The sequence below is a fragment of the Coregonus lavaretus genome (assembly GCF_964263955.1).
Source record: "Coregonus lavaretus genome assembly, chromosome: 6".
In the NCBI taxonomy this organism is placed as follows: Eukaryota; Metazoa; Chordata; class Actinopteri; order Salmoniformes; family Salmonidae; genus Coregonus; species Coregonus lavaretus.
This window is the reverse complement of record NC_139993.1, coordinates 39,002,130-39,060,170: the sequence shown is the minus strand read 5'-3', so window position 1 is coordinate 39,060,170 and position 58,041 is coordinate 39,002,130. Positions and strand designations below refer to the sequence as shown.

At 43.8% G+C, this 58,041-nt stretch overlaps 2 protein-coding genes across 3 annotated transcripts; one reads left to right on the top strand and one right to left on the bottom strand.

The window, feature by feature from the left end:
- Positions 1-1,446: 1,446 nt before the first annotated feature.
- On the top strand, positions 1,447-18,719 carry LOC311131548 (protein ENL-like). Its single transcript, XM_084164595.1, has 11 exons — positions 1,447-1,508; positions 7,390-7,570; positions 8,109-8,191; positions 8,899-9,042; positions 9,170-9,295; positions 13,954-14,650; positions 16,736-16,847; positions 17,249-17,348; positions 17,746-17,823; positions 18,122-18,193; positions 18,343-18,719. Exons 1-11 carry the CDS (start codon positions 1,497-1,499, stop codon positions 18,463-18,465), a joined length of 1,728 nt encoding a protein of 575 aa, XP_084020721.1. The 5' UTR covers positions 1,447-1,496; the 3' UTR covers positions 18,466-18,719.
- A 5,412-nt stretch (positions 18,720-24,131) lies between these two features.
- acsbg2 (acyl-CoA synthetase bubblegum family member 2) lies at positions 24,132-55,679 on the bottom strand. 2 transcript variants are annotated; one of them, XM_084164593.1, is made up of 15 exons: positions 55,556-55,679; positions 45,415-45,553; positions 44,486-44,601; positions 37,425-37,693; positions 31,156-31,244; positions 30,356-30,476; positions 30,155-30,235; positions 29,856-30,005; positions 29,369-29,545; positions 28,712-28,893; positions 28,185-28,427; positions 27,766-27,983; positions 27,431-27,570; positions 26,541-26,787; positions 24,132-26,189 (listed from the first exon to the last, which is right to left on the bottom strand). In XM_084164593.1, the coding sequence occupies exons 2-15, from the start codon at positions 45,528-45,530 to the stop codon at positions 26,071-26,073; spliced, it is 2,268 nt and encodes a 755-aa protein (XP_084020719.1). In that variant the 5' UTR covers positions 45,531-45,553; positions 55,556-55,679; the 3' UTR covers positions 24,132-26,070. The 2 variants fall into 2 exon arrangements, with proteins under 2 accessions (XP_084020719.1, XP_084020718.1); XM_084164592.1 differs by lacking the exon at positions 55,556-55,679 and adding an exon at positions 48,593-48,781.
- Positions 55,680-58,041: the final 2,362 nt, after the last annotated feature.

Below are 58,041 nucleotides of genomic sequence, written 5' to 3'. Positions count from 1 at the left end.
TCCAACCTGGACAGAGGTAGACGGATCACTGCTAGGCAAATCCCCGCCTTATCTTAGCTCATTGGTCACCATAGCAGCACCCACCCGTAGTCTGCGCTCCAGCAGGTATATCTCACTGGTCATTCCCAAAGCCAACACCTCCTTTGGCCGCCATTCCTTCCAGTTCTCTGCTGCCAATGACTGGAACGAATTGCAAAAATCTCTGAAGCTGGAGACTCTTATCTCCCTCACTAACTTTAAGCATCAGTTGTCAGAGCACCTTACCGATCACTGCACATGTACACAGCCCATCTGAAATTAGCCCACCCAACTACCTCATCCCTATATTGTTATTTATTTTGCTATTTTGCACCCCAGTATCTCTATTTGCACATAATCTCTTGCACATCTAGCATTCCAGTGTTAATACTAATTGTAATTATTTTGCACTATAGCCTATTTATTGCCTTACCTCCATAACTTGCTACATTTGCACACACTGTATATATATTTTCTGTTGTATTTTATGACCTTATGTTTTTTTTACCCCATATGTAACTCTGTGTTGTTGTTTTTATCGCACTGCTTTGCTTTATCTTGGCCAGGTCGCAGTTGTAAATGAGAACTTGTTCTCAACTGGTTTACCTGGTTAAATAAAGGTGAAAAAAAAGAAGAAAAAAAAGACGTAATATAGTAAACGAAAATCAGGGACACTCAAATGAGTATGATACATTATGTTTGGTTTGGTTTGGTATGTATTCGTTTGTGGATGTCCATCATCGATTTCGTATGATATGTTACGAATTACAATTTGCATGATATGTTACGAATTGCAATTCGTACAATATGTTACGAATTTGCTAACCATATGATATGTTACAAATTCCAATTTGTTGTGGCTAACGTTAGCTAGGTGGCTAACGTTAGTTAGGTGGCTAACATTAGCTAGGCTATGGGTTAGGAGTTAGGTTAAAGATGAATGTTATGGTTAGGGGAAGGGTTAGCTAACATGCTAAGTAGTTGCAAAGTAGCTAAAAAGTAGTAGGCCTGAGTAGTTGCAAAGTTGCTAAATAGCTAAAATGCTAACGTTGTCCTTTGGGTTACTAGACATTCGCATTATACGCCCACCCATGCACCCTGACCAACCACTCTCTCGTTTTTATCATACAAATTTGAGCGTCCCAGATTTTGATTTACTATGTTACGTCAAGTCTATGAGACCAGCCTGCCCTGTCACTCCTAGACGCTACAGAAAATACTTGAAATGTATTTGTCGCTCGTGAGAAGTCCCACCTCTGAAGTGCTATGGTTGGTTCAATACAAATGGCTTAAATTTAGCCTACCTGATTGGATGAGAAAGCTTTCTGTTTTGGTTGCTTGCCAGCAGCCGTCTGGAAGGGGGGGGGTGCTGTCTGGCTTCCGGTTTTAGGTTGAATTTGACACACAATGAGGTGCAGGGAACAACCTCGCGAAACGCCGCTGTAAATAAATAGAACAATCACTGAAGCCACAGAATCATGGAGAATCAGGTAAAGTTACTTTTATGTCCCCTCGTGAATCCTGAACTTTTAACCGAAAAAATGCTAGAAGGCTGCGCCCGGGACAGAAATGAATGCCTGGTGCTCGAAAAAAATCCTGCTAATCGAACTCATAGTTGGCTCACGAGCTTTGCTAGTTGGCTAACGTTAGCCTCACTCAGCATTGCTAGCTAGCCACACAATCAGACGTGACACAAAGGGATTTATTGCTTGCTTGTGTATTATGGCCTAGTATATTGAGAAAGTAAGACATACTTACTCCTTACCCGGTTCATAACCTAATTTAGCACGAGCTACTACCTGCTAGGGACGCTCTCGCGGCCCTTCGCTACGTAAATAGCGGCTACAAGGCACCGGTGGAAAGGGTTGCTCTTTCCAGGTCTGGGTGGAGGGGTGTGTATCTGGCGACGAGGAATTGAAAAGCGGGAATCACATCATCAGTTTAAAGATTGTGCACTAATGAAGATATTTGAAAATCGTAGATACAAATTGCGTGTGTAACAGCTAACATGGAAGAACGTCCATGCACTATGTCCACATCGATGTCCATTGACTGAGATTAGCAGGCCATCTAACTTTTCAAAATCTCATGTCAGTAACTCTGCTGTTACTCTAGGTAGGAGTTTTAATGCATGCTGACAATGAGAATGCAAACTCTATTTCCATATCAAAGTCAGTGACTCATGGCATGCACTTGTGGGAACATGTCACTGTCCAGTGTTACCGCTTTGAAGAATGGAATTCCGTGACGACAAGGAAGGACTCATATTTTTATCCTGATTACCCCGATTACCCATAGTGGCAAACAATATAAAACTATCCATCATCAACAACCATAAAACATCTAAGAAGATAGTCATTGTATTTTTGTGCATTTCAAGTTTTGTCTGTATGGTTTGAAATCTAGATCTAAACTGCCCTCTGGCTACATGCCTTATTTTTGGAAATCTCATAAAGATTGATGGGCCTTGTTGTGCATCATAACGTCTGTGCTTTGTCATTGTAGGATTTGTGCTATTATCAAAAGCACAGTTCAATTCACAATAATGCACCAAAGATGGTCATGTTCATACCAGATAGTGGTGGGATAGTGGCTTGCTTTCTAATTGGAGTAGACTAGAGTATGATCTCTGTAAGGGCTGTGGTGTCTGGTGGGGCCTGCCCACCCGTACAGAGCTCAAAGTTCTGCAGGTGTGTCTGTTCTGTTGTGGTCTGTTGATAGAGTAGTCTGTTTTCATGCACCGGAGCAGGAGAGCTGCAACTTCGTCTCTTTTGTCTGTGTGCCTCATCAAAGGAGACTTTCATATGATTTTTTTCCTTGGTCATGTTATTTTCATGGCACGTGGAGATTCATTGTTATGAGAGCCTGCTTGTCTGCCAAGGAATGCATTTCCTAGGGGGGTTCACTTGCCACAAGGATGGGGCTCAATGTATTTTGTTATCTTGTTCTGGCTGGGAAGTGGGAAGTGAACCAAATTAAATTACAGAATGTAATTCGGTCTCTGTGAATATTCTTTCATGAATCAAGAATCTTTCTCGCATAAGCATCAGTGTAGACGGTGCTCTTGTCTTTTTCCTTGAGTCATTGTCAATGCCAACCATCTCAGACCTATTTTGTTTGTTATGATCTCTGATCTGTGAAGGTTAGTGTATGAATGGTGGGTTGTATCTTGGCTGTATTTGGTGATGGGCAGTGATCCTGTGGAGCTGGTTGGTTGATGGGGAGGGGCTCCATGGCTGCTGCACTGACCCAGGGTGTGGTACCATCTGGAGTTAAAGGGCATTACCGCCACAGAATGGCCGGGCGAGACGCCAGGGAGGGGTGTGTGTGTGAGGCTGAGAGTGCCAGACCAGCTCATCTCAATCCTGTCCCCTAATCTCTCCACTCAGTCACAGCTCATGAGCACTGCGGAAAGAAGGGGCCAAATCCCCACATTCTTCAGGCATGGACATAAAGTGCCTTTTCTGTCCCCCCCCCCCCACAATCCCTCTTTAGTAGCTGTCCCGATCGCTGCAGCATGTCATTTGGATGTCCGTCCAACTACTATCATTTTCACAGTCTATGTATTCTCTGTGTCCATCTCAGAACAACTAACCTTTTGAAATTGTAGTATAGAATTATTTTCCTTTTCTTAAAAGGTCCAATGCAGCCGTTTTTACTCTGTCATATAATTTGTGGGTAATAATTAAGTACAGTGAGGGAAAAAAGTATTTGATCCCCTGCTGATTTTATACGTGTCCCCACTGACAAAGAAATGATCAGTCAAATTTTAATGGTAGGTTTATTTGAACAGTGAGAGACAGAATAACAAAACAAAAAATCCAGAAAAACGCATGTCAAAAATGTTATAAATTGATTAGCATTTCTAATGAGGGAAATAAGTATTTGACCCCTCTGCAAAACATGACTTAGTACTTGGTGGCAAAACCCTTGTTGGCAATCAGAGGTCAGATGTTTCTTGTAGTTGGCCACCAGGTTTGCACACATCTCAGGAAGGATTTTGTCCCACTCCTCTTTGCAGATCTTCTCCAAGTCATTAAGGTTTTGAGGCTGACATTTGGCAACTCAAACCTTCAGCTCCCTCCACAGATTTTCTATGGGATTAAGGTCTGGAGACTGGCTAGGCCACTCCAGGACCTTAATGTGCTTCTTCTTGAGCCACTCCTTTGTTGCCTTGGCCGTGTGTTTTGGGTCATTGTCATGCTGGAATACCCATCCACGACCCATTTTCAATGCCCTGGCTGAGGGAAGGAGGTTCTCTCCCAAGATTTGACGGTACATGGCCCTGTCCATCGTCCCTTTGATGCGGTGAAGTTGTCCTGTCCCCTTAGCAGAACCCCCCCCCCCAAAGCATAATATTTCCACCTCCATGTTTGACGGTGGGGATGGTGTTCTTGGGGTCATAGGCAGCATTCCTCCTCCTCCAAACACGGCGAGTTGAGTTGATGCCAAAGAGCTCCATTTTGGTCTCATCTGACCACAACACTTTCACCCAGTTCTCCTCTGAATCATTCAGATGTTCATTGGCAAACTTCAGACGGGCATGTATATGTTCTTTCTTGAGCAGGGCGACTTTGCGGGCGCTGCAGGATTTCAGTCCTTCATGGTGTAGTGTGTTACCAATTGTTTTCTTGGTGACTATGGTTCCAGCTGCCTTGAGATCATTGACAAGATCCTCCCTTGTATTTCTGGGCTGATTCCTCACCGTTCTCATGATCATTGCAACTCCACGAGGTGAGATCTTGCATGGAGCCCCAGGCTGAGGAAGATTGACAGTTCTTTTGTGTTTCTTCCATTTGCGAATAATCACACCAACTGTTGTCACCTTCTCACCAAGCTGCTTGGCGATGGTCTTGTAGCCCATTCCAGCCTTGTGTAGGTCTACAATCTTGTCCCTGACATACTTGGAGAGCTCTTTGGTCTTGGCCATGGTAGAGAGTTTGGAATCTGATTGATTGATTGCTTCTGTGGACAGGTGTCTTTTATACAGGTAACAAGCTGAGATTAGGAGCACTCCCTTTAAGAGTGTGCTCCTAATCTCAGCTCGTTACCTGTATAAAAGACACCTGGGAGCCAGAAATCTTTCTGATTGAGAGGGGGTCAAATACTTATTTCCCTCATTAAAATGCAAATCAATTTATAACATTTTTGACATGCGTTTTTCTGGATTTTTGTTTTGTTATTCTGTCTCTCACTGTTCAAATAAACCTACCATTAAAATTATAGACTGATCATTTCTTTGTCAGTGGGCAAACGTACTAAATCAGCAGGGGATCAAATACTTTGTTCCCTCACTGTACCTTACTGTGATTGTTTTCAATAAAATGGTCTAAAAGAAACAAAAATAGCTTTATAGCAAAGAGCTATTTCTCAAGCAAGAATTTTACTAGGACTGTCAGGGAGTGGTCTGAGTGGGGAGGGGGAAACTGAAAACTAACTGTTATTGGCAGAGATGTTTGGAAATCTCTTTCTTATTGGTCTATTAACTATGATGTCACCAGGCAGCCCAAAACTCCATCCCACCAAAACAGGCTGAAATTTCAGGCTGTCTAATCAAGCAGCTTTTACACTAAAAGGCACTATCATAATTTTCACAGTATTATTCCAACCTCATAATGTGGAATTCTATAGAAAACAATAGAAAATCACGTTTTTGACTGCGCTGGGCCTTTAAGCTATACTATTTCTTTAACCAAGCTACTAACTCGTGATGAATTTTAGATGCTAGGCCTAATGTTTTCTTTGTTTAGTTTTTCTTTGCTACAGTGCCTTCAGAAAGTATTCCTACCTCTTGACTTATTCCACATTGTGTTGTTACAGCATGAATTCAAAATTGATTTTTTAAAAATCCTCACCCATCTAAACACAATACCCCATATTGACAAAGTGAAAACCATGTTTTTAGTCATTTTTCGAATGTATAGAAAAAGAAATACTAAAATATCTAATTTACATTAGTATTCACACCCCCGAGTCCATACATGCTCGATTCACCTTTGGCAGCGAATTACAGCTGTGAGTCTCTAAGAGCTTTCCACACCTGGATTGTACAATATTTGCCCATTTTATTATTTTCATAATTCTTCAAGCTCTGTCAAATTGGTTGTTGATCATTGCTAGACAACCATTTTCAAGTCTTACCGTAGACTTTCAAGCAGGTTTAAACTTTTAACTTGGCCACTCCGGAACATTCACGGTCTTCTTGGTAAGCAACTCCAGTGTAGATTTGGTCTTGTGTTGTAGGTTATTGTCCTGCTGAAAGGTGAATCCCAGTGTCTAGTGGAATGCAGACTGAACCAGGTTTTCCTCTAGGATTTTGCCTGTGCTTAGGTCCATTCCGTTTATTTTTTATCCTGAAAAACTTCCCAGTCTTTACCATTTACAAGCATACCCATAACATGATGCAGCCACCACTATGCTTGAAAATATGGAGAGTGGTACTCAGTAATGTGTTGTATTGGATTTGCCCCAAACATTGCACTTTGTATTCAGGACAAAAAGTACATTGCTTTGCCATATTGTTTGCATTATTACTTTAGTGTCTTATTGCAAACAGGATGAATGTTTTGGAATATTTGTATTCTGTACAGACTTCCTTCTTTTCACTCTGTCAATTAGGTTAGTATTGTGGAGTTACTACAATGTTTTTGATCCATCCTCAGTTTTCTCCTATCACAGCCATTAAACTATGTAACTGTTTTAAAGTCACCATTGGCCACCATTGTCCTTCCTCTCCAGCAACTGAGTTAGGAAGGACGCCTGTATCTTTGTAGTGACAGGGTGTCAATACGATACACCATCCAAAGTGTAATTAATAACTTCACCATGCTCAAAGGGATATTCAATGTCTGCTTTTTTATTTTTACCCATTTACCAATAGGTGCCCTTCTTTGCGAGGCATTGGAAAACCTCCCTGGTCTTTGTGGTTGAATCTGTTTGAAATTCACTGCTCGACTGAGGGACCTTACAGATAATTGTGTGTGTGGGATACAGAGATGAGGTAGGCTAGTCATTCAGAAATCATGTTAAACACTATTATTGTACACAGTGAGTCCATGCAATTTATTATGTGACTTGTTAAGCACATTTTGACTCCTGAACTTATTTAGGCTTGCCATAACAAAGGGGTTGCATACTTACTTATTGACTCAAGACATTTCAGCTTTTCATTTTTTATTAAAATAATAATAATTTCGAAAAACATAATTCCAGTTTGACATTATGGGATATTGTGTGTTGGCCGCTGACAAAAAAATATCTCAATTTAATCCATTTTAAATTCGGGCTGTAACAACAAAATGTGGAAAAAGTCAGGGGGTGGGAATACTTAATGAAGGCACTGTATGTCTGACCTTGTCCCTGTGTCTGCAGTGCACAGTGCAGGTGAAGCTGGAGCTAGGACACCGAGCCCAGTTGAGGAAGAAGGTGACCTCGGAGGGCTTCACCCACGACTGGATGGTGTTTGTGCGAGGGCCTGAGACTGGGGATATACAGCACTTTGTGGAGAAGGTTGTCTTCCGGCTGCATGAGAGCTTCCCCAAACCCAAGAGAGGTGGGTCGGACAAAGCATACTCTTGCACACACACACACACGAACTTGCCTCAAACTGGTTCTGTGATTACTTTGTTTTGTTTTTGTCTGGGGAGGGGAGAGAGGATTCACCTTGACAACTTTGTCTTAACCAATATTGTTACATTTATTCTATAGTAGTGTGATGTGCAAACACACAGAAGGGCTGTAGATTATTGCCTACTACCTCTAACGTGCATGTTGCTCGGTCAGATTTTTCCAAGTGAGTGCCTTTGCATTGGCTTTTTTCCCATTCGTATTGAACTTCACCAAACATGATGTCTTCTGTGGTCTTCTCCAGACCAGGCACATCTCGCCTCATTAAGTCACTGTAAAGCTTAGGGTCACTGTCCATGATGGCGGTCATTATGGTCATTGCACAATATGGCTCCCACAAGCTTCAGGTTGTAATGACTGGCTCTCCCAGGGAGGCTGGAGCTAGTTCCCCATTAACCTTCTAGCAATGACCATTGATGTTATCCTGAATGTATGTTGCTGATGTGCCTGTGTTGTCTCTTCAGTATGCAAGGAGCCACCATACAAAGTGGAGGAGTCGGGCTACGCTGGGTTCCTCATGCCCATCGAGGTCTACTTCAAGAACAAGGTGAGAGCTCAGTCACAACCTCTGTAATGGTACTATGTTAACAGTGTCACTATCCCTCAGGATATTGGCTACTGTTACCTGTGATTCCTAATGGATTTGATTTTCTCTGGTGCTCTATATATATATTTTTTTGGGTCTATCAATATTAATGTCGTTTGATTGGTATTCAATGTGCACACATGGTTCATTTGCTGCTTTTAGTCATGTGCAGTATGTGTGGAGACACCAGGTTGAGGTGTAAGCGATACGGGGCTGTGTGTGGTGACACTGGTCATGCTAGTAGTGGGCCTTTTGCTGCTGGTCTGGCTGGTGTACTGTCTGTCTGGCTGCACCTCATGTCACTCTAGGTCCTGTTTAAAAGGGCCTACAGTTTATCTGGAATGTGTGCTGTGAATGTTTTTACTGGCCCCTGTCCTGTCCTTTATCTGTAACCCTATGACTCCTGGCATGTTCTGAAAGTGGCGGGTGAACAGAAAGTCTCAGTTTGTTTACCAAAATGTCCTACTGTTTGCCTTAGTTAAGATGAAGTTCTCTCCCAATGTGGAATGTTAGGGCTTATCAGTGTGTGTACTCCAGATATGCCTCTTATTGACTTGGCAGGGTATCGCGTATTCTTACTGTTAGCTGATAATATGCTGCTGATAAGGACTTAACAGGGCTTGGCGGTGCATGGCTAACTAGATATGTGAACTCATTATTATTTACAGGAGGAGCCTAAAAAGGTGTGCTTCAACTATGACCTCTTCCTGAACCTGGAGGGGAACCCCCCTGTCAATCACCTGCGCTGTGAGAAGCTCACTTTTAACAACCCCACACGGGAGTTCAGACGCAAGTTGGTCAAGGCTGGAGGGGTGAGATGGGGAAAGGGATACATGTGGGATGATATGGGATGAGTGGGGAGTGTTGTAGTGGAATGGCAAGAGAGAATGTACCGTGTTGTTGTTTGTCCTCAGTCTTCTGACTCTCTGTGTCTCTCAGGTCATTGTGGTGCCGGAAGGGACAGAGGCGGTGTCGAAGCCCAGTCCAGACTACCCCATGCTCCCCACCATCCCACTATCTGCCTTCTCAGACCCCAAGAAGACCAAGACCTCCCACGGGTCAAAGGTTAGCACTGTGCCTAGCCTACCACACTGATAAGGAGAAGGAGTAGGAATGTGTAACGTATTGCTCAACCAGTCAATACAGCAGAGGATAGGAGAGTAGGGTACAGTTGAGATAAGGGACGGAAAACCCTGTGTGTGTTCTTTGTTCCCCCAGCCTTTAATCATATAATGGGATCCTTTCATTAATCTAGCTGGACTTCTGCTCCATTCTCTGATCACTGATGATCCCAAATACACTGGCATGATTACAAACATCCAATCCTGGTTTAATGTTTACCACTCTGTTGAATTATCATAGTATTAACGTGGACGATCTATGTTTTGCGTATGGATACGTGCATGCATGTTGTGGAATGATAAGAATGACGGAAGGTGAATGGCAGTTCTCCAGTGGGCCTTTGGCTAAGAGTGCATTGACAGTAGAGTGATTAGGGTAGTGATGGATCAGCTGGGTTCTCTGTAGGATACATACCAGTGGCGGTCGGTGCTGTTTTTTCCTTAATGAACATGGCCTTATTTTTATTACAGCATATTGAATGACTGTCATTTATATTCCATTCACCCAGTTCAATGTAACAGCAATTGGTTTAGGCTACTACGTGATACTCACATTTTCCCTATACCTATCATGAGGTTGCTACAACCTAGCCTATGAATGAAAGTTTACAACGTAGGTGCACACAGGTCGAGAGAAATTTGAGGTGACAGACCGTGACACATTCAATACCGCCTTGCACACTCTTGCCTGCATCTAGCTGATCTAGGGTGTAACCATTAGTCCAACAGTTGCAAACAAGAGTTTATAGTGGACAAATTCTGGTATGTTTATCGCCGTTTCATTCCATTTGCTTCTGTTTAAGAAACGTAATTCAACAGAATCGGCGGAATGAATACACCCCTGATCACGCATAAACACGGTTCACTTTCATAGCAGCCACATTGTATTCCTTCTCGCATCTACGTGCTCTTCTCCTCTCACCCTTTTCCCCTTCGCTTGTGGACTTCAATGCACAACACATCAGCTGTATGTGGCCAGGCAAAAAAACCTTTCAAGGCAAACCATATCATAACTGCTACACACAGCCTACATCGTTGTCACCATATTAGCTAAAGTAACGCCATAGTCAACATATCTAATAGAACTAATGCGTTAGTAAACCCGCTACTATCATGCAGTAACGTTACAGTGTACAGTCAGTAAGCAGTTTAGCACTTACACCGGCGGGCCCCGGTTGGCAATAAATTAGTCAAACCAAAAGCTTTCCTTGACTTGGAAGAGTTTCAGTGTTATGTTGGATAGTCATAGCCAGCTAGCTAACATAGCATCCCTCTGTTTGAGCAGGGTTTCTGAGTAGGCTAAACTTGCTAGCTGCATTTACTAGCTAAGTAAGTGAGGGAAAAAATGTCTATCTCTTTCTTGCTTCTCCTTCATTTTGGAAGAAATTCATTTGTTCAAAACTGTTCAACTATTGTCTTTCTCTCTTTCAGTCAACTACTCACCACTTTTTAAGCAGTGCTAGCTGTAGCTTATGCTTTCAGTACTAGATTCATTCTCTGATCCTTTGATTGGTTGGACAACATGTCAGTTCATGCTGCAAGAACTCTTGATAGGTTGGAGGACGTCCTCCGGAAGTTGTCATAATTACCGTGCAAGTCTATGGAAGGGGGTGAGAACCATGACCCTCCTAGGATTTGTATTGAAGTCATTGTACCCAGAGGAGGACAGAAGCTACCTGTACTCCGGCTACACCATGGTGCTACCCTACAGAGTGCTGTTAAGGCTACTGTAGACCTTCATTGCAAAACAATAAATACTCGTACTAACCATACTATTTGTGACGTAAATTGAGTATGTAGTATGCTTATTGGTCATAGTATGGATATACAATGGGGGAAAAAAGTATTTAGTCAACCAAAGTAACAAAGCCTACCATCAGTAACACACTACGCCGCCAGGGACTCAAATCCTGCAGTGCCAGACGTGTCCCCCTGCTTAAACCAGTACATGTCCAGGCACGTCTGAAGTTTGCTAGAGTGCATTTGGATGATCCAGAAGAGGATTGGGAGAATGTCATATGGTCAGATGAAACCAAAATATAACTTTTTGGTAAAAACTCAACTCGTCGTGTTTGGAGGACAAAGAATGCTGAGTTGCATCCAAAGAACACCATACCTACTGTGAAGCATGGGGGTGGAAACATCATGCTTTGGGGCTGTTTTTCTGCAAAGGGACCAGGACGACTGATCCGTGTAAAGGAAAGAATGAATGGGGCCATGTATCGTGAGATTTTGAGTGAAAACCTCCTTCCATCAGCAAGGGCATTGAAGATGAAACGTGGCTGGGTCTTTCAGCATGACAATGATCCCAAACACACCGCCCGGGCAACGAAGGAGTGGCTTCGTAAGAAGCATTTCAAGGTCCTGGAGTGGCCTAGCCAGTCTCCAGATCTCAACCCCATAGAAAATCTTTGGAGGGAGTTGAAAGTCTGTGTTGCCCAGCGACAGCCCCAAAACATCACTGCTCTAGAGGAGATCTGCATGGAGGAATGGGCAAAATACCAGCAACAGTGTGTGAAAACCTTGTGAAGACTTACAGAAACGTTTGACTTGTGTCATTGCCAACAAAGGGTATATAACAAAGTATTGAGAAACTTTTGTTATTGACCAAATACTTAAACATCACCATAATTTGCAAATAAATTCATTAAAAATCCTACAATGTGATTTTCTGGATTTCTTTTTCTAATTTTGTCTGTCATAGTTGACGTGTACCTATGATGAAAGTTACAGGCCTCTCATCTTTTTAAGTGGGAGAACTTGCACAATTGGTGGCTGACTAAATACTTTTTTCCCCCACTGTAGTTAGTATGCCAAAAGTTCCCGGATGTTGTACTAAATTTGCCAAAATACGAAGTATACAAGCAGTGGACACTATTTCCGTATTTTCGGGCCCATAATGCAATTCTTCAGAAAATTGGCGTGGCTTCACAACGTTTTCAGATTTGAAGAAAATGCCTGAAAATTTGCAGCCGAAGTCCGACGAGTGGATACAAATTCATCCCTTTAACTAATTATGACAAATGTTGAGCAATGTCTTTTCAAATAAGTTACGTTACACGTTATGTTGGCTGACAATTTGTTAGCTACGCTATCCTTACGAACCGCATAGCATTACAGTATGTTAGCTAGTTACCGTCCTAAGGTTAGTTGGCTACTAATACATCGAACTTGCCAGGCAGTATATTAACTATAACTGAACTACATTTACATTTTAGTCATTTAGTAGACGCTCTTATCCAGAGCGACTTACAGTTAGTGAGTGCATACCTTTTTTATATTTTATACTGGAATCAAACCCACAACCCTGGCGTTGCAAATGCCATGCTCTACCAACTGAGCTACATCCCTGCCGGCCATTCCCTCCCCTACCCTGGACGACGCATGGCCAATTGTGCGCCGCCCCATGGGTCTCCCGGTTGCGGCCAGCTACGACAGAGCCTGGATTCGAACCAGGATCTCTAGTGGCACAGCTAGCACTGCGATGCAGTGCCTTAGACCACTGCGCCAACGTTTATTGTCTAGCTAGTCATTTGTTATGCTAACAAGCTAGCAAGAGGTTACATAGCAACAGCATCAACTTCGGGTAGACAGGTGAAGCGCTTGTATGCTCAACTGAAAGGATACCATTCGTTTACAGTATACTAAAATTAACTTATAGTATGTAGTTATATACTCATTATGTAGTATACAGTATGTTAGTATGGGTATTCGAACACAGCTAATGTGTTTTAATCAATTATTTGTTGACGTGAATATATTTCGTATAGTTTTATCTAAAAAATGATAACTTTAAAAAAATGTTTTACAGTTTCTATTTTTATGAATTTCACTGAGGTGGATGGTCCTCCCCTGAGGAGCCTCCACTGATATACATACAGTATATACTGTATCACTGGGTGTACAAAACATTAAGGACACCTTCCAAATATTGAGTTGCACTCCCCTTTTTTCTCTCAGAACAGCATCAATTCGTCGGGGCAAGGACTCTACAAGGTGTTGAAAGCATTCCACAGGGATGCTGGCCCATGTTGACTCCAATGCTTCCCACAGTTGTGTCAAGTTGGCTGGATGTTCTTTGGGTGGTGGACCGTTCTTGATACACACAAGCAACTGTTGAGCAAAAACCCAGCAGCGTTGCTGTTCTTGACACAAACCAGTGTGCCTGGCACCTACTACCATACCCTGTTCAAAAGCACTTACATCTTTTGTCTTGCCCATTCACCCTCTGAATGGCACACATACACAATCCATGTCTCAATTGTCTCAAGGCTTAAAAATCCTTATTTGACCTGTCTCCTCCCCTTCATCTACACTGATTTGAAGTGGATTTAACAAGTGACATCAATAAGAGATCACCGCTTTCACCTGGTCAGCCTATGTCATAGAAAGAGCAGGTCTCCTTAATATTTTGTACACTCAGTATATAGAGAGAGTAAAGCACAATTAAATGCTCTTACACATCTTTATTTGTTGACAATCAAGAAAGGTATGTGGCGGAGCATATGGGCCCTACTTCACTCTATTACGTATTATTCCATCCCAGCACATAATTAGAAAGTGATTGTGTGTTTAATATCGTCCTATTGTCCCTGTCTTTAGGAGCCCAGTAAAGAAGGCAGTGGAGGCAGCAGTAAAGGGCCCAAGCCCCACAAGCTGACCAAGGAGCACCGCGAACGCCCCCGCAAAGACTCTGAGAGCAAGGCGGCGTCTAAGGGTGACAGCGACCGCGACGGGGGAGGAGGGGGTAGCAGCAAGAGCGCCCGTGAGCCATCTTCCTCTTCCAAGAGGCCAGCAGAGCTCAAAGTCAAAGACGAGGGCAAGGTCCTTCCGAAGGCCGCCTTCAAAGAGCCCAAACTCACACTGAAGGAGGCCAAGATGGAGGGCATGTCCCCCAAAGGAGGGGGCCCACTGGAGTCCAAAGCCCCCGGGAAGCGGCCCTCCACCGCGGAGTCTCCCAAACCCAGCGCCAAGAAGCCGAAGAAGGGCAGCTCGGAGGGATCTAAGGGGGCAGCTGCAGTGCCCTTCACCGGAGCCTCTCCCCGGGTCACTTCATCATCTGCAGTCGTCCCAGGCTACCCAGAGAAGAAACCCCCCAAGAAACCCCCCAAGAGCAGCAAGGCCGACACTCAGGAGGCCAAGGAGCCCAAGAAACTGCCTGAGTCTGACGACTCCAACTCTGAGGATGAAGCCTCCTCCAAATCAGAGCAGTCAGTCCCCTCCAGTCCCTCAAACTCCACCTCCAGCTCTGACTCCAGCTCAGAGTCTGATTTTGAGCCTGGACAGAAACAAGGCCAAGGTATGTCCACTATGACCATCTCTTGACTGGGATCTACATCCATTGGAGATGAGATTGACAGAATCTGATTCTGATTTCATGTTTGTCCTTCTTTTAGACTAAGCTATCCAGATGTTTAGTTGATGGTTGTGATGCATACATGTGCACTACCAGTCAAAAGTTGGACACGCCTACTCATTCAAGGGTTTTTCTTAATTTTTTACATTGTAGAATAATAGTGAAGACATCAAAACTATGAAATAACACATATGGAATCATGTAGTAACCAAAAAAGTGTTAAACAAATCAAAATATATTTTATATTTGAGATTATTCAAATAGCCACCCTATGCCTTGATGACAGCTTTGCACACTCTTGGCGTTCTCTCAACCAGCTTCACCTGGAATGCTTTTCCAACAGTGTTGAAGGAGCACCTGTTGGCTGCTTTTCCTTCACTCTGCCGTCCAACTCATCCCAAACCATCTCAATTGGGTTGAGGTCGGGTGATTATGGAGGCCAGGTCATCTGATGCAGCACTCCATCACTCTCCTTCTTGGTAAAATAGCCCTTACACAGCCTGGAGGTGTGTTGGGTCATTGTCCTGTTGAAAAATAAATGATAGTCCCACTAAGCCCAAACCAGATGGGATGGCGTATCGCTGTAGAATGCTGTGGTAGCCATGCTGGTTAAGTGTGCCTTGAATTCTAAATAAATCACAGACAGTGTCACCAGTAAAGCACCATAACACCACCTCCTCCATGCTTTACGGTGGGAACTACACATGCGGAGACCATCCGTTCACCCACACGGTTTGAACCAAAAATCTCAAATTTGGACACCAGACCAAAGGACAAATTTCCACCGGTCTAATGTCCATTGCTTTTGTTTCTTGGCTCAAGCAGGTCTCTTCTTCTTATTGGTGTCCTTTTACATTTACATTTACATTTTAGTCATTTAGCAGACGCTCTTATCCAGAGCGACTTACAGGAGCAATTAGGGTTAAGTGCCTTGCTCAAGGGCACATTTACGTCATTTAGCAGACGCTCTTATCCAGAGCGACTCACCAATTGGTGCGTTCACCCTATAGCCAGTGGGATAATAACTTTACAAATTTTTTTTAATTTTTTTTTTATTATTATATATTTTTATTTTTATTTTTTATTTTTTTTGGGGGGGGGGGTAGAAGGATTACTTTATCCTATCCCAGGTATTCCTTAAAGAGGTGGGGTTTCAAATGTCTCCGGAAGGTGGTGAGTGACTCCGCTGTCCTGGCGTCGTGAGGGAGCTTGTTCCACCATTGTAGTGGTTCTACAATTCCACTTTTAGTAGTGGTTTCTTTGCAGCAATTTGACCATGAAGGCCTGATTCACACAGTCCCCTCTGAACAGTTGATGTAGAGATGTGTCTGTTACTTGAACTCTGTGAAGCATTTATTTGTGCTGCAATTTCTGAGGCTGGTAACTCTAATGAACTTATCCTCTGCAGCAGAGGTAACTCTGGGTCTTCCATTCCTGTGGCGGTCGTCATGAGAGCCAGTTTCATCATAGCGCTTGATGGTTTTTGCAACTGCACTTTTTCCGTATTGACTGACCTTCATGTCTTAAAGTAATGATGGACTGTCGTTTCGCTTTGCTTATTTGAGCTGTTCTTGCCATAATATGGACTATGGTCTTTTACCAAATAGGGCTATCTTCTGTATACCCCCCTACCATGTCACAACACAACTGATTGGCTCAAACGCAAAAAGAAGGAAAGAAATTCCACAAATTAACTTTTAAGAAGGCACATCTGTTAATTGAAATGCATTCCAGGTGACTACCTCATGAAGCTGGTTAAGAGAATGCCAAGAGTGTGCAAAACTGTCATCAAGGCAAAGGGTGGCTATTTGAAGAATCTCAAATATATTTTGATTTGTTTAACACTTTTTTTGGTTACTACATGATTCCATAAGTGTTGTTTCATAGTTTGGATGTCTTCACTATTATTCTACAATGTAGAAAATAGTAAAATAAAGAAAAACCCTTGAATGACTAGGTGTGTCCAAACTTTTGACTGGCAGTGTACATTTAGCAGATGTTCTCTATTGGTGTGTAAATCTACTCTAGGCCCGCTGCGCTCTATGGTGGAGGACCTACAGTCGGAGGGGTCAGATGATGACGACAGCAGCTCAGAGGAAGGGACGCCTGTCAAGACCAACCCGCCCAACCGTGACTCTCGGTAAGATTCTGATTCTCCTCTCTCATTCTCTCTCTCTAATGCTCATTATATCTCCAAGTTTGTTGCTTACTCTTTCTTTTCACCTATGATGCTTCTCCAATTAGTTTTCACTGGTTATCCTTGGCTATGGATGTTTGTGTTACTTATGAGACACAGTGGGTCAGTATGTCTAGCACATAAGCCCATACTTGTGTTCGCTGTCGTTTATAGGTGTTACATAGTTTTTGAAGGAAATCTGTAAATCATTTTAATAGTTGCAGTTATTGAGTCAACACAAACCCAGACTTGAAGTTGTGCTAATCCCTTCACCAAAAAGTGTTCCCACCCACATACCCAGGCTCCCTGTGCTAAACAGGGCACAATGAGCGCTGTCTGACCTTTGCCCTCCTGTTCCCTGTCAGACTGAGCCTGGACAGCGAGAGTGACAGCAGTGACGGCTCGCACCGCCCCAGTCGAGACCCGGCGCCGCCTCCACAGAAACACAGCTCCTCCAATAACAAGGTAAAACACAGACTGAGGAGCACTCCCAGGATGGTTTTCTCCATTTCCATCTCTAGTGTCGCTCTTCTGACGAAGCGGCATCATTAATGATTGTTACTCACTTAACCAGGTTTACCTCTGCACATGTACTTTATTGACGTTTCGGTCATTACCGGCAGTTTATCATTGATGGCTAAGCAATGGGTTTTGTATTCCTAGCACCACAGCACCACACGTATTCCTAGCACCACAGCACCACACGTATTCCTAGCACCACAGCACCACACGTATTCCTAGCACCACACACGGACTGTGGTGGTGTGTGTCCATTTGCTCTCCTAAAGCACCATCCTTCCCATTATCTGTTTATCCCTCTGTCCTCTCCGTCTCTCTCTGTGGTCTGTCTATCTCTGAGCAGGTCTTGGGCAGGAAGAGCCCAGACATCTGCAGCCGCCCAGAGAAGGTGCTGAAGAAGGGATACGACAAGGTAGGAAGGGTAAATATTCACACTTTTTTTATTACCTTTTTTCTCATGTTCAAACATCCATCAAGTAATTATATTACCAGTGCAGTGTTCAATATACTCTAGTTCAAATTCTACAATACTGATTTATCACCACTATTCTAGAGATCACTACCAGCTTGTCACTCCACATTCTTCCTGGTGTAAAACTCACTCAGACAGATGCAGGAGACAACACTGGTTAATCAGTAATCACATACTGAATGGAACTGTTCTAATAATAGGTAACTCACTAAGCACTTATCCACTAACCACCACCTCTCCTCTCCAGGCCTACACAGAGGAGCTGGTGGACCTCCACCGCAGACTAATGGCTCTGAGGGAGCGCAACGTCCTACAGCAGGTATGTGTGTGGTTGTGTTGACATATGGAAGTGTGTGGCGTATACATGTGTTGTCATGCCACAGTTCATGCTATTTTGTATGTTATCATCAATGTGATTTTATGTTCATCTAAACCCGGGTCTTACCCTCCTCTCCTCTCTTCCCCCAGATAGTGAATCTGATCGAGGAGACGGGCCACTTCAACGTGACCAACACCACCTTTGACTTTGACCTGTTCTCTCTGGACGAGTCGACCGTCCGCAAACTACAGAGCTACCTGGAGACCACGTGACAGGAAGCCTGCAGCGCAGAGGACCGCGGCGGGGCCGATGCTGGGCTGCTCTCTCTCCTCAGCCCTTGGACCCCCACTGGGGGGGTCTAGCAGTAGCAGAGCTACAGAACAACAACAGAACACACACTTTCACTATTTGCTGGAGAAGAACAGAATGGAGGAACAGGACGAGGGGAGGAGAGAGGATGAGGTCAGAGTGAGAGAGAGAGCAGCTATTCCACTGTCCCTCTAACCTGGACTAGACTGGACTGGACTGAAGGACCGGACTATAGGAGCTGGCCTGGGACTGGCAGGAGATGTATTATATATGTTTCTTGTGCAGAGCAGCCTGTGTGAAGAACTGTGGAATGCGACCGCTCTCCTCTCCCTCTCCCTCCCCCTCTCCCTCTCCCTCCCCCTCTCCCCCCCCCCCCCCCCTCTCGCCTCACATCTAACCATGGCAAACCCAATACTTCCCTCCTCCTCTCCTTCCTCCCCACTCACACTCTCTTACTCGGCACAACACTCCTCCCCTCCCCCTCCTCTCAGCTGGAGTTCATTTCTCTGTAGGCATATTCCTGTCTATGCATGCGTTCGTGTGTGTGTGTGTGAGGGAGTGTGTGTCTGTGTGAGCATTTCAGAGGCTTTAGGGGGGATGATGTCTTTGGTTAGTGACTTTTTCAGTGTTCTTTAAGCTAGCTTGAGCACAAGCAACAGCCCTTACACACACACACACACACACACACACACACACACACACACACACACACACACACACACACACACACACACACACACACACACACACACATACACAGTGAGAGTCATTTGGGTCCCATGCCAGGGTGACTACACACACAGACACTTAGTTGTGTATGTGCCTGTTGGTGGTAGTGTTTTGGATGGGGTTCATCTCTTGTCAGTTCAAACGTCCCTCCCTCCTTCCATCTTGATGTGCATGAAAGGGCTCAACTGCTCGGGGAAAGAGATGTGGAGGATCACTTCTGAATTGCCTTTTTTAGTGGTGGGGGGTAAAAAGCCATGACAAGTAGCCATAGTCTCCCAGATCAAAAAAAGAAAAGGATCCACGCTTTTAAAATTTTTTTTTTGTACTGATACGTTTGGAGTAGTTTTGGGGATTGCGGTTCAGATACCTGTGAGCTATGAATGTATTACTGTTCATTTTCTAGGGCTAGCAACAAACCTATTATCCTCTTAGTGCCTTTATGTGTTGGCCAGTGTGAGGAGGGTCCACTGACACTGGTTAAAGAGCAATGTCCCTCCCCTGACTGTGTTAATTGGGAAGCCTGAAACTCCAGTTGTCATAACAGTGCCCTCTTAAAATCCGTTGATGCTCCCAGTGGGGTTTCTCTGCAGATTGCAGGCTTCTTCCAGTGATCTATCTCTGCTATTATTAGGAACACAAGCCTTCCAGAAATCCTAAGACTCTGTTCATCAGCAGTGGTACTTTAGGGAAAGTTCAGGCGTCTTCTCCAAAGGATTGCCTTGTTTCTTTCCAGGTCCTAATGAATGGTTATATAGCTCATATTCTGTCCTGTCTGAGGTTTAGTTTTCTATGGATAGGGACAGTGCCAGACCAGGCCTCTGTCAGTCAGTCAGCCTGCTAGGCATGTTTCTCTTACTGTGGCCCCTCTTGCCTTCACTTCCACTGTGGTTTCACACTCAGACTAACGGTAAAGTCTTCTCTTCGGGTGCTCCCACCCCGCGCCCCTCACTTTCTTTTTGTTTCACCTAGTGAACAGCTGTATTTATTTTGATGATAATAGCTTTAATAGTTGTGTCCATTCTGTTGCCTGGCCCTGCAAAGTGCACACACACCTCTCTGCCCCTTCTCCTCTGTGAGGGTGCTGTGGTGTTGAGGACTGAATGTGTGGATCTGTTCTAGAGTGAAACAACAACCGCCTTATGTTCCTCTCAGCATCCACTCTGCTCTGTCCACCACCCCTTTATTTGTTAGGGTGTGCCTATGTCAACAAGTCCCTGCAAGTGATTTTTAAAAGATGAACTTTGCAACTGTGTGAGTGTGATGGGTTGTGTGTGTCAAGCGAGAGGAACGTTCTTGTCCTCTTGTGTGTGTGAACTTTTAACTCCCCAGTCCTAGTTCATGAACTCTGACCCTTGACTGGGCGCTCAGTTTGTCTGTTGTGTCATGGAGTGGGGTCATGAGGGTGGGGGGGGAGGGTTGGGGTAGGTGCGCTGAAGGGTTGAGTGGCAGGCAGCTCTGTGCAGCTCTTCTAGAGAGAAGCCCCACCAACCGTCTACCAACAGTCAATCTTTTATTTATGTACCTCTGCACTTTTGGCTGTGGTGACTTCAGTACTTAAGTAATTATCTAAACTGTATTTTAAAGAATTTTATACAATATTTACATGCAATACAAATTGAATAGATTTTTTTGCCAACCTTTTTAAAAATTATTTAAGTTTTTATTTGAATTGGCATGTCATTATACATACAGAAACATGCTGTCAATTCTGTTATTTTAGGCCTAATGTTGCGTCATGGAGAACTTCCCTGAATGTTGTATTGTGTATTGTATGTCATAGTTGTTGCAGTTGGACACCATGGAACAGGTGTTCGGAATATGTTTGCTGTACGAGCTAACCAAGTCTATTTCATCCAGTATACGTTTATCGAGGAGGAAAAGGTGACTTTTCAGTGAGAATAAGTATTGTTATGTGTATGTCCTATTATAATTTGAGTTTAACTCAAAGTATGAGGCAGCGTTCTATTTGTCCGTACTCTATGAGACATGGTTACGAAGCCCAGGCACAACTGTCACCCTCTCTTTGGTTAAATATTTCTCTGTATTTTTATCCAAGTGCGATCCCTTAAACTCTAAAACAATAACACCATAGGAAACGATACTAGGGTGGAAGGAAGCATTTCAATTTAATCTATATATATCAATCTATATATATATAAATGTGATTAAGTAAAAGTAGACTATCTACTGTGTGGATTTTAACAAGATACAAAGACAAAAAGCAGCGAATGGTGACTGTTCCTTCTCCTGATGCTGTTAGGAGCGCCGTTTCCTGTGTCAATGGTTGTCGTGTCTGTGACGGGGGATGGTGTGGCTGTATTTATTTATCGGGGGGGGGGCTAAAATGTGTTCAATTTATTTGATTAACGCTACCTTGGGCTGAAGATTTTGTATTTTAAACTTGGCATACGATGCCACCATGTGGCCATACAATGCAAGTTGTAATAAGGACAAAAATGTTCTTTTAATGTTCTTTTTTATTTTGAAATCATATTAAAGTCATTGAGTACTGTCTGTCGTTTCCGTGGCTCTTAGTTGATCAGTTTGAACTTCTGAACTCTGGATGGACTCCGTTGGAAGGGGTGAAGTTATATACTGTGCCTTCGTAAATTATTCAGACCCCTTGACTTTCTCCATATTTTGTTACGTTACAGCCTTATTCTAAAATTGATTAAATTGTCCCCCCCCTACACACAATACCCCATGACGTAGCAAAAACTGTTTTTTTATACTTTTTTTTATAATTTATTAAAAATAAACTTGAACACATTTACACAAGTATTCAGACCCTTTACTCAGTACTTTGTTGAAGCACCTTTGGCAGCGATTACAGCATAGAATCTTCTTGGGTATGACGCTACAAGCTTGGCATACCTGTATTTGGGGAGTTTCTCCCATTCTCTGCAGATCCTCTCAATCTCTGTCAGGTTGGATGGGGAGCGTTGCTGCACAGCTATTTTCAGGTCTCTCCAGAGCTGTTCGATTGGGTTCAAGTCCGGGCTCTGGCTGGGCCACTCAAGGACATTCAGAGACTTGTCCTGAAGCCACTCCTGCGTTGTCTTGGGTGTGTACCTTAGGGTCGTTGTCCTGTTGGAAGGTGAACCTTCGTCCCAGTCTGAGGTCCTGAGTGCTCTGGAGCAGGTTTTCATCAAGGATCGGCAGGGACTAGTCTCCCAGTCCCTGCCGCTGAAAAACATCCCCACAGCGTGATGCTGCCACCACCATGCTTCACCGTAGGGATGGTGCCAGGTTTCCTCCATACGTGACACTTGGCATTCAGGCCAAAGAGTGCAATCTTGTTTCTCATGGTCTGAGAGTCTTTACGTGCCTTTTGGCAAACTCCAAGCGGGCAGTCATGTGCCTTTTACTGAGGAGTGTTTTCTGTCTGGCCACTACCATAAAGGCATGATTGGTGGAGTGCTGCCTTCTGGAAGGTTCTCCCATCTCCACAGAGGAACTCTAGAGCTCTGTCAGAGTGACCATCGGGTTCTTGGTCACCTCCCTGACCAAGGCCCTTCTCCCCAGATTGCGCAGTTTGGCCGGGCAGTCAGCTCTAGGAAGAGTCTTGGTGGTTCCAAACTTCTTCCATTTAAGAATGATGGAGACCGCTGTGTTCTTGGGGACATTCAATGCTGCAGACATTTTTTGGTACCTTTCCCCAGATCTGTGCCTCGACACAATCCTGTCTCGGAGCTCTACGGACAATTCCTTTGACCTCATGGCTTGGTTTTTGCTCTGACATCACTGTCAACTGTGGGACCTTATATAGACAGGTGTGTGCCTTTCCAAATCATGTCCAATCAATTGAATTTACCACATGTGGACTCTAAGTTGTAGAAACATCTCAAGGATGATCAATGGAAACAGGATGCACCTGAACTCAATTTCAAGTCTCATAGCAGAGGGTCTGAATACTTATGTAAATGAGTTATTTTTTATTTTTAATACATTTGCAAAAAAATCTACCTGTTTTCGCTTTGTCATTATGGGGTATTGTGTGTAGATTGCTGACATTTATTTATTTAATCCATTTTAGAATAAGGCTGTAACGTTACAAAATGTGGGAAAAGTCAAGGGGTCTGAATACTTTCCGAAGGCACTGTAGGTCATATGGAGGTCTTTCCCGTTAAGCAGATTGTGGGGTGAATCGGGCACTGCAGAGATCAAACGGTTATGCAGACAAGGCTTATAGATTCTATTGTGTTTTCTACGTGCAATGATGCTTTGTAGTTTTTCCAATCAGCTTTTGCAGTTATTAGCGTGTTCATTTTCCCCCATAGTCTCAGGTTATGTTTTTAATACTTGAGTGGCTACCTGGTACTGTATGTTTCTCTCAAAATAATCTTAAATAGCTACCATCTAATTGAAGATTTTGCAACAGGAATAAATAACTTATTTCCCAGCCAGGTCACATACATACAAGGAACATTCAGGTTTCTCCTCTCAGCAGCTGCTAGTTTAAAAATAGCGCTGCTCATCTACTCAAGACACCCAGTGACATGCACATTTTTCTTCCCCACCCGATACTAGAAAAGCGCTTTCAAAACTCATTGAGGGGCAGGTAAAACCGGTATTCTGTGTCTTTAGTTGGCAGTCATGAACTGTCTTACATGCATTTTAAGCGATTGATTTGCTTGTAAAAAAAGCTACAGGTTTGTCAACAGCTCATGTCCTCCTGGTGTTAGGAAGTTGACTTTGCAGTTGCAGGGGGCTTCCTTGGTATGGAGCTATAACTGACTAATTGCAGTAGCTACAGCTCTTCAGTGTGTCTTTATGCCAGTACAAGCATCAACAGAAAGCTATGACACCAGTGAATTCTGCAGAAATCAGTTGGGAAAATAAAATACTGATTCATCACCTTCTCCATATTTTTGATTCAACAAACACTCTACAAGGCCACTCTTGGTAAGCTAATAGTTTATTTACAGGTCTTCCTGAAACATCAACATGGGTTTCCAGTTGTTGAGCTTCTCTCTGCTGAATATGGAAGCCCTCTAACATCTCTACAAACTGCAAAGGGCTTGACCTACTTTCGTCTGAGACAATGGAATGTTAGTGGCAACTGTTTACAAATGCGATCTTTGGATTGTATTAGGACTTAGTTATTTTTAAACGTCTCTTCAAATTCAAGTATTTCATCAAAGATAATGGTCAAAGGTGCTGGAAGCAAAAGTCTTAATCACAAATTAAACTAATTTCTTCCTATTCTAATGTACCTGGGAGTATGTTTTGCAAGTACTGATTCAAAGATCTGACAAGTGGCCCAAATACACTTAACCAGTAATAAGACACAGAAGTCCACAAGTTCTCATAACATGTACAGTAGGTAACAGAGACAGATACATGGTTTTCGAAATTCCACTCAGCATATATATATATATATATGGAGTTTAGGGAGAGTATTTGCAGTGTAATAAGAGCGAACACCAGTCCACACCTGTCTTAAGTATGATTGGATCTACAATGTTTCAGGATGAATGCTTATTTTGAAATGCTATTCAGTTTCCTCTGTATTCTCTTCTGTTTAGATTGAAGCTTACTCCAGAGAACATGTAATGAACCGGTTTTCAGAAAGACAAATTCAGTGGTGCAAGGACCAAAATATTTTCTGATCACACGCGTCTGCGTTGTGCAGGTATGCGTGAGGAAAGTGGTGGATAATTTCACACTTCAAGACAAGACTGATGATCTGTAGACTAACAAGTTCTCAAACTATTCAATGTAATAAAATGGTCCTAATAAAGACCAGAGAAGAGGAAATGTAAGCAAAACATATTTACAGTATTTAACAGTTGTCACAGCAATTTTACACAGAATTGTTATAAAACATTCCAACAAGACCAGGCAATTATGTAGGCTGTATGACACAGACTATCAGAATACATAGAACGCATTGGATACAAAACATATGGCTAAACTAATATGGCTTGAATGATATGGTTCCATAGCATGAAGAAATTAATTTGGATGCTCTCTTGAGGATAAGGTAGGTGCAGAAGTTCAACATTGTGCCGTGTGCTTATGGCGCCAAGGCTTTAACAAAATCTACAACTTAATTTGTCATTGGATGTCCCAGGGCTTGTCTTGTGTTTTTATTGCAGAACTGCACGATTTAGGAGCTACAACACAATGATAGATGCACTTTCATCAAAACTCTGAAACCAGACCAACGCAGACAGAGCAAAACAATACAACAATAATAAATAGAACAATGTGTTTTCTTTCCCTGTCATTTTACTTCGTCTTTTATTTTTAATCCAGGCCAGCAAACACTGGATGTGAATAAAAACTTGCATCTACAGTTTTCAGCTCAATAATTATTTCTCATACAATGTGTGTATTTGGTCCAAGTAATTTCTGACTTTAGCAAAAATAAAAATTGTGAGTAACACTTTTCCCCAAGATTCCCCTACCATTTCCTATGGACTTTTTGGATTCTATGCCATTTAGTCGCAAGTATCACAGTAAATGAACAATGCCTCATCACATACAACTGCACTTCATCTATCGTATATTATTGTTCTTCATCACAATAATACAAATAAATAGTTGAAATCAGCTTATCAACAACTAATCTTTTTAAAAAATCCTAAAGGCTCACAATGGCTTCTCATGGATGTTTTTCCTTATATTTTGTCTTTACAACACCCACAAATGTAAACAAAAACCCAATAATGAAAGGAGGAAGCTAGCAAAACATTTTCACAGGAGAGAAACAGGAACTGAACAGGGAGTGGTTGTCTGTAAGAGGTGGTGTATGTGTGAGAGAGAGACTGTTCTGTCTGCATGTATTTTGTAGTGTTTCTCTGAATTGCTCTGCAGGGGCATTTGTCCCATGCCTATTTGGGGGGCAGGGAGTTATCAGGGGTGCTTGGGGTCACCACCTCTTTGTAGAAATTCTCTACTTGCTCTTTGTACATCTTCATGACCACCGGCCTCTTCAGCTTCATAGTGGGGCCTGAGAGAGAGAGAGAGAGAGAGAGAGACTGAGTCGGCTATATAAATCCTTCTGTTATGCTCATCAACACCCGCCACTGGATAGCTGGGGAAACTACTGAGTGAGGACATGGTCTGTAATAGACAGAGAAATGTAAACAAAAACAATTATATTGAAATGTGCCATATACATCTCATTAATGGAAATGAAATGAGGCAACATTATGGAAGCTAGAGTCTAGCTTATATAATGACCTGGAAAAAACAACATACTGTAGTCGTTCAGGACCAGAAGAGAAGAACATGGCACTAAACAAACATGCACACTGTCCTCCCCAGGGCCCCTGCCCAGGCTGCTCCCCGCCCCGCTCACCCAGCTCTCCCCCGGTGATGGAGAAGTCCTGGTTTAGGATGGTCCACTTCTGGATGCGCTGGGCGTTGGAGGTGGCATTCTCGTTCACGCGGTTGATACCCTCCTGGATAGCGGCATGGATGACCCGGTCACGCCCACCGGCGATCTCTGAGACTCGCGTGGCGTTGCTGCCCAGCTTCCGGCACAGCTCTATGGCCTCGGGCGTCAGCTCATCCTCAGGAGCACCAGTGTCTCCGTTCACCTGGCACTGAGGGGTAAAGAGACAGATGTTTTATTCGGGAAGAAGTCCCTAAACAAAAAAACACACATTTCCTTAGAAGGCTGTTTTGCTCATGGATGATTTCTGTTTTGTCAATCAATGCCATTAACTGACAATGATACCATAAAGACTTGCAGTTTGCGAAATGTCCACCAGGTGGCAGTGGTTGAGCAGAAGTTGTATACCTTACAATAAAGAAGAATTGTGAATAACCCACTATGACAGTCTTGCCCCATCCTATGATTACATGATAAAGAGGAGTGATGAGGAGTTTACACAGCACTGTGCAATCTCTAATGCAGGCTGGCTGCATCTGATTACACATCGTATTTCTCATCTACCAGATACTCTTAAAGTGGCTGCAACTGATAGCCATGATACACAATCCTTTCAAAGAAACAACGTAACATCCCTGTTCTAAAGAAAATGTTTGTCAGAACTTGAAATATGACCTGTGGATTTGGATTCACACCGACACACAGGAACAATTCCAATTGGCTCATTCATCCCCTCTCCTCCCCCCTGTAACTTTTCCCCAGGTCGTTGCTGTAAATGAGAATGTGTTCCCAGTCAACTTACCTGGTAAAATAAAATTGAAATAAAACTGAGTACTGTAGCCAACTGTTCATACCTTAATGGTGAGCAGCATGGCGAGGAACTTCCTCTTGTCTCCAATGAGCATGGCATTGCTAACCAGCGGCACGGCCTCCTTCACAGCATCCTCAATTGGCACTGGAGGGATGTTCTCTCCACCCGCTGTGATGATCAGCTCTGGACACATATTGAAACACATTCTTTATTTAGGATAAAGCAAACTTATGTGGAGCCAGACAAAATGCTATCTTCTATCGACTGATGCTTTTATAAAACTTCAGTCTGTTCCGTTTAAAGCTGGGTTCTGATGACTGGGATAGGGTTGGAGGTATTTTGGGGATGGGGTTATAGAGTGTGTAGAGAAGACTGTACCTTTGATGCGTCCAGTGATGAAGAGGAAGCCATTGTCGTCGTGTTTGCCCAGGTCTCCAGAGTGCAGCCAGCCCTCAGCGTCCAGGGCGTCCTCTGTCTTGTCGGCCTGGTTGAGGTAGCCCATGAAGACGTGGCGCCCCCAGAAGCAGATCTCCCCGTTGCCCTCCTCGTCAGGATTGTTAATCTTAGTCTCACAACCAGGGATCAACTTCCCAACGCTGGGAAGACAAGACACAAATCACTTTAACTTCTTAATGACATACAGTACATGAAGCATTTACAACAAATACACTTTCTAAAAGCCGAGGTATGCATGTGCTTGGGCCTGTTGTAATAAATTCGTTTTGTGTCTTGAGTGAGCATGGGAATATGTCATTTCAGGCCTTGTGTGTTTAAGTGTATGTGGAGGGTATTGTTACCTGGTGAGGCGGAATGCTTCGGGCAGAGAAATGGTGTGAGGTCCAGTGCTCTCACTCATTCCGTACAGCTCGTACACTGGGATGTCCAGGCTGAGGAAGAACTCCAGGGTGTCCTTGGTGATGGGGGCGGCGCCTGTGTAACACTTGGTGCAACGGTCCAGACCCAGGGCCTTACGGACCTTCTTGAACACCAGCTTCTTGGCCAAGCGGTAGTTCATGGGCGTCCTCTCCATAGCTCCATTCCTGAGCAGGCAGAAGAGGAAGCAGGAGTTTAATACAACATCAGAACATGTCTCTCTTCATACCCCAGGCTGTAGTTCACTACTGTCCATACTGTGCTAGCATTATTATCCTGTGCGTGGGCAAGACAACTATTGATTTTGTTCTGTCATCTTTGTGACAAAGTAGTATTCGCATTGGGGGAATCGCTCCGAAGTCAGAACCACAGAGGTGGTGATACAGGTAATGGTCTAATTAGACCACAGATCCACCCCTCCCTACTAAATAGGCCCATGTATAATACATACTGGTTCATCTTGCTGAGGTTGGTCTGCAGCCCCACTCCTTTGGCCCAGACTGCCACCTTCCTGCGCACGGTGGACGACTTGGCCCCGACGGACTTCATCTTCTCCTGCATCTTCTCCCAGACACGTGGTACGCCCATGAAGGCTGTGGGACGCACCTCTCTCATCGTGTTAACCAGAGAGCCCTGAGAACAGACAGGAAGGGAGGGAGCTCAGTCACAACATATACACACACTAAAGGGGTTTGTAGGCACAAAGTATGTGTGACTGTGTGTGTGTGCGGAGTATCACAGACACTAGCATATTGAGAAAGACAGTTCAGCTCCTGAGACTGTTCAAAAGAGTTTGCAATTGCAACGTGATGCATTTAATAATGCTGGCACTTATTTTGTGAAGAAAAGCCTTTTCACAGAGAGCAGAAATACTAATGATCTGATCAATGGGGAAACAAAGAGTTGTCTTGTGTGAGGACAGGGTATCAATTTAACTTGTGCCAAAAGGCTTGTCGTAATCTTCCTCCCTTAACTGGATTACACACTAGGTTTATCGAAGACGAGGAGGACAAGGGGGAGTAAGGGACTTCATAACAGTCTTCTCAGTCAGATGGAAAAACTAGAAAAATGTCCTCTTGGGATTCTCATAAACGAGAATAGACCTCACCTTTAGTGCGTCTGGCTGGGCGAAGTATGTTGCCCCTCCGACCTTCATGGTGACCCAGATGTCCACCATCTGAGCAGCGATGTGGCTGAGGGGCAGGTAGCTGACCACTATCTCCTGAGACTTGGTGGCTTCTGTCAACCTGACATAGCGGCCTACTGCGAACGCTGTCCATGTTAGCTGCAGAGAGAGAGATGGTCATTACAACACAGTTCATTAGCAGGTAAACTCAGACCAAAGGGGGATTTTGAATAGATACGAGGCTACATCTTGATAAGCAACCTTTGATGGGTAGCAGGGGACATGTCCCACACACATTCTGAAATTGCATTTTTGTCCCCCCCAGTTTTATCATTGGAATGTGATACAAAACGAGGCAACAGTGTGCTTTAGGACCATGCGGACGCCTCCGAGCAGTCGGGTAGGCTGTTTGGAGTGTTTATCAGACAAAACATTTTAAAAATTAATGTTTGTAGTCAGTGTCACTCACATTGTCGTGGCTGAGCATCACTCCTTTGGGCTGGCCTGTGGTACCTGATGTGTAGATCAGTGTGCAGCACTGGTTGGGCTTCTGGATAGCGATGATGTCATCCAGCTGTGTGTCGGGCTCACCACGGCCCAGCTCCATAAACTCCGCCCACTGTGTAGACAATAAAGGCAGAGACATTCAGGATACAGTGGGGGGAAACAAACCTGCATAAAATGTACTGTGTTATGAACACTTCTAAAAAGACAGAAGGCATTGATCTATGTTCTATTGTTCTAAATAGTTTGACACTCCATTCATACCGTGTAGAGGTTTGGTCTCTTCTCTTTAAGTGCATCTTTGTACTGGATAATTGCTTTCAGGTGTGGCAGCTTGTCTTGAACCTGGAGGAAAAACACTCATTTTAGGCATCAGATTCCACAGGAATACACATAAACGTGAAAGGTATCCCTGAATGAATGAATCAAAGCAAATCTCCTATCCTTGCCATCCTCTAGGCTTACCTGTAGGATCTTCTGCAGCTGCTTGTGATTCTCTACCACGATGATGTTGGCCTTGCAGTTCTCTGCTACGTACTGGCAAGCCTCTGGGGAGTTGGTGGTGTAGATGCCCACTGCAAACCCACTGGCAACAAGAGAAAACAGTACAGAGAGTTATGTTGCCTTTATGTTCCATCAAACTAAAAAAGATCCCTCTCCCACAGACAGGTTTGGCAACTCTGCTAGGTAAGAATGTATTTCATAAAGTTATGATCATCATGAAAGAAAAATGCAACAAGTGAGGTGCTGATCCACCCAGAACAGTCAGTTATTGTAACAGTCTGTATCTGATCTTTATGCCAATTACACATGACAGATGTTCTCACATAACCAGTTCTGACAGTGGGAAACACTCAAAGCTCTAAATTAACTTCTATTTGTTTTGACATACTGTATTGAGTTTGGATTTCTGACCATGATCTACAGAGTTTTGGGTTCTGGTTATAGCTACTTGCTGATATAACTGAAAAGCACAAACAGAGTAGTCATCGTGTTTGGCATACCTCAGCGATCTATCAAACTGTTTAATGTGTGCAAAAGGTTCCATGCTGAATTCAAGGTCATACACTATGCTGCCCTGACAGGCTCATATGTCATATCTCATGTCTTTGGTTGTGGGTACATAAGATGCTTACACAATATAGACGGGCCTACAGTATATCAGTGACCAGGAAACACTCTGCACATCACACGTCAGGGCTAGTTTAAGTGTCCGACCCCCCCCCCCCCCCCCCCCCCCCAGAAACAGGAGTAGAGGGACTCACCCAGCCAGAATGGCAGCAATGTCAGAAATGAACCACTCAGCAGAGTTGAAGCCCAGAATGCCGACCCCATGGTAGCGCTCCAAGCCAAGCTGTGGACAAACACACACATACATCATATGAATAGAAGCACACATACACTATATATACAAAAGTATGTGGACATCCCTTCAAAATGAGTGGATTTGGCTATTTCAGCCACACCCGTTGCTGACAAGTGTATAAAATCGAGCACAAGGCCATGCAATCTCCATAGACAAACATTGGCAGTAGAATGGCCTTACTGAAGAGCTCAGTGACTTTCAACGTGGCACCGTCATAGGATGCCACCTTTCCAAGTGGAAAGCCTTCCCAGAAGAGTGGAGGCTGTTATATAGCAGCCTCCACTCGACGAGCAGGTGTCCACATACTTTTGGTCATGTAGATCTCTATTCGCCACCTAAGAGGAACAATGCCTTTTTATATAAACGTTTCTATGGATAAGAGTTCAGAAAAGGGGAAGGTGAATCGAAGCCAAGTAAGAATTTAAAAAATGAATGCTTGAAGCACCATTGCCAGCCATAAAATGACTACACAGTGGGTCTTTCATAACAGCAGTAGCAATAAAATACTGCAACGTGATATCTGAACATCGAGGCCTGTGGTAGCAAACATGCTATAGCTGCCAGAAATACACAGTACGGCTGTTTGCCTACGTGTGTGGGTGTGTGTCAATGCAGAGTAGCATACACATTTACCAGATACACGGAAACTTGTGTTCTCCCTCTACTTCCAAGTGGACTGAGGCCATCAGGTTCAGGTTTGTAGATGTGTGGCTTCCCCTGGGCCTGAGCCAGCCCTGGCCCTCATGCTGGTGTACAGTATTGAGTTTCACAATAAACAATAGCGTGGCATGCATCTTGAGGTCGCCCCCAGCAGCACATTGCCTCTACCGACATGGCTGACATTTAATCTCACCCTACGCATGCTGCCGACAGTGACCCGGCCACCACGAGGTTAAACACACACTGATCTGAGATTAGGATGGTGGACTATGGGCAGTGAGAGGGGAAGTTATCAAAAGTCTCCTTCTAAAAAGGGCATACATCCTCCAGTCAAGGCTCTAAACTGCTTCTAAATATTTTGCTGTGCGACCTGCCATTTTAATTTGGGAGCACCAATGCACCTAGAAAATAATATCTACCCAGATAATTGTTGTAATGATTAGGCTTCGCTGTATCTCTATTTACAAGTGCCATAGAGAATGCAGATTTGTGATCGTCGTGGTTGCACCATTACTACAGAGAAAATGGCTTGTTTCTAGCATAAACCGTTCAGAAGTTGTACCCATATTACTGGCACAACGTTTTTTTCCCCCTTCCATCACGCAATAACCATCTCATGGGCCGTTCTATTCAAGGGGCGTTGTATTCGGGGTGACCAATGGTGCGTTCTCTGGCTGAAAATCCTCTTGCCCGCAGTGACAAATTTGCTGTTTTAAAGCCAATTTCCTGCACTGTCCCTGACAAAAGAAAACTATTGTTCGAACGAGTCGTCTGTTCTTTCGACCAATCTATTGGTCTAAATTTTAAAACATGTATTTTTCCATCTATAGACACACCCTATGTGTTTCAATAAAATCAACTATATGCACCGAGCATGTCTGATGCTATAAGCACACTGTTTGATGAAACGATTAAGACACACAAATGACTCTAGAGGGAGCTAGAGATCAAGATAATAATTCACAGATTCTGCCGTTATGCTCCTGAAGTTATGCTCCTGAAGTTGCCGGTAATAGGCTAGAGTTCAACAAGGCATTCTGTTTGCTGCGAACATGTTGCCAGAGTAACAATTTCAGTTGAAGGATTTGAATGAACATTCCAAAATGTTACGGTGAAACATCAAACAGCTACTTTTTGTAAGGAATAATGTGGCTTTTTAGTGACAATATTCAACAGAAAATGTTTTAGCTATTCCTAAATGTAGTAGAAAGTCTACATGTCTACATGTTTAGACCCGAAACGGACACTTACGTTCACCACACAAACCCTTCTCAGACTGTTAGCTAACGCTAGCAAACGGATGCGGCTAACAAAACAAATGGAATATGTTAGCTAACGTTAGCAATCTTCCTTCGTGAACACACCTCAGGGGTCGGCAATCTTTTTCATGTGGAGTGCCAATTCACCTTACCATTTCTACCGATCTGCGTGCCAGTTTTGATTTTCATATACACATTTTCGGTTTCATTTAAATTATAATAACGTATTTTTATTCTATTGCCAACTAGGTCAAAATAGCCCACAAAAGCCAACTAATAAATACATCGCTGGTAGAAAATATCCTGATAAAAATATCTTATAAATCACATATAATTAAATAACCTTGAATACGCATGGAGGTTTACTCATGTTCATTCAATCGCATTCATCTCTCTGTAACAAAATTGAAACAAACTATCAACTGGGTCCGGCCCAAAGCTCACGATAGCAAATCTGCAACATTGTATCAACTATTCTGGGCCCCTCCGAGTTTCCCGTGCCAGTGTGCTCCGGACAGGCAAGAGATAAGAAGTAAATCAGGTATTTTATGAGGTTTCCACTGGATCAGAGCATTACATTTTTCCCTTTCACGCCGAGTCTCGGTGGTTGTCGAAAGGGAGAGAGCTGGATGCCTTCTATGCTCGCTTCGAGGCAAGCAACACTGAACCATGCGTGAGTGCACAAGCTATTCCGGTCGACTGTGACCACGCTCTCCGTAGCCGATGTGAGTAAGACCTTTAAACGGGTTAACATTCACAAGGCTGTAGGGCAAAACGGATTACCAGGATGCGTACTCAGAGCATGCGCTGACCATCTGGCAAGTGTCTTCACTGACATTTTCAACCTCTCCCTGACCCAGTCTGTAATACCTACATGATTCAAGCAGACCACCATAGTCCCTGTGCCCCAAAATGCCAAGGTAACCTGTCTAAATGACTATCACCCTGTAGCACTCACATCTGTAGCCATGAAATGCTTTGAAAGGCTGGTCATGGCTCACATCAACACCATCATCCCAGACACGCATACCGCCCCAACAGCTCCACAGATTACGCAATCACTATTGCACGCCACACTGCCCTTACCCACTTGGACAAAAGGAACACCTACGTGAGAATGCTGTTCATTGACTACAGCTCAGCATTTAACACCATAGTGCCCTTGAAGCTCATCACTAAGCTAAGGTCCCTGGGACTGAACACCTCCCTCTGCAACTGGATCCTGGACTTCCTGACAGGCCACCCCCAGGTGGTGAGGGTAGGCAACAACACAGCCGCCACACTGACCCTCAAAACAGGGGCCCCTCAGGGGTGCGTGCTTAGTCCCCTCCTGTACTCCCTGTTCACCCACGACTGCGTAGCTGCGCACGACTCCAACACCATCATTAAGTTTGCCGACGACACAACGGTGGTAGGCCTGATCATCGACAACGAGACAGCCTACAGGGGGAGGTCAGAGACCTGGCATTGTGGTGCCAGGACAACACCTCTCCCTCAACGTCAGTAAATCAAAAGGTGCCGATCGAGGACAACAGGAAACGGAGGGCCAAGCACGCCCCCATTCACATCAACAGGGCTGTAGTGGTGCGGGTCAAGTGCTTCAAGTTCCTCAGTGTCCACATCACTAAGGATCTATCATGGTCCAAACACACCAACACAGTCGTAAAGAGGGCATGACAATGCCTCTTCCCCCTCATGAGGCTGAAAAGATTTGGCATGGCCTTCAGATCCTCAAAAGGTTATAGATCTGCACCATCGAGAGCATCTTGACTGGCTGCATCACCGCTTGGTATGGCAACTGCTTGGCATCCGACCGCAAGGCGCTATAGAGGGTAGTGCATACGGCCCAGTACGTCACTGGGGATGAGCTCCCTGCCATCCAGGACCTCTATACCAGGCAGTGTCAAAGTAAGGCCCAAAAAATTGTCAGATTCCAGCCACCCAAGCCACAGACTGTTCTCTCTGCGACCACACGGCAAGCGGTACCAATGCACCATGTCTGGAACCAACAGGACCCTGAACAGCTTCTACCCCGAAGCCATAAGACTTCTAAACAAAATAGCTAATCAAATGGCTACCCGGACTACCTAAATGGACTTGCTCTTGCACACACACTGGACTCTACCCACATACTCACACATACTTACACCCAAACACACTTTCAACATACGCTGCTGCTACTGTCTATTATCTATCCAGTTGCCTAGTCACTTTACCCCTACCTATGTGTACAGTACATAGCTACCTCAATTCCCTCGTATTCCTGCATATCGACTCTGTACTGGTACTCCCTATATATAGCCATGTTACATATATACATATACATATATACACACAGTACAAGTCAAAAGTTTGGACACACCTACTCATTCAAGGTTTTTTTTCTTTATTTGTACTATTTTCTACATTGTAGAATAATAGTGAAGACATCAAAACTATGAAATAACACATGGAATCATGTAGTAACCAAAAAAGTGTTAAACAAATCAAAATATTTGAGATTTTAGATTCTTCAACGTAGCCACCCTTTGCCTTGATGACAGCTTTGCACACTCTTGGCATTCTCTCAACCAGCTTCATGAGGTAGTCACCTGGAATGCATTTCAATTAACAGGTGTGCCTTGTTAAAAATTTGTGGACTACCTGTGTTGGTTACTACATGATTCCATATGTGTTATTTCATAGTTTATGTCTTCACTATTATTCTACAATGTAGAAAATAGTAAAAATAAAGAAAAACCCTGGAATGAGTATGTGTGTCCAAACTTTTGACTGGTACTGTATATATTCGTTATTCACCATGTATTTATTCCTCGTGTCACTGTTTGCATTAGATTTTTTAAAATCTCATCTTCAACTCTGCATTGTTGGAAAAGGACCCGTAAGTAAGCATTTCACTGTTCGTCTACACCTGTTGCCTACGAAGCATTTGAATATAGTCATTCTCAATGGATGTAAAAACAGACTTTGTTTACCTGCCGTTTGAGGTTAAGAAAAAATTACATTGAGAAGCTCCACAGCTCATTAGTGGTGGTGAGTTAAGACAATCAGGAATACTAATCAGACATCTCCAAATGGGCACATTTATATATTTGCGCGCAGGCCAGGTAGCCTCGCAGCCTCCGCAATGGATTAGTCCACTGAGACAGGCGCTAATCCGACAGGTGTCTCTTGTGTACCATGAAAAAACAAACAATTTGCAACTGCTCTACTAAAGAAATTCACATTTTGCAATGGGGCTGAGAGAAAATGTGCAGTTTTAAAGCAAATTTCCTGCATTTCTACACATTTTGCCATGGCTTATGCTGTGTTCTTATGCCATCTGAGTGACTCAAACATAACAAAATCAATGGGGCCCCAATGCCATGACATTTTGGGCATTTCTGATTCTTCCTAACTGTCTAGTTTTGATTCTGGTGGTTGTTAATTCTCAAAAGATGATCCTATTTAAAAATATATATATAGCTCCATTATCTTTTCTACATACTGGTTTTAGTCATATAAGTTCACACCGAAAACATTTTACCATCTCAAATATATTTTTTTTTACATTTTTGGAGTGGCAGCTCAATTTAGCAGCAGCAGCCCACAGTGGATAAACACTGGATCTCTTACATGTCACCACTCACGCTCTTAAAGAGAGTGTACCATTTTCTATGTAATGCATCTCAATAGGAAATAGTGCTTTTTACAAAGAGTAGAAACCTAATATTCCACATATGACTTCGTAATTTCAATGACAGGTATCAATATTCTAGCTTTCATAATAAACACGTCTTAACAGGATTACATATTCGTTTCTAGGGCACAACACATGCTTCATAAGTAGATCAAAATCTTATCGGCCCAATCTCAATCAATGTAAAAATATATTTGGTGCTCCTAAATTGTATGATGTGCTCCTAAATTTAAGTCCACAGTGGTTCTCTTTTGCTTTTGTTTTTCTTCATATCTGGTTTGAGGATACATTGTTGCCTTGCCAACATAACTTTTTCTCATACTTAGGTTTCTCTGTTGCGATGTCGCACTTTAGGAACTGATGTCGATAAGCCTTTCTTATGACTGGAGATCTGGAGACATGAGCACCAAGAAAGTGTTTAATCAAATACAATATTCTACAGTTCTCATCTGTATGTAACCCTCAATAACTATAAACATTTGTCATTATGGGTTTTCTATTGCCACATTGTTCTGACATCCAATGTACAGCAGTCAAGTGTCAGTAGTTGATCTATGTGTTTCGTCTCACCTTGAGGAAGCTTTTGGCAGCTGTGCGGCAGGCCTGGTAGTACTCCTGGTAGTTGATTGTCTTGGTCTGCTCTCCCTCCTTCCAGCCCAGGGCAGTGTAGCTGCCAAACCTCTCCACAGAAGTCTTAAACATCTGGTCTATGGTGAGTGGGGGCTCAGAGGCAAAGCCTGACTCCCCCATCCTCAGCTTCACCTCCCCGTCACCGTACGATGTCCACAAGTCCGGCTTAGCCACCGCCAGGGACAGAGAGTCTGGCCGCTGGGCACTCACTGAGGGAGAGGAGAGAGACGGGTTTAGTTTTTTACCAAGGCAAGTCAAGTGAGAAGGTAAAAGGAAAGGTGCGTTTTGTTTTGTGATCTTTGCTTAGACTTAAACTTTGTATAGCACCTTAGAAAATAGGAATATTGAGGGGATAAATTGTGTGAGCTGATTTGAGGGCTCTCTTGCCCTATCCTGCCAGTTTGGTGATGGTGATGGGCATACATTGATTTGCCTGTGTCTGCAGGCAAATCAATCTGTCAGATGGATCCCAAACCTGTCAGGAAGTCAAACTAATCACTTTGAATGGCGTGCCTCCTGCTTACACCGGCACTCACAGAAATGAGCTTAGACCCTCTTTCGGGACAGGATGGAGGCTGCTCTGACTTCTGGTCTTAAATCTCAGTAGCAGTTTGTTCTCGTGTTTCCTCCTCTTTTACATTTTTGTCATTTAGCAGACGCTCTTATCCAGAGCATCCATTATTTTTTCCCCCCACACTGTCAGGAATACTAATCAGACAAATGGGCACATTTATATATTTGCGCGCAGGTAGCTTTTGTCTGCATTGTTGGTGGAGAGCCAGATGCAGTGGGTTTAGGTGACCCTGGCCTGGACCCCAGTCTCTACCAGTACACACACACAGGGCCCAGCCCCATATGAGATGCCAATCAGCACACAACGCCAGACACCACAAGGGAGGGCCAGAGAAGGGATCTCAATTACTGCCTTGGCAGCCCCTACAAAGCCCAGGCACACAGACCTCACAAGGAGAGCACTCACTAAAAGGCACTAACAAAACAGCAGGGACTATTATAGACAGTTATTTAGTTATTTTAACCCCTCACACTCGTGGGAATTGGCCTATATGGATTTGGCTAAATTGAAATGTTTCTTACAGAAGAAATATGGAAAGCATATGCATAACCATGTTAGCAATTAAAAAGGAACAGTTTGGAGATTATGGGAAAATTCTTAGACTAAAAAAGGTGAGGACAACAGTTCACCTGACAAGACTGAATCCAAACATTACACTGTTGATTTTATGTGCATTTTACATTTACTTTTCACCTCATTTGTTGATAATGAAATCTGAAAATACTCTGGATACATTCAGTAACATAAGAATATTCCTGGAAAATGTGGGGTAGGTGCAACACAAGACAAAAAAAATGACAAGGGTTTGAGTGAGAGGTCCAACTGGTGTTTCCAAGTGGCTACACCTCTCCAAAGTGTGCACAGTTCTTAAGTAATTTCAATGCACTTTTATGACTAAAAGAAGAGTCTTCAACCATAAAGGTGCTTTTCTTTTTAGCTCTCCAAGCTGTGCCGTTGAGGAACTAGAGCAAGAAAACGTGTAGTTATTTTGTTTGGAACACAGCCCTGCATCCCCACTTTACACAATTACTGTTGTTTGCGCAATCCAAAAACGGTCCATTTGAAATATCAATCTTGGTCAGGTGGGCATAATTTGAAAGCTTTAGTTTATTTTATTTATTCGAACATTTAAAAAAACAAGCACACAAAAAAACTTGAAAAAGCCATACATGCACATGAGTAAAATCATCGAGGATAACATACAATAAAGTCTGGGACTTATTTCCATTGTGGTCCTCTTAAAAACAAGATGGCTAGGCAAGATGGAACACAGTTGAACACAGTATGACAGCAAGATAATAAAACAAAAAACTAAGAAGAAGAACATCTCATCATTGCAGTTACATCATAGGGGTCATTCATATGGGCACAGAAGACATCAAACAGTTTTGTAACTTCATTTTTAAAGTTGCCCAGTGAGGACGTCATTTTTATGGGCAGATGCAACTCATTCCACTCTGTGGCTCCAGTACACAAGAAAGTACCTTTCCCAGCATTACTCCTGAACCTGTATAAGCACACATTAGCAACACCTGTTCTGCTGCTGTGATTGTGTGCATCCTTAACACGGGGAAAGTAATCAGTTAGATATCTGGGCGCAGAACCATAAATACTCCTGTAAACCAAACCCAGTCTAATATCTGGGACACCCTAGCCTCAACAGGCAGCCAGTTGAGTTCCTGAAAGAAGCTCCTGCCTATGTGAGTACGTGGACTCACCTTCAATACTACGCTGATCAGCTTATTCTGGAGCTTCCCCTTCATAAAGCTTAGATAAGCCCCCAAACCAGGAAGAACTGGCGTAGTCAAAATGGCATTGAATGAGGGCAGTGGCTAGTCCTTATCAAGCAGCTTTGACTTTCTAGCCAAAAGCTTTGTCCTGACATTAACCTTCCCTAGCACTTTAGTGGCCATGCTCACACCTCCCAAGCTTCCATCAAGGATGAATTGCAGGTTGCTAACAGAGGTTTTAGTAGTCAGCACCTCACCCCCTAACTCCACTCTGATTTCAGAGGACCTACTCAATTTAGGTCTGGATCCAAAAATAAGTGCAGAGATAGCTTGTTATCTCCAAGACATTTGCTAATGTTAGTAAGCTCTGTGCTAAGTATGCTCTCCAACATAGTTTTACTTTTGTGAGACACCAGAAGTGAAGAGTCATCCGCATAAAGAAAAAGACAGCAAGAACAAGCATCTTTCATATTGTTAATATACAATAAAAACAGTAGAGGCCCAAGCACGCTCCCCTGCGGAACGCCACAACTTATTGGTTTTGCCTGAGACAGTGAACCATTAACTTCTACTACTTGCTCCCTACCTGATAAATAGGACTTTACCCAGCCTAGAGGGATACTGCTTAACCCCAGTGCCTCCAGTTTGGAGATTAGGAGACAGTGGGTAACTGTATCAAAGGCCTTCTGTAGGTCAAGCAGTACCATTCCACAGAGATTTCCCTCATCAATCTCTTTCCTGATGAAGTCAGTCAAGTAAAGTAGACATGAATCTGTGGAGTATGTTTTTCTAAAACCCGACTGACAATCATACATTATACTTTGTTTGTTGACATATTCATACATCTGCTCATGTACAACTCTCTCCAGGATCTTTGATGTTATACTGAGGATAGATACTATAATTCCCAGGGTCAGACTTTATCCCCTTCTTATACAGAGGTATAACTTTAGTGTGTTTCATGTCCCTGGAAAGATGCCTTGTTCAAGAGAGAGGTTAACGATGACAACACAATTTCGAGACCTTCATAGAATGCATTCTGATTGGGCGGCCTGTAACACACCCCCAACAAAATCGGCTTGGTTTTGGGAAGGCAGATATCCAGCCAGACAATCTCCAGATCAACGCTTAAATCCTATCTGACGTTATAAGCAATGTCTGATCTTAAATAACATTTACATTTTAGTCATTTAGCAGACGCTCTTATCCAGAGCAACTTACAGGAGCAATTAGGGTTAAGTGCCTTGCTTAAGGGCACAGACAGATTTTTCACCTAGTCGGCTCGGGGATTAGAACCAGCGACCTTTCGGTTACTGGCACAAAGCTCTTACCCACTAAGCTCTTACAAACGCACATATCCCCCCACCGTTCCGATTCTTCCTGACAGAGTAATTGCCTATCTCAATTTCTGAGTCACAAACAGATGAATCCAACCATGTCTCTGTAAAACATAAGACACCCACCTCTGATTTGCGAAACAACAGGCGTATCTCAATCTTCGGTAGTAGGCTTTGGACGTTTAAGTGCACAAAATGTAAACCTTTCTTCCCTAAGGCCTCACTGAATTCCCAATCCACTTGTAACTCGCCTCCCACTGCACTGCCTACGGTGGCCTCTCTGCCGCCATGGAGCACACGTCCCCAGGTGCTGCTCCGTCGTCCTCACCACCATGTCCCCAGTCTCTCGCCTCTGGTGGCCTCCGCGCCGCTGCGGACCCCCCCTCCTCTTGTGCACTCTCCGTCCTAGGTAAGTCCTCTGGTCCCACTCCACCTTCAATACTCACACACTACGCGGGTACAGCATACAGACAGCAAAGGTAATTTTCATTGACCCCATGCCCAAAGCTAGGCGTTGCATTTCAGATGAATCCACTGCGCGCATTCCAAACATACCAGAGCTTTGCTGTTACTCTTAATCCAACGTTCGCAAGAGGAGCATGGGCATTGATGGTGTTTGTGATAAACTGAGGTCCAGGGCATTGATGGATATCACCCGATAAGAGAAGGCATAGAGTTATTATAAGATCGCCACCATTAATTTGAGATTTCAGACTGGCTTTCGATGATCGTTTTGGTTTGTGCCAAGGTGCTATGAAAGTTTGGTAAAAAGAATTCCTTCCAAATCCGAAGTGCTGGATGCAATCAAGTGTTGGCATGACTGAGAAATTGCAGATGCAATTATTTTCAGTGATATAAAAAAAATAAGAAAAGTGCTGCCACCATGCCGAACTTGCCGGTCGCCATTTTGTCTACAAGCTTGTTCTATTGCCAACATGACTAGCTAAATTATAAAATACGATACTAGAGTGTTAGGCTTTCAAAAGGCAATTCAGAGACGCAGATCGTAATTTTGGGGCACATGTCATGAGCGCATTCAGATGCGTGGTCAGCGGCAAAGTTTCTTCACAATACAACAAACATACTGTAGGCTCATTCTGTTCATGACTACCCAGGGTATAACGCCATTTCATCTTGTAACTATACTGAACAAAAATAAAACAACATGCAACAATTTCAAGGTTTTACTGAGTTAAAGTTCAAATAAGGAAATCAGTCAATTGAAATAAATTCATTAGGCCCTAATCTATGGGTTTCACATGACTGGGCAGGGGCGCAGTGGGTGGGCAGGGGCGCAATGGGTGGGCCTGGGAGGCAATATGCCCACACACTGGGGAGCCAGGCCCAGTCAATCAGAATGAGTTTTTCCCCACAAAAGGGCTTTATTACAGACAGAAATACCCCTCAGTTTCATCAGCTGTCCAGGTGGCTGGTCTCAGACGATCCCGCAGGTGAAGAAGCCGGATGTGGAGGTCCTGGGCTGGCGTGGTTACACGAGGTCTGCGGTTTTTGGACGTAATGCCAAATTCTCTAAAACGACGTTGGAGGCGGTTTATGGTAGAGAAATGAACATTCCATTCTCTGGCAACAGTTCTGGTGGACATTCCTGCATTAAGCATGCCAATTGCACGCTCCCTCAAAACGTGAGACATCTGTGACATTGTGTTGTGTGACAAAACTGCACATTTTAGAGTGGCCTTTTATTGTCCTCAGCACAAGGTGCACCTGTGTAATGATCATGCTGTTTAATCAGCTTCTTGATATGCCACACCTGTCAGGTGGATGGATTATCTTGGCAAAGAAGAAATGCTCACTAACAGGGATCAAAACAAATTTGTGCACAACATTTTAGAGAAATAAGCTTTTTGTGCGTATGGAACATTTCTGGGATCTTTTATTTCAGCTCATGAAACATGGGACCACTTGTTGCGTTTCTATTTTTGTTCAGTATACATCACAGTGATCATAAACGTTGGCACTATATTACATGAGTTTTATGACATGGAAATGTGAAGTGCACATTTGGACTTGCTTGTATGACATCAAAGCAGTATTTATTATAATCCACAACGCCTCATCTTTCAAAATACATCAAGTCCTTGTAATTTACAGCATCCCCCCCCCCCCCCCAGAATTTGAAAAAGTTGCCAAATTATCGGGAGGGATGGGGGCATGGTGCTCAAATTCAGAACGTCTGGCAGTCAAAACCCATACAGAGCTGTGAAGCGGAGACCCTGAGCTCTGACGTCATGTATAACATGTTACTGTACAGCCACTGCGTTCCAATTTAGGCCCTTATCAATGACTAAATCTGCCATTTTCAACCTGTATACAGGTAGGAGTGTAAAGGGTTAATGGGGGCCATTTGCCAGAGACAAACAGAAGCTCTAACTCACCTAGTACTATTAGCAATCACGTTTGAGTCTTAACAGCAATTTTGCAAAGGTCACTATGATAAGACTAGAACTATAGATAATCCCTGTCAATATTTTGAAGTGCGTGAAAGCTTTACTTAGATAAGGGGACCTACTCTCTCCCATGTTCTGTGTCGACTATGAAGCCTTTGAAAAGCACTATAAAATGAAAAGATCAACAGTGAGTGAAGCGTGGGGTCATGTGACCTTGTGTTAGGCTGACCCCGTTTCCAAAGAGCGCTCTGTTTCTGTGTGCTGTCAACAGGACAGAGCTGTGGGTAGAACCTTCTGGGAGTTCAGACAGGACTGTTTATCACCAAACACTTCTTTAATAGTCAACAGAAGCACATAGCCACGGTCATGCTGCCACTCAAGCCAGGTCCTGATTCTACGGTTATTGGACTGCACTTCAGGTGGATGGATGGTGGAGGAGAATGCCCTACTGATTTAGCAGTAACATAGAGTTTACTGACCAACTGACACAAACCTCAACTGAAATGTGCTTTTAATGAAATGTGTGAATACCTTCATTTAGGATGGCATAGACCTATTTATTCTAATTTGGGGTTTTATACATGCCGGTGTACAGCTTATAAATAGGGTTGTCATACCGAGTGTGTGTGTGGAATGTTGAAGATTGAATGTTCTTGACTTGATTCAGAGGAGACAGGAAAGGGAAGTTTGCACGTACTGGCACCAAGGGTGGACTTCACTTCCCTTAGCTCCATTTCCTCAAAGTTCAAAAGGGGACAATTAATTTGGTCTACCTCAAAATGAATGCACTGGTAAAACTTCTGTAGCCAAGTGCCAACCTCGAGTGTGAACTACTATGTTTGTGTACGCTCTAACTGTTGTAACCCTGTTTCCTAAATGTATTTGTGTCCCATGTAAATGCTCTCCTTGTGGTGTTTGCCATGTAAATATGTGTGTGTGTGTGTCAGCTCACCTGTCTGTGTGTGTGTGGGCCGTCCAGTAGGGATGTCTGTGGGATTGTTGGTGAGCTCAGTGTTGGCCCCAGTCTCCGCTTCCCTCTCGCCAGCTGACTCCTCCTCTGATGACTCACTGAGGGGAAAAATGTTATAAACAATATTAAGTAGATTCCCAGTCCTGTCCTGTTGAACTCTGCTGCCACGTCTAAGATGGATGGAGGAAGCCCTTCAGTGTGTCAGAGGCTAACGTCCCCAAGAATCCATCTTGTAAACTGACAGCAAATTGTCTCTAAACCTATTTACATTACTGACATGACAAAGTGTAAGGACTGTTTTTTTGTCATCTTTGTGTGATATAAGTAGGTCAAATATCTCTGTGAGCTGTCATTTAAAGGGATACACTATAAATACAAAAGTATGTGGACACCCCTTCCAATTAGTGGATTCGGCTATTTGAGCCAACTGTGAGCCAGGCCTAATCGCCCAACATCAGTGCCCAACCTCACTAATGCTCGTGGCTGAATGGAAGCAAGTCTGCAGCAATGTTCCAAAAATCTAGTGGAAAGCCTTCCCAGAAGACCAACTCCATATTAATGCCCATGATTTTGGAATGAGATGTTCGACGTACAGGTGTCCACATACTTTTAGTCATGTAGTGTATTTCGAGCTATTGGCAATGAGGCCCTTTATCTACTTCCCCAGTATCAGACGAACTTGGGGATACCATTTTTATGTCTCTGCTTTCAGTATGAAGACAGACTCTGGGGAAGTAGATAAAGGTCCTCATTGCCAAAATCCCGAAGTATCCCTTTAATGTGGGAGTATTATTAAGACCGTGACAGGGTGCAGGTCATCGTTATTCCTGTGTGACGAGAGCCTTTCGATCAACAGTCTAAACATGAGTCACGCCATCGGACCAGAGAATGGTTTCAGGCCAGGTACATACTTGGCTGTGGAATCCATAGTGACATCATCCAGTGAGGCGATGCTGTCCCCGGTGCCACAGGATGACTGCAAGTTGCTGTCGTCCCTGGGTGGGTCCATCACCACGGCTGTGGACATGGCAGCGGGCTCACACACGATCACTGGGGAGGATAGAGATAGGGGACATGGTAAGAAACAGCATGACTCATTCACACAACATGACACACGCAAATCTTGGGGCTGCGTTTGAGAGAGTGACAAATGTGACACAAAGAGCACTTCCTTACAGTAGCACCTGCTTCTTGGCCACACAGTGGAACTGTCAGTAGCATGTGACAGCCAAACGGCACACAAGACTCCCACCACTGTGCTGTCACAGGGTCATGCTCTGGTCTCCGGATAAACATAACACATGGTCTCAGAGTCATTACACTTCTTGAAGATCACTCAGAGAAGCTAAATTGTTTTGACTACCAAATGCTTTTATGGACATCTTTTTACAGCAGTCTTTCACAAGGCCTGACAAAATGGCAACAGTATGTATCGACAGGACTCAAAATGTACATAGATCCAAGAGCTCCTGTAGACTGAACTGTGCTTTTGTCCCCATAAATCACTGTTTTTGAACAATGAGGCGTCCGTTTAAGTAACTTCTTTCAGCCAAAACAAATGAACCATGTTTATTCAGTGTGGTCCTTTCCCAAATCAGCGGAAGCCTAAATGAACATTTAGGCCTAATCGTGTTATGAAACCCCCTTTCAGAGATATAAAGCCATGTGGACACATGACGACAGGCGGGACAGCAGAGGTTGCATAAGATGGACTCATTTGGGTTGGCTGGTTCATCTCATCCTCTGGTTATTGAAATTCAATGGCTCCATCTGTGTGAAAGACACACAGACCCAACCAGAGCACAGTTCGGCCCCTGTTGATGATCCGTTTGTTCCATCGTGGGCAGTTACCCAACATGGCACAGGAAACACGTCAGCGCGCTAAAACAATAACCACGACTGCCCCACTAACACGTAACTTCAGCCCACTCTCCACCAGACTCGGCCCCCTTGTTGGAAAGCCAACACCGGCCGGGCTCCTGTTTGTCTAGGCCTGGCTCGGTGCATTGAAACCACATACCAGTGGCCCTTTCGGCCTATTGTGGAATGGGCTATCATAGTTCACCAGCTGAGGACAACTGAGCAGGGGCGGGAGGAAAGAAAACAGCCACCATGGGGGTCAGAGCAGGAACACAAATATTCCCCTGAGCCAGGGCCAGGGTGCAGCCAGACCTCATTAAAACCCAGTCAATTTTATCACCTAGTGTTGAGTGGTTGGTCGTAACAATTTTGAAACGGCTACAAATGTAGGAGGAAAAACCCTCACACTCAAAACCAATTTGCTGATTTATGGTTCATTCATTGGCCGTAGCTCAGCAGATCGATAGATTCTACCTCCCTGCTCCCTCCCTCAGAGGCACTGCTGTTAACCTTGACAGACTTCACCTCATCATTACCCATTCCTGCAGAGCCGGTGAGCTCACCGCTTACACCACAAACCCCCTACAATAGCTACCCTTTTACGCTCTTCCTCCTTCCACAGAGCAGCTGCAGATTCACCATGCTCACACACACTCGGACAGCTGTGGCCAGGGTTCACGCTGCATGGCTGTAATGTATTCTAGTGTGGGAGTTGTATTGTGAGTTGTCCCTGGGGGTTGGGAGGGGGCCGACATGCCTGCATTGGGGGTGGGTGCTATAGCCTACAGCTCAGAAAAATGCTGGCTCACACGTCCAAACGATGTACCTTAATATTCTCTCTCGACCAAGGCTGTGTATTTACCTTCACAATACGCTCACCAATACAAGTCAGACCAGGGGGTAAAAAAAATCAATCAAGGTACTTCCTTGTTGTTCCTTCTCTCCTGTTGATTAAGCCCGGAATGCGGTCACCGCCCGACCCCTAGTCCCCAGAGGAGCAGTTCATTGTAATGCCTGTTGTACAACCCTGCCGATGGCCTGCCAGGGAGATACCCAGTGAGCCTTAAGGGAATCGGCTCAGATGGATTTAGCATTGCGCACAGTTTCATCCCGATAGCAACTGACCGCTGCGTTGCACACAATTAAGAGAGGATTAGGTCCCAAACAGTATGTCCTGTACACATAACCGCCACATGATGTCCATTAAAAAAACAGATTGCAAGTAGAGGCTTTTCTTGCAAACTGCTCTAATAGCAACATCAAATACATTTTCAGAAACCAGCATTAACTACAACCTAAACAAATCCTGCCCAAAACTGGGCGTCTCCAAACCCAAGCAGGGGTTCCCCTCTCCCCACACCCAGCATTTAAATACCCCAACTGTAGATCATTTTAGATGCAAAGAAATCACTTGCTACATTCATCTCTTTCTGTCCCTGTACATGTCTCTATCCCAGATGGCAATCTCACCCATTTTTTACATTTACATTTTAGTCATTTAGCAGACGCTCTTATCCAGAGCGACTTACAGATAGTGAGTACATACATTTTCATACTGGCCCCCCGTGGGAATCGAACCCACAACCCTGGCGTTGCAAACGCCATGCTCTACCAACTGAGCTACACGGGACCTTCTGCCTGGAGTTGTTTCCAAGGCTGCTAACCCACTGGGGTGAATCAAGTTTCCATCCATCCACCCAGCAGCTGTTTCTGGCCCCACTAATGCAGTTAAAACTGAGACTTCTCTCTGCCTCGCCCTATCCTGTCTGAGCAGCTGTACATAGAGGGCTGGATGCTCCACCCCAGCCAGCGCATATCTGCTGTCGACATGGGCTAGTGAGGTGGATGAACCAGTACCACATATCAGCCTTTAGAGCTGTGGTACATGAGCTTTTCTGAATTCAATAACATAACTTCAATGTAAGAACTAAACCAAATTCAAACGTGGAACACACAGAGGGATTCAAATTTAAATTTTAAAAATGTATTTTACGTAAGGTACACAGAAACCATCAGTCACATCCTAAAGAAAATGCCACCATGCTAGAGAAATGCCTTCCCACAAGCCAAAGCCAGAAGATTAGGGTTATAAAGATGTATCATAAGTAACAATCAATGTAAACTGTTGCTGGTTGACTTTCAGATCTAGCCTACACAAGTGAAAGGGATACTCCCTCATCACAACGTCTGAATGTATATCTAATTCTAAATCAATGCATAAGGACTTACAGTGCATCCTTGGAAGCAAACTCTTTAGATTCCTTGTTTCAGTTCTGGTTGCCGGTTCTCTGGACTGCTACGGTCTGCTTAAGCACGCTCTATTCAGTCAGCGGCTAGACCCAAAATATGCTGGCCTCAGTCTACTCTGTGTAACACAACATTCATTTTCAAACTACTGGTTTGTCCCTCCTCCGAAACCCCACCCTTTCCTGCAGACATCCTTATACACTTCCCCCACTAGGATGCCAACACTACAGCCCTTCTCATTGGCTGAAACGGCTCACACCACAAGACTCGTCCCCCATATATGGTCATGTCAGCCAAATGAATGCAAGAGGGTGGGGATGGGTGGAATACACTCCCCCCCTTCTCTTCTCTTGGATGATGCTGTGAGGCCCCCACCCAACCCATCCCCCTTACACACTTCCGCAACATACACAAACACACAACGCAGATATGCCGGTTGAGGTTACTACAGGACAAGGAAGAGGCGTTCCTCAGGCCAGTTTGTTATAGCTACTGTATATAGCAGCTGTGCTTTAATGACTTTCCAGAGATAACCTTGCCAACATTGTCAGGCGGACATCTGTATCCTGCTGACCTATATACTGTAGGCTACATCAAATAAACATCCAGGACTATTGGATCATATTGTCTTCTATCAGTCCCATTCATTTATTCGTAGTTATTATATACAGTGCATTCGGAAAGTATTCAGACCCCTTGACTTTTTCCACATTGTTACGTTACAGCCTTATTCTAAAATGGATGAAATAGCCCCCCCCATCAATCTACACACAATCCCCCATAATGACAAAGCAAAAACAGGTTTAGACATTTTTGCAAGTGTATTACCAATAAAAACTGAAATATTACATTTTCAGACCCTTTACTCAGTACTTTGTTGAAGCACCTTTGGCAGCGATTACAGCCTCGAGTCTTCTTGGGTATGACGCTTCAATCTTGGCACACCTGTATTTGGGAAGTTTCTCCCATTCTGCTCTGCAGATCCATGGGTTATTTTGGCTTAACAATTTTGCTAATCTAATTTTCATTTTGCTTTGCATGTATAACGCTCATTTAAAAAAAAAATACAAAAAAAGATAACTCATCATCAGCATACTGCATCGCAAGCTCTTATTATGAACTGAATGACATTTTTGGCCAAATCTTTCTGTAATTACACAAAGATATATGGTTCTTAATTTTTTTTCAAGATTCGAGGCTGTAATCGCTGCCAAAGATGCTTCAACAAAGTACTGAGTAAAGGGTCTGAATACTTATTTTAATGTCATATTTCAATTTTTTATACATTTGTAAAACTGATTAAAAACCTGTTTTTGCTTTGTCATTATGGGGTATTGTGTGTAGATTGATGAGGGAAAAAACGATTTAATTAATTTTAGAATAAGGCTGTTACGTAACAAAATGTTAAAAAAGTCAAGGGGTCTGAATACTTTCCAAATGCACTTTATATGATGGTATGTATAGACATTGTGGACAGCAATAGTTGAATAGGATGGCCTTGACTAGAATACAGTATATACACATATGAAATGGGTAAAACCGTATGTAAACATTATTAAAGTGACCAGTGTTCCAGGTCTATGTACGTAGGGTAGCAGCCTCTAAGGTGTAGTAACCGGGTGGTAGCCGGCTAGTGACAGTGACAGTTCAGGGCAGGGCACTGGGTGGAGGCCGACGGGTGATGGCTATTTAACAATCTGAAGGCCTTGAGATAGAATCTGTTTTTCAGTCTCTCGGTCCCAGCGTTGATGCACCTGTACTGACCTCACCTTCTGGATGATAGCGGAGTGAACAGGCCGTGGTTTGGGTGGATGAGGTCCTTGATGATGTTCTTGGCCTTCCTGTGACACCGGGTGCTGTAGATGTCCTGAAGGGCAGGCAATGTGTTCCCGGTGATGCGTTGGGCGGACCACACCACCCTCTGGAGAGCCCTGAGGTTGCGGACGGTGCAGTTGTCGTACCAGACGGTGATAGAGCCTGACAGGATGCTCTCAATAGTGCATCTGTAAAACTTTGTGAGGGTTTTTGGGGCCATGGCAAATTTCTTCAGCCTCCTGAGGTTGAAGAGGCGCTGTTGTGCCTTCTTCACTACACCGTCTGTGTGGGTGGACCATTTCAGATTATCAGTGATGTGTACGCCGAGGAACTTGAAGCTTTACACCTTCACTGCGGCCCCGTAGATGTGGATTGGGGCGTGCTCGCTCTGCTGCCTCCTTAAGTCCACAATCAGCTCCTTCGTTTTGTTGACGTTAATTTCCTGGCACCACTTTCCCACTGTTGTGTTGTCTGCCAACTTGATTATTACAGGGGCCCCACAACACAGGGGCCCCACGCAGTCATGGGTGAACAGGGAGTACAGGAGGGGGCTGAGCATGCACCGTTGTGGGGCCCCTGTGTTATTGCCTACCACCACCTGGGGGCAGCCCGTCAGGAAGTCCAGGACCACAGGGCGGGGTTCAGACCCAGGGCCCTGAGCTTAAGGATGAGCTTGGAGGGTCCCATGGTGTTGAAGGCTGAGCTGTAGTCAATGAACAGCATTCTTACATAGGTATTGCTCTTGTCCAGATGGGAAAGGGCAGTGTGCAGTGCGATGGCGATTGCATCATCCGTGGATCTGTTGGGGCGGTATGAGAATTGCAGTGGGTCTAGGGTATTGGGTAAGGTGAGGTGATATGATTATTTATTTATGTTATTTTACCCCTTTTTCCTCCCCAATTTCGTGGTATCCAATTGGTAGTTACAGTCTTGTCCCATCGCTGCAACTCGCATACGGACTCTGGAGAGGCGAAGGTCGAGAGCCGTGCGTCCTCCGAAACACAACCCAGCCGCACTGCTTCTTGACACAATTCCCACTTAACCCGTGTCGGAGGAAAGACGTACACCTGGCGACCGTGTCAGCGTGCACCTGGCCCACCACAGGATTCGCTATTGCACGATGGGCTAAAGAATACCCCTGCCGGCCAAATCCTCCCCTAACCTGGACGACGCTGGGCAAATTGTGCGCCGCCCGATGAGTCTCCCGGTCACGGCCGGCTGTGACAGAGCCTGGACTCGAACCAGGATCTCTACTGGCACAGCCTTAGACCACTGCGCCACTCGGGAGGCCCATGTGATATGATCTTTAACAAGTCTCTCAAAGCACTTCATGATGACAGAAGTGAGTGCTACGATAGTCATTTTGTTCAGTTACCTTCGCTTTCTTGGGTACAGGAACAATGGTGGACATCTTGAAGCAAGTGGGGACAGCAGACCGGGATAGAGAGAGATTGAATAGGTCCGTAAACACTCCAGCCAGCTGGTCTGCGCATGCTCTGAGGACGCGACTAGGGATGCCGTCTGGGCCGGCAGCCTTGTGAGGGTTAACACGTTTAAATTGTTTTACTCATGTCGGCAACGGAGAACGAGAGCTCACAGTCCTCGGGAGCGGCCTGTGTCGGCGGCACTGTGTTATCCTCAAAGCGGGCGAAGAAGTTGTTTAGCTTGTCCGGGAGCATGATGTCGGTGTCCGTAACGTGGCTGGTTTTCCCTTTGCAATCCGTGATTGTCTGGAGTCCCTGCAACATAAGTCTTGTGTCGGAGCTGTTGAATTGTGACTGTCTCTGTACTGACGTTTTGCCTGTCTGATTGCCATACGGAGGGCATAACTGGACTGCTTGTATTCGTTCATATTCCCAGTCACCTTGCCTTGGTTAAATGTGGTGGTTTGCGCGAATGCTGCAATCTAACCACGGTTTTTAGTTTGGATAGGTTTTAAATCGTCACAGTGGGAACAACATCCCCTATACATTTCCTGATGAACTCAGTCACTGTGTCAATGTATACGTCAATGTTATTCTCAGAGGCAACCCGGAACACGTCCCAGTCCGCGTGATCAAAACAGTCTTGAAGCATGGATTCCGATTGGTCAAACCAGCGTTGAATAGACCTTAGCACGGGTACTTCCTGTTTGAGTTTCTGCCTATGGGAAGGGAGGAGCAAAATGGAGCCGTGATCTAATTTGACGAAGGGAGGGCGTTGTAGCCATCCCGGAAGGAAGATTAACAATGGTCAAGAGTTTTTGAAGCGCGAGTACTGCAGGCGATGTGTTGATAAAACATTGGTAGCATTTTCCTTAGATTTGCTTTATTAAAGTCCCCAGCTACAATAAATGTGGCCTTAGTATATGCGGTTTCCAGTTTACACAATGTCCAGTGTAGTTCCTTAAGAGCCGTAGTGGTATCGGCTTGAGGGGAAATATACACGCCTGTGACGATAACCGAAGAAGATTCTCTAGGGATGTAATGCGATCGGAATTTGATAGTGAGGTATTCTAGGTCGGGTGAACAAAAGGACTTGAGATCCTGTACGTTACCACAGTCAAACTGTGAGTAGTTAATCATGAAACATACACCTCTGCCTTTCTTCTTCCCGGATAATTCTTTATTCCTATCCGCACGATGTGCCGAGAACCCAGCTGGCTCTATCGACAGGGACAGTATATCCGGAGAGAGCCATGATTCCGTGAAACAGAGTATGTCTCTCTGGAAGGAGATCCACGCTCTGAGCTCGTCTACCTTATTGCCCAAGGACTGAACATTAGCGAGTAATATACTTGGAAGTGGTGGATGGTGTGCAAGCCTCCTGAGTCTGACTAAAAGTCCACTCCAAATACCTCTTCTCCGCCGGCAGCGTTTTGGAGCAGCCTCTGGGATAAGTTCAATCGGTAGAGTTGGGTACGAACAAAGGATCCAATTCAGGAAAGTTGTATTCCTTGTCGAAATGCTGGTGAGTTACTGCCTCTCTGATATCCAAAAGTTATTTCCGGCTGTATGTAATAATGCTAAGAATGTTCTGGGCTTATAATGTGAGAAATAACAAAAAAAAATATATACATACTGCAAAGTTGCTTAGAAGCGAGAAACAAGGCGGCCATGTCTATCGGCGCCATCTTTATATAAAGTTGATCAACATTTAAAGCAGCATTACTTACCCATGTTTCCTCCAACTGCAGTGTATGATATGCCATTTTGAAGCTCTGAGTCTGTACTTTTATCCAATGTAAAATCACCATTTGAAATTTTTGGAACATAAGACGGAAGGTCACAAATATTCTTGCTTATAAAACTCATGTAGACTAGTCTATCCGCACTGTATCTGTGAGCTGTTGGCTAGAGCGCGCGTGCCAAGACCAGAGTATGCACATTTGCTATTTAACGCAACAGTTTGACAAAACTATCGGTAGAGTTGAAAATGCGATAGAAATCTCACTACAGTTCTATGCACACCGTATCTTGTATATGTATGTAAACTTCTGTAAATTCCTCTGTATTCTGTCTCTAAATGTTGTTTATTGTTAACAGCACCATATCACCAAGTAAAATTCGGAGTAACTTTGTGTAAATGTTCTTGGCCAATAAAGGTGATTCCGATTTGTTCGTTCTGTCCCCAGTGGCAACAATATGAAGTACAAAACGAATCAATGCAGTTATACTTGTTCTGTTCCAAACAAACAGGGCTGCCTTTGGGCTGAAACAGACTCAGGATTGTACAATTAATTTGAGATAAACATTTCCTCCAACCAATCAATTGGCTTAATAGTTTAACAGGTGTCTGATGACTAGATAGTGGGAATCCACCTCCTGCATGGTCTCTTTAGGGCAGTTTAGGGTCACAATGCAGAGGAAAACAGGTAAGTTCCCAAATTTCCTTTCAAACTGGATGACCAAGATAAGGAAAGTAAAACTACCTCAGCTTCTGTTGCAACTATTGAACCCAGACTTGAAGCTCAGTGGATGTGGTTAATCTGGTAGTGACTGCATTTTCAAAAATGCAAATGCATAGAGGGTGAGTGTTGATCAAGTAGCTAATGATACCAAGGCTGAGAAAGAGCTTCCCAACTGGGCAACCCTGTTCGGTGAGAATTTGAAAGTCATGGGAACTAGAGAGATGGTTGTTTTGCATTACCACATAGCCTACATGTGACGTAGAACCTTGCAAGGCGACAGCTTGATATATCCAACCTACTTTGTGGGATGAACAATGACTCACAGGAAAATGAAGATGCCCATTAATAAGAGACCAGATGTAGAGCAAGATCGCAGACCCACCGCACTATCACATGACCTCTGGTGAGCCCATCTCCCCATAATTCGCGAGGCTGTGCTGCATCCAGCGAGGTTACTGCAGTTCATTGACATCCCCTTTCATATTCACGATTTCGCCATATTCACCGTACAGCGAATCAAGGCTCATTGCGTGGACTGTACAGCAAGTGAAAATTAAATGTTGAGTAACGTTAGACCTGTAAATGTGTATTGTTTAGCTAGCTAATCGTTTTATTGCTATGTTATCCTATAATTGGAGACTATAGAAAACCAGACATCACCACACGCCTACAAGTATTCAGATTAATGGAAAGGTGTCTTTATTTAGAGAACTGATGATCTTACGTGGCATGATCAGGTAAAGGTGGCCAGAGGTGGGCATTATTTTCATCAAGGAAAAAAACTACACATCATGGCATGTCCAGTAAAATTAATTTAGAAAATATGTCAAGCTTAACACGTTTTAATATCAATAAATGAATGACGCGCATCCACTCGCTGCTGGTGTACTGGCTGACAACGTTACTGGTCGGCGCGTGCAAAGAAAAGTAGCTAGTAGAATGGCTAATTGTAAGGCTAACCAAATTGGTTCAAAGTACAAGTGTAACAGTTTCAATTAAGATATTCCATTTAAATTCAGAGCAAAATTGTGAAAACTATAACTAGCCCTCTGTATTTACCGGTAAACTAGCTACCCAGCTGGTTAGCTACACAACAATATCTGACAGTCATTGCATGGCATGTTGAATGAAGAATAGCCCACGTTATCGTTAGTCAACTTGTGTTTAAGTTATTCATATGTCAATTAAAGCAATGTTTGAAGATAATGTTGGACCTTACCGTTAATGCAAAACAAGCCTACCTTTTCCTGCTGGAAATTTCAGTGCTGCAAACTTTGGCGCCGAAGTTGTTTAAGAGTTCATAAGGGAAAGGAAGTCAGTTCACTTGGCCTAGCCTGCAGGTGTGCACGTCAGCTACCGAGAAGTAGAACGAACGGCTCTTTTTGGTTAACGTCTGAAACCGAATCACATCTATGAAAGAGCCGTTCATTTGGCCCCCTGATTTCTTACTACTGCTTTTTGAGCTCCAGACAACGATTATCTGCAGTGAAGATAATTAAAACATTCTCTGAAGATTGTAATTCCTCACTGTAGGAACAATAGATAGTGAGGAGAGCCTTTTCTTGGTCCACACACACATCGTTGCAGTGCATTCATTTTTTTCCCTTCATTTTTTTGCAGGCCATCTAATAATTTGGTCAGGTAAAAATGTATTTGAACTCACATGCCACGATCTGACATAATGACAGACATATGTGTAGGTTTTATTTTAGAGCTGTGCAATTGTTTCATGGTTTTAAGTATTTTTAAGATCTACTGAACGAAGACCTGTTTGGAAGCCAAATGAACGGCTCTTTTAGCTGAACGGAGCCAAATGAGCCGGCTCACTGAAAAGATTCGGAATGCCCATCACTACTAAGAATGACACATTTACACGGAGTAAACCAAACATTACGAACACCTTCCTAATATTTAGTTGCATTGCGCCCCTCCCCCCTTTTGCCCTCAGAACAGCCTCAATTCGTCGGGCCATGGACTCTACAAGGTGTCGAAACCGTTCCACAGGGATGCTGGCCCACGTTGACTCCAATGCTTTCCACAGTTGTGTCAAGTTTGCTGGATGTCCTTTGGGGGGTGGACCGTTCTTGATACACACGGGAAACTGTTGAGCGTGAAAAAACCAGCAGCGTTGCTGTTCTTGACACAAACAGTTGTGCCTGGCATCTACTAGGCTACCATACCCCGTTTAAAGGCACTTAAATATTTTGTCTTGCCCATTCACCCTCTGAATGGCACACATACACAATCCATGTCTCAAGACTTCAAAATCATTATTTAACCTGTCTCCTCCCATTTATCTACACTGATTGAAGTGGATTTAACAAGTGGCATCAATAAGGGATCATAGCTTTCACCTGGATTTACCTGATCAGTCTTATTGTCATGGAAATAATAGGTGTTCTTAATGTTTTGTATACTCAGCGTATACTGACCACACATTTATATTGGCCATGCGACTTGAACGATTTTTATGGTTTTGTCTAGAAGGGATACAGCTTTTGCTAAAATTGACTTTTCCTAGTTCTAAACCTGCTAGGAAAAGTCAATTTTAGCAAAAGCTGTATCCCTTCTAGACAAAACCATAAAAATCGGGGGTGGGTTTCCCAAAAGCATCGCATTAAGCCCATCATCTTTCGTCCATTTAGTTTCAATGGAATTAAGACGATCTTAGTGCTATGATGGTTTTGGGAAACCCAGCCCAGTTTAGGATAATTAATGTAGCAAATTAGGTTAAGGTTAGCTAAAATATAATAAGAAATCTACTTTTTACGTCAATTTGACAAAAGCTGTATCCCATCTAGACACGACCGATTTGTATTTGACTTGAAAGATCGATGTGTAGTTTGAAATAATTTCCATATTAGTAAAAAAAAGAATAACACAGAATAGAGTGGTGAAACCTGTTAAATTCACCTCACACAGTTGCTGATGTTTTTTCTTTGTGCCAGCAGTTCCCATAATAATGATAACAAAAACGTGGTACATATGTGTTTTAGGCTATTATATTTGTTATTATAAACTGGGTGGTTCGAGCCCTGAATGGTGATTGGCTGACAGCCGTGGTACAGTGCCTTGCGAAAGTATTCACCCCCCTTGGCATTTTTCCTATTTTGTTGCCTTACAACCTGGAATTAAAATGGATTTTTTGGGGGGTTTGTATCATTTGATTTACACAACATGCCCACCACTTTGAAGATGCAAAATATTTTTTCTTGTGAAACAAACAAGAAATAAGACAAAAAAAAGTCAATACTTTGTAGAGCCACCTTTGCAGCTGCAGGTCTCTTGGGGTATGTCTCTATAAGCTTGGCACATCTAGCCACTGGGATTTTTGCCCATTCTTCAAGGCAAAACTGCTCCAGCTCCATCAAGTTCGATGGGTTACAGCAATCTTTAAGTCATACCACAGATTCTCAATTGGATTGAGGTCTGGGCTTTGACTAGGCCATTCCAAGACATTTACATGTTTCCCCTTAAACATTTACACATTTACATTTTAGTCATTTAGCAGATGCTCTTATCCAGAGTGACTTACAGTTAAGTGAGTGCATACATTATTTTTAATTTTTTCATACTGGCCCCCCGTGGGAATCGAACCCACAACCCTGGCGTTGCAAGCGCCATGCTCTACCAACTGAGCTACACAGGGCCCATTAAACAACTAGAGTGTTGCTTTAGCAGTATGCTTAGAGTCATTGTCCTGCTGGAAGGTGTACCTCCGTCCCAG

Coding starts and splice junctions, on each gene's coding strand:
- LOC311131548 (XM_084164595.1), top strand. Junction 16,848..17,248: donor CCGCCCAACCGTGACTCTCG/GTAAGATTCTGA, acceptor GTTCCCTGTCAG/ACTGAGCCTGGACAGCGAGA. Junction 17,824..18,121: donor GATACGACAAGGTAGGAAGG/GTAAATATTCAC, acceptor TCTCCTCTCCAG/GCCTACACAGAGGAGCTGGT.
- acsbg2 (XM_084164592.1), bottom strand. Junction 44,602..45,414: donor ACTATGGATTCCACAGCCAA/GTATGTACCTGG, acceptor TTTTCCCCTCAG/TGAGTCATCAGAGGAGGAGT. Junction 27,571..27,765: donor CATCACTGGACGCATCAAAG/GTACAGTCTTCT, acceptor ATATGTGTCCAG/AGCTGATCATCACAGCGGGT.